This window comes from Panicum virgatum, chromosome 2N (genome assembly GCF_016808335.1).
Source record: "Panicum virgatum strain AP13 chromosome 2N, P.virgatum_v5, whole genome shotgun sequence".
NCBI classification, from domain to species: domain Eukaryota; kingdom Viridiplantae; phylum Streptophyta; class Magnoliopsida; order Poales; family Poaceae; genus Panicum; species Panicum virgatum.
In genome coordinates this window covers 29872339-29944427 of record NC_053146.1, presented here as the reverse complement: position 1 = coordinate 29944427, position 72089 = coordinate 29872339, and the positions used below count along the sequence as shown (strand labels likewise).

Here is a 72089-nt window from a genome sequence, read left to right as displayed (position 1 = left end):
TGATGGAAATAGCATCTCAAGTCGACAAACAGCCTCCCTAATTGAACTGCTAAGTCTGTTCAAGTCTGCTTCCACCAGCTCCTTGAAACACAGTGCATCGAAGAAATTACTAAGCTGAATCAATGCAATGACAACAGCTTCTGGCAAAATCCTACGCACCACTAAGGGTAACAGTTTCTATAGAATTAGATGGTAATCATGAGTTTTCAAGCCAGACACCTTACATGACTTTACGTCAACACATCTTCTTATATTGGAGGAAACCCCATCAGGCATCTTCACTCCATATAGAAATGCACACAAATTTTCCTTGTCCTCCTTATCTAACTTGTACAAGGATGGTGGCAAGGTATACTCATCATTATTAATCACAGGATGCTGATCTGGTCGTATCCGTAGATGCTCCATGTCAAGCTGGGCCTTCTCCCCGTCCTTACATTTACCTTCCAATTCAAGCAAAGTGACTGATATGCTCTCGCATATATTTTTCTCAATGTGCATGACGTCCAAATTATGCCTGATGAGCAAAGAAGACCAGTAAGGGAGCTCAAAAAAATACTCTTCTTCCTCCAGTTGTGCCATCTTTTGTCTTCATCATGCTTCCTTTTTTTGATGCTGTCATCTTTCCAAATTTCACTTGTTCAAAACTTTCAAACTGCTCAAGTACCCGTGCACCAGTCAGTGGCACTGGTGCCTCCCTGGTTTCGACCTCGTTGTTGAAGCTGACCTTGTTGTTGCGCCATGGATGGTCCGGGGGCATGAAACGTCGATGTCCCATGTAGCAATGCTTCCTTCCATGTTTCAACCACAAATACTCAGTATCTTTGTGGCAGTATGGGCATGCAAACTTTCCTTGCATGCTCCAATCAGAAAGCATAGCATAAGCTGGGAAGTCATTAATTGTCCAAAGAAGAAGAACATGCAATTTAAAATTCTTCCTAGTCCCTGCATCCCATGTTGTAACACCCTTTTCCCAAAGCTCCTTGAGCTCCAATATAAGGGGCCTCAAATATACATCAATATCCATTCCAGGAGATTTTGGACAAGGTATCAACATTGACAATAACCAGTTAGATTGTTTCTGACACAACCATGGAGGCAAATTCTAAGGTATTAGGATAACAGGCCATATGGAGTATGTAATATTTTGCATCCCAAAGGGATTGAAGCCATCAGAAGCAAGACCCAGCCTAATATTATGACCTTCCTCTGCAAACCAGCTATATTCTTTATCCATGTGCTTCCATGCCAATGAGTCAGCAGGGTGACGCATTTTTCCATCGTTGACCAATTCTTTCTTGTGCCACTGCAATTCTTCTGATGTGCGCTTCGACATATACATTCTCTACAGCCGAGGAATAAGAGGAAAGTAGCGTAGGATTTTAACTGGTAACTGCTTCTTAACAGTAGTAGCACCACCTGCACTGTCATTATCATAGGTTTTCTCTACAACTCTCCACCTTGACTCCTTACAAATGGGACATATCTCCAGACTTGCGTATTCCTTAAAAAACAACACACAATCATTCTTACATGCGTGTATCTTGACATAGTCCAAGCCTAGGTCTCGAACCACCCTTTGCACTTTATCCAAGGAGTCAGGAATACAATGGCCTTCAGGGAGAGCCTTTTTAAACAGATTAAGTATGGCCTCCAACGCTGCGTTACTAATTCCATACAAGCACTTTATCTTAAAAAGTTCCACGATAAAAGAGACCTTAGTTGCATTTTTGCATCATGTATACAATTCCTTCTTTGCCTGCTCTAATAGTTTCAAAAATATCTTTGCATTCTTATTTGGCTCCTCAGCATCTATGATTTTTTCATGTATAGAGCCATTGATAGTGTTTCTAATCAGACTATTAGTGACAGCAGGGTTATAACATGCGTCTTCTTCATTGTCTTCTCCAAAATAAGGTTATGTATCAGCTGTAGGTTGTGCATCGTGATTATTGAGATCAGGACTGACATCATGATTCACACGACCCTCAGCTGACGAACTAGTTTGGACTTCGATTTCATTATTGATGAAACAATCAACAAACCCTCTATTCACTAAATGAAGTTGAATCTCAAACACGTTATGATATCTAATCATGCATTGACATGTAGTACATGGGCACGCAACAGATGCAGGACCTCGCGATGATGTGCCAAAGGTTTCAATAAAAGATCGGAAATTCCTCTTTCACACCTCTGAATGTCGAGGCAAGCGCGTCCAACTCCTATCTTCGTGTGATGCCATTAATATGCATGCATGTTTGAAATGAGCTAGAGATCATGACCTAGCAATATGCATATATTTGCAGGGGAGATATATACGAGATCAAGACAACCGTACCGGTGGCACCGCAGATGTTGATTGATGTCCTGCAGATCTAGACGTCATGGAGATCTATAAGTCGTGGAGATCTAGCTGGAGATCTAGATGCTGTGGAGGACCTGCGCTGCCCCCTGATGGATATCGAAGACTTGGAATTAGATCGGGTCCCAATCAAGGAGGAGTCCCGATCTGATCGTTGCTCTCCTATATAGTAGGAACAAAAAGCATGGCGATAGACAATTTTAAGTGCAACCAAGGAAGACCTCATTGCAAGAAGTCTGATACAGTTGCAACAACTAGTGCAACCACTAAATTTCGTGGCAATACGTACAAGCTATTGCATCTTGAGGCAAAAAAAGGAAGCAATAGCTCCCTATGTATTGCGACAACGCACCAAGAAATTTGCAACCCAACTCAAAAGTTGCTATATTGCTGTTCAGAAGCAACCAACGCTAGTATGGTCGCCATAGTACCTTTCTATTGCAACACACAACATGCTAATGCAACTCAGAAATGGTGTAGCAGTATTCCCAACCAATTGCAACATAAAACCTAAAAATGGCTGCATTAGTGTCACCCTGTGGCAACACAAAACATAAATATCGCAACACAATTTATGTGTAGTAATAGGCACGCATATTACAACCGAATCACTGTTTCGGTGCCATAGAACCCCCCCTATTGCACCCAAATTAGTGGTGATGCCTAAATGTTTCATGGCAATAGGGGGAAAACCACATAGTGTAGTCGACAGGTGGGGTCATCAATGATAGTGTTTAAGAGGGCCCCACTATCACTTTGGCCTTTATGACTCTTAGTTAAGCATATAGTTGTGTTCGACAATATCGATCACATCTAGTAAAAGCTTGAGGCAATGACTATCACTTTGGCCTTTATGGCTCATAGTTAAGCATATAGTTGTCTAGGAAAAGCTTGAGGCAATGACCATTTACCTTGTAGGTGTTTCCGTCATCGTCTAGTATCGTTATCGCTCCATGAGATGAGACATTGACGATGCGGTATGGTCCTAGCCACTTGCTACGTAGCTTTCTGTCGGATTGCTATTCCGGCTAGTCCACTAGGGGATACCCGGTGGTAGAGTTTCAAGACGGGGATTGCAGGACCAAGAGCTCGATGGTAATACGAAGACGCAGGGACTTAGATAGGTTCAGGCCGCAATGTGCATAATACCCTATGTCCTGTGTTTGGTGTTGTATTAGGGTTTGTGGAATGATGCGAAGAAGAAGTCTCCCTATGTGTCTACCTACGCCTCCTTTATATAGGCTAGGAGTCGTGGCATGCAAGAAAGATATGCTCATGTTGTTTTACAAGAAAGAAGGTCAGTTAAGATCCCTAGATATCCGGGCATCTAGCTGGAGCCTCCATCCTAATCTACAGGAGATCCTTCCTTCATGCACCCGAGTCCCTGCATGCTGGGTAACTGTATCCGAGTCACCGAGCAGGGTAGTCACCCGGGTACGGGGACCCTACTCGACAGGGAGGTACATAGATCTACCTCCGTCAAGCCCCCGAGCGCGGGAGGGCCGAGTTGAATCTTGATGTACTGAATGTGGTCTTTCAGTGCTCTTATGAAAACATCCAATGTCATAGAAGATCACGAACGGGATGCACTCCTGGGCGCACCCATTGGGTGTAGCCCCCAAGCCTCGGAAGGTTTCGGAGAAGCATTTCAAGGGTCAAAGAACTGATCCCCGACTTTTAGTAGCCCGAGTGCCTGAGCACTCGACAAACTGTCGACGTGCCCGACTACATTATGCGATCAGCCGAGTCACAAGCTTTATCAGTAACCATATACATCTCACCAGTTCTCAAGAGGATACTAGACCCCGATCACCCTGAGGTTCCCGAGATATTCCAAATTATCACAACGTCCGGGCCCTGAAGTCCTAACGGAATCGCTGAATCACCAAGTTTCCATGGCGTCCAGGACTTGGAGCCCTAGCTTGGTGACTGAGACACTCCGGGTGGTTGTGGCGCCCAGCCCCTGCGCGTGGTCGCTAGCGGAGTCACGGAGATGCGCCGAGTTGTCACGGCGTGTAACACCCGGTTTACAAGAGAACATAAACCGAGCAATCATATACGTGCCATGATCAAGTCACACGTATATACAACATAATGAACAATATATCACAGCACATATCACGTAAAAAGATATAATAAAGCGTGTACGAATATTATTTATTACATGAAGGACAAAATGTCTGATACAACGGAAGCGTAAAAACATATACGAAAACTCACATCGAAGCTGGGCACCACAGGGACGTCGACTGGGAGATGAACGCCTAGAAGTCCTCGTACTCTCGGTAGCTCTGGGTGAACTCCTCTGCGTTGCCGGGAACTGAGCAACAGTAGGGTATCCCCAAGAAGAACAAGAGGAAAAGTGTAGAGGAGGCAAGTGTGAGTACACAACTTGTACTCAACAAGTATAACACAAACTATGAGGCTCTAAGGCTGGCTGACTTAACTGCATTAGCTTTTAATCTTGGCAAAATTTTATTAAAGCTATTTATTACAAGTTGATGAATTACCATACCCCAGTTACATAGTAATTAATCAAAATTAATTATGAACTACTGAGAACCAAACCAAACCAAACCACCCGGGGAACCCCCCTAATCAAAGGAGAATAACCCCACTAATCAAAAGGACGATCTGGGCCGCTCATAACTGTGAGCACGGCTAGTATACCAGTTTTACACTCTGCAGAGGTTGCACATCTTTACCCACAAGTCGTGAGCTATGCTAGTTGTTCATCACACTTCCTTAGGAGAGATGGCTAGCAAGCACACTACGAGGCCATTACAAAGAATCTCGTTGGTAAGGCGTAACCGCGAAGAGTTGGATCAGCGACGATGGGGCCCACCTCACGGGGGTACAAGACACGTAGCACAGACCAAGCCGGAGGAGCAGGGACCATTGAAGCTTACCACCCTTGCCCCGCAGGTAAGTTACTCCAAACCAAAAAGACCTAATTATTATGCCAAGACCGTCCCATTCCAGTCTTGTGGTAGTGCTGTTGTCCCAGGTTGTCGCTCTATGAACCGGTCCTTATGGAGAGTGGCCAACCCGGCAGTAAGCACCAAGCTGGCCCCCTAACCCATGTTTCTAACAAAACCATTTTTAACGAGATGTGGGCCCCTCAAACGGGCCACTCTTAGAATTAAGTTGCATATACCATTAATTAAAAAATGACCAAGTGTGTTATAGCGCGGCACCTAGCACAACTAACCAAAATGCAACCCATAGGATATATATAAAGGATATAAAGTGGCTAGGAAATCCTTATAGGCATACAGTATTAAAATGCAGTATGAAAATGTAATTAAAGGTGATAGGTGTTGTTCATGTTATACTTTCCTTCCTCAAACTGTTCCTGCTGCTCAAACTGTTCCGAAGATGGCTCCTGGTACTGGTACTGGGGCTCCTCAGATGGATCGACGTCTACTCACGAACACATGGCCAAAAACAATTCACAACATAAACATACATGCAAACAATAGCAAAAACTAAGAAATAGTACAACAATACATGAAAACAGCAAACAAAACTATGCTAGAACTATTCTACGCGTTACAACGATCGCGTGGACATAAAGAACGCCTAAAACAGAGCTAAAACGCAAAATCTAGGCCTAAAACAATTTCTAGGGGCTTATCTGCGAGAAAAACTAGGTTCCAGGGGGTTTTCTATAAAAAACTAAGGGCCCAAACGTTATTAAACAACAACTCTGGGGTCTAACATGCAAAAACAGCAGCCAAGGACGGCGGGTTCAGTTTCTAAAGAGTTCAGGGGGCTGGGCGCTAATTTCTGGACTAAACTGCAATTTCTTTTGAATAGAGGTGGACTGCGGGTTGATAACAAGAAAACCGAAGGCTCTTTAACAAAAGCACCAGGCGAACCAGTACGTTTGGATCCAGGCCGTTGGATCAAGATCTAGTGGCTCAGAGAAAAACTGGATCTAGATCTAATCGTGGCCGTCGGTCTCGGATCGGGTGGCTGAGAGGCTTTGCGCGCGGGAGCGGCGGCGGAACACCGCCGGAGCTCTGCTCCGCGGCGGAGGGGGGGGGTCGCCGGGGTTGGCTTTCCCGGCATTCCTGGGCTCGTTTTGGGCTGCGGGCTGGTGAAAAGGAACAAGGGCGGCGTACATAACCCACTAGGGGGTTAAGCCGGGTTCGGGGAGGGCTGGGGACACAGCCGCGAAGGTGGAGGCGGCTCGGCGTGACGAACTATCGACGGCGAGCAGTGTTCTAGAGGCCCCAAGGGCTACTGCCTACCAATTCTAGCGCCAAAAGGACCAGGGAGGGGTTGCGGTGCTCACCGGGGCATGGAACGGGCGGGGCGTGACGCAGAAGGGAGTCGCCGACGAGGTCGAGCGGAGACGGCCATGCGGAGCTCGCGGAGGGGTCGACGCGGGGTGCTTCCGTGCTCCTGGATCCCTCGAGCGGACTCGGAGCGACCCTGAGGAAGTGCTGCGGGGTCAAGAAGGGCTGAAGTTCGCCGGCAGTGGGCAATTGTGTTTGACTTGGACTCACTGGCGGTGATGTCTTCGGGGTGAAATCCGGCGTGTGCAGGGCCCTAGGTCGAGGAAGGAGGCCCCGAGGAGCCTTCTGGCGTTAAGGCGGAGTGGCTGCGAGGTCTGGCCGGGGTTTTGGTGGAGTGGGGCGGTGTGCCCGCGGTGGCGCAGAGGAGCGGCGGCACAGCGGGGCGACTCCATGCGGCGGCTAGGGTTGGGCGGCGCGCTGGTGGATGGAAGGGGGCAGGGGGGTCTCGGTTCGGTTTAAAGGGGGCGCCCGGAGATTTCGGGGTTGGGTTTGGGAAGGAAATCTGCGAGGATCTCGGGCGGACGTCGCGGCCGTTGCGCGGGCGAGCGCTGCGGGGACGATGCGTCTGACCCGTGGGGTCGGCCTGTCAGTGGGACGCAGTGGCGGGGACGCGGGCGAGCGCGGGCGTGGGAGGAGGCGTCTGACGAGCGGGGCCCGGTGGCAGGCGGGTGGGAGCGGGCTGTGATACCTCAGGTGTCAGTACACTTAAATACATATCAATGTACCTTATTTAACCTTAAAAGAAAAATGGGAGAAATTAATTCAAAAAGAAGGGGTCAAAAAATAGTCAAAGTAAACAAAAGAAATTGAAGGAGAAAGGAAAAAGAGTGAAAAGCTACTCCAATTTCAATTCAAAAATGTGCACAAAATTTTAATTGGCTCATGAGAGGTACTTCAATTGACATGTGCTCAATTGAACTTCAGCCAAAAACAAATCCAAAACTAAGTAAAAACAAAGCCCTTTTGTGCAAGATTGCAAATTTACGAATAGTTCAAAATGTGAGTTTCAAATGAAAATTTGCATAACACGAAAGTTGTAGATCTTGAAAAATTATGCAAAATTGGTATTCAACACATTTTCATTTGACCCCTCAAATAGGAGATATTTTTAGTTTACCGAGAGGTCCCTGGATTTTCAGAAATCACAGATAGGCCCTCACCTTCATCTCTCTCTCCTCCCGGTGCTCTGTTTCGCGACGCCCGCCGTACGCCGCTGGTGGACTTCGTCCACCATGCGCCCGCGGCCAAATGGACCCGGGGAAACCCCTCAGCGCCACCTGGCCCGCCCCTTGGCACCTCCTCACGCGCACACGCGTCCCAGGCGCGCTCCCGAGCCGCCACGCCACCCCCGCCATGCACAGCGCCGCTGGCCGCTCCGCCCGCTCGCCATCGTGTGCCCCGGACCCAAACCCGCCTCCCCCAGATGCTACTCCCCTCGCCCAGGAGCTCCTTGGCCTATAAGTACCCCCAGAACTCCACCATCGCGCGGCTTCTCCTCCTTCCTCCTCCCGCCGCTCCGCCATGGCCGGCGAGATCTAGCTAGCGCGGACCAGCCACCTCGGCCCTACATTGCTCCATCCGACCACCCCACAAGCTTCTCCACCCTCCAGTTGAGCTCCACGCGTGCGGAATCGAACACCCTCCCTCTCCCAACGCCATTCCCCTTTTGCGCCGCCGTCGGCGAGCTCGGGCTCTCCGCGGACCGGCCAGCCCAAAGGCAGACCGAGCACAACAGCTACCCCAGGCGCATCCTCAAGCTCTCGCGGTGCTCGTGCATGCCCTGTTCCCCTACCCCGAGCTCTCCTTCACCTACAACGCCGGCGACCCGAACATCTGCTCCACCATTGACGCCAACGAGCTCGATTCCGTGCACCGAAGCCTCGAACGCCGACCAGGGTAGGTGTTCCTCGATCTCTACTCTCCCACGCGCCTCCCCATGGCAGCACCGGTAAGCCCTGCCTAGCAGAACACCACCGGCAAGATGCCACGGCGGAGAAGGCCGGCGAAGGTCCCAGTTGTAATTTCTTTTTTTCGTTCAAGGGTGTGTTTGCAAGAATTCCAGTGTATACCAGTGAACTTCTAAAATACAGAATAAATCATAGAAAAATCGTAAAAATGTAAACTCAACTGATCTGGAATCCTTGTAACAAGATCTACAAATTTTGTAACAGTAACATCTGCAGAAACTCAACCAAATTTAATCTGGGAAAAAGAATAAGAAAATCACCCTATGCATGTTCAGGAAGTTCTACACAACAAGTGACCTTGATTTTTGAATATGTTATCACTACTAGAATTTTAAGCTCAAAGTAAAAATATGGCACCCAACCAAAACATTTATCATGTTGGAACAATCAAGATTCTCTAATCTGTTGTTGGCTTACTCGATTTAATAATGAAAAACATATGCATGAACTTGCTCTGGAATTTTTACTGCGTACATTTGTAACTAAAACCTTGTGAATACAAAAATTTCAGGTTTATTAGAGTTCATTTGCTATATACCATATTTTAAGCTTGTTTAATCAACTTAATTCTTCATATATCGTTTGTATGCTCAGAAAAATCTATATTTATTCCCAAAGTCTGTTTTTGGCTCTGTGATCCTGCCTAAAAATTTTGAGCTACAGTTACTGAGTTTTTCTTTAGTGAATAATCATGCTTAGCATCTTATAGTTAGTTTTACCATTTTTGTTCTGAGTAAAATACACCATATCTGATCATGATCTTTTGACATGTTCTTGTTTAGAGTATGTTCTGTCTATAATAAAAAGTTCACATGCAGTACTGGTCAAATGAACTTTGACAAATTTATTCTAACTCATGTTAAGTTAACTGCATAACTAATTAATCGTAATGGTATAAAGCTTGATAATTTTTCTGGAGTATGTTTAGATCATGAATAGGCTCTGGTAAAAATTTGAGAACCACATCCCTAGTACAACTCTCTTAGAATTAATCTTAGTTAATGGCTTGTTGTTTTTGTTCTTTTTGTCACCTCTGCTGTATAAGTGAATAAAATCTGGATAAATTACAGTACTAAGTAGATGCTTGGTAGATGCTTCCATAAAATTTGTAGCACCAGAACCTAGGTTAAATGTTCTGTACAAAAAGGTGAAGTAACCAGAGTAATCTACTCTCATGAATAGTTGTGGTAATTGCTCTATGGTTGAAAGGACCTTAATCGCGTGATGTCGCCTAGAGGGGGGGTGAATAGGCGTTTAAAGTTAATCCTGTAGATTAAAGCACTTAACACAATTGTCAGCAACCAACCGGTCAGACCGGTATGGCAGACCGGTCAAACCGGTACTACGCAGAACCTGCACAAAAGTGTTAATCCTCCCCTTTTACGAGCTCTAGCACAAATGCAACTTGGTGTGGTGCTTCTTTAGGTGCTTACAAATGTATTTCTTAACCCTGCACTCACAGAAACAACAAAACCAAGTAGATCGAAGCGGAAGCACAAATAAAGCTAGAGTACAAAGTGTGAGGCAAACTAAATAAAGATAATGCAAGGAGACACAGAGATTTGTTTCACCGAAGTTCGGATTCACCACGTTCACCACGTGTGAATCCTAGTCTCCGTTGAGGAAGCTTATCGCGACCACAAAGTCAAGCTATCTCCTCCTTTTCACTATTTGACCATGTGCCCTTGTGGCACACCTTTGCTGCTGCAACAAACTTGCCGCTGCTCACCACAAGCTTGGGAGCTAGCCGGCGACGCCTAGCCGTCTAGAAGGCTTCTCCTCCAAGAGTAACAAATGCTTCAATCAAGTTGGCGACGCAATCACAAGTGCTCAAGCTAGGGCTTATGCTCTCACTGCTCAAATGCTCTCTTAGCAAAAGTTTCACTCAACCCAACTCAAAGGATTCAACTCTAATCACTCAAATCTCACAAGGAGAGGTTTGGGAGGACTTCTCAAGTGCTCTCACGGCTCAGAGATGGCTCTGGAATGTAATGGCATCAGCACCCACGAATGGGTGAAGTCAAGTGGTATAAATACCCCTTCTCACAAAACTAGTCATTGCCCTATCAGTGTTAGACCGGTCAGACCGGTCCCCCAGACCGGTCAGACCAGTCGATTTGAAATCTAGCCGCTGGAGGCTCACCCTGCTCAGACCGGTCATGTAACACCCGGTTTATAAAAGAACATAAACCGAGCAATCATATACGTGCCAGGATCAAGTCACACGTATATACAACAGAATGAGCAGTATATCATAGCACATATCACGTAAAAAGATATAATAAAGCGAATACGAATGTTATTTATCATATTAATGACAAAATGTCTTATACAGCGGAAGCGAAGTACAAATACGATAAAAACTCTCTGAAGCTGAGCAGGGCGCCACAGGGACGTCGACTGGGAGACGAACGCCTAGAAGTCCTCGTAGTCCTGGTAGCGCTGAGCAAACTCCCTCGCGTCGGCAGGAACTTAGCAGCAGTAGACTATCCAAGAGGAAAAAGAGTAGGGTAGGCAAGAGTGAGTACATAACTTGTACTCAACAAGTATAACACAAACTATGAGGCTCTAAGGTTGGCTGACTCAACTGCATTAGCTTTTAAGTCTTGGCAAAATTTTATTAAAGCTATTTACTACAAGTTGATGAATTACCATAAACCCAGTTACATAGTAATTAATCAAAATTAAACATGTTACTACTGAGAACCAAACCAAAACCACCAAGGTAACCCCGAGAGGCACCCCCTCGTCGGAAGGAGCTAACCCCACTAATCAAAAGGAGGATCTGGGCCGCTCATGACCGTGAGCACGGCTAGTATACCAGTTTTACACTCTGCAGAGGTTGCACATCTTTACTCACAAGTCGTGAGCTACGCTAGTTGTTCATCACACTTCCTTAGGTGAGATGACTAGCGACTCACTACGAGGCCGTTACAAAGGGCACGTTGGTAAGGTGTAACCGCTAAGGATTCAGGCAATGCAACGATGGTACCCACCTCGAGGGGTACGCACACCAAGCCTCGTAGCCTGGGCACCATTGAGGCTCGACTCCCCTCTTGCCCCGTCGGTAAGCTACTCCCGAACCAAAATGGCCTAATTAGTAAGCCAAGACCGTCCCATTCCAGTCTTGTGGTAGCGCTGTTGTCCCAGGTTGTCGCTCTATGAACCGGTCCTTATGGAGAGTGGCCAACCAGGCAGTAAGCACCGTGCTAGCCCCCTAAACCAAGTTTCTAACAAAACCAATTTTAATGAGAAGTGAGCCACTCAAGCCACACAGAGGGCCACTCTCGGAATTAAGTTGCATATACCATTAATCAAATTAATTAAAAAGGACCAAGTGTGTTATAGCGCGGCGCCTAGCACTACTAACCAAAATGCAACCCAAGGATATATTTAAAGGATAAATGTAGCTAGGAAAATCCTTATAGGCTTACCGTATTAAAATGCAGTATGAAAATGTATTTAAAAGTGATAGGTTGTTCATGTTATACTTGCCTTCCTCGTACTTCTCCTGCTGCTGCTCAAACTGCTCTGAAGATGGCTCCTGGTACTGGTACTGGGGCCCTCCGGTAGCTCAACGTCTACTCACGAACACATGGCCAAAAACAATGCACAACAATAAACTACAAGCAAACACTAACAAAAGCTAAGAAACAGTACATCAATACATGAAAACAGCGCACTAAACTAGTCTAAAACTATTCTACGCGTTACCACGATCGCGTGGATATAAAGAACACCTAAATCGGAGCTAAAACGCATAATCTAGGCCAAAAACAAGTTCTAGGGGCTTATATGCGAGAAAAACTAAGTTCCAGGGGGTTTTCTGCAAAAACCGAGGGCCTAAACATAATTAAACTAAAACTCTGGGGTCTAATTTGCAAAAAGGCAAGGGTTGGACGGCGGGTTTGATTTCTGGAAAGATCAGGGGGGTCGGTGCAAGTTTCTGGGCCAAACTGCAATTTCTTTTGACTTGTGAAGGACTGCGGGTTGAATAGCAAAGAGTCCAGGGACTCTTTAACAAAAGTGACAGGCCGAACCGGTACGCGTGATTCTCAGCCGTCGGATCTGGATCTGGTGGATTAGATCAAAGGGGTTCACCATTCTAATCAGGGCCGCACGTTCTGGATCGAACGGCTCGGGGAGATTGGGTGCAGGGATGCGGCGGCGCCGTCGCCGGGAAAATTTTTCCGTGGTGGCGCTGCGCGGGGGCTCGCCGGCTTTCAGCAATTCGGCGACTCGGGGCTCTATTCGACTTGGTTTTGGATCTGGAGCGATGCGCGCAGCCTTGCGAACACTACTGCGAGCTCAGCACAGGGGTGCAGCGCAGCGGAGCGGCCAGCAACGGCGGAGCAGGGCGTAGCTACTCCGGTGAGCCATTAAGCGCGATTCAAGGGACTGAAACGGAGGGGAAAGGGCGCTGGAGCGTTCCATACCGCGGGGTGTAGACCAGGGAGCATGCAGGTGTAGGAGAGAGGCTGCGGAGTAGTGGTTCGTGGCGGAGCGGCGAGTCCCGAGCTCGGCCACGGCGGCGACGCGCGGGGATCGACAGCGCAGGGCCCCCCTGGCGCTTGGATCCGGCGGTGCTCTCTGTGTGGCCGCTCGGCGGAGCGAGAGCGCTGGTCAGAGAGGGGAGGCTGCGAGGCGGCGGGGAGGCGATGCCACGGCGGCGCAGATGCTCCACGCGGCGGAGCAGTGCGGAGCGAGGGGGAGGCGGCGTTCTAGGATTTGGTGGCGGCGGCTGCGAAGGAAGGTGGGATGCGGGGGAGGGCCAGGGGCGCGTTTAAAGGGAATGGCCGGGCCTCAGCGTGCGGTCCTGAGGGGAGGCCGCGGCGTGGGGATCACGGCCGAAAATCTCGGCTGGTTGTTGCTGCGCAGTGCGTCGGGGAAGGGAGGTTTTGCCCTGTGGGGTCGCGATGTCAAGGAGGGAGCGCGCCAACAGGCGAGCCGGGCTGCAGGCGCGGGGAGCGACCTGGGTCCACGGGCAGCGGGGCTCGGTCGCGCGAGTAGAGGCGCGGGCGGAGGAAGGGGAAACAACTGACTTGTGGGCCATGACTGTCAGCGAGACGTGGCGGTCGGGCGACTGGGCCGGCGCTCACGCGGGGAAACAGTGCGACTGACGCACGGGGGCCGGTTGTCAGCGGGAGGGAACCGCGCGGTGCGGGAGGACGCGCCCTGAGAGCGAAAAGGGAAGGAGTGGGAAACGGGCCGCTCGGACTGGGCCGCCAGGGATGGAAAGGAGCGGGCCGGAAAAAGGAAAGGTGGGCCGCGGGGGATGAAAAGAAAAGGGGCCGCGGACTGGGCTTTGCGTGGGAGAGGGGACGCGCTGGGTCGGGCCGCACAGAGAGGTTGGGCCGGCTGGGGTTTGGCAGTTTGGGCTGGGTTGGGGTTGGGTTCCTTTCTTCTTTCTTCTTTTCTTTTCAAACCACACTCAACTAATTTGAATTCAAACTCAAATTTGAATCCAACCCTACAACACTCATACAAGTAAAAATATGCAACGGCATGAATGCACAAACAGTTAGCCCTAAAAAAAATAAATTTTAATTATTTGTGCAACAAAATTAGGTTAAATGCAATCTAGGCCAATTAAATCCTTAGAAAATTAAATAAACCAATTAAATTTATTATTAAATAGAAAATTTAATTCAGGGTGTTACAAATCCTACCCCCTTACAGGAATCTCATCCCGAGATTCTGGGCTGGCTAGCAAAGAGATCAGGATAGGTCTTCATCAACTCCTCTTCCTTCTTCTGGCAAGTCCTTCGAAAAGACATCCGGGAATTCAGACACCACACGAGTACCATCCGTGGGTCTAGCCTCCATCTGATGAATAAAACCAGAAGGCTCTGTAGCACTGACTGTCACCTCTTGGCCATTAGATGCTAACAAGTGAACTGACCGCTGAGCACAATTCTGACTCCCCACTTGATAAGAGTATCCATTCCCAGAATCACATCAATACCCTTGGTGTCTATCACCATCAGATTTGTACTGAACTTTACTCTCCCTATGGAAACACTGACTCTGGGGCAGGAGATATGAGACCTCAATTGTCCTTCAGGTGAAGATACTAACATGCACTTCTTTAATGTGTTAGTACGAATACCATGATGCTCGACAAAAGATTGTGCGATAAAGGAATGCGTAGCACCAGTATCGAACAGCACCGTAGCTGGATATGAGTTGACCATGGACGTACCAATAACCATGTTCGGAGACTCGGCCGCTGACTCGACCGTCACATGGTTCACCTTCCCCTGTCGTGGTGCTCTGGGTTGGGCTGGGCGCCCCTGCTGTCCTGCCTGCCGTGGAGCCGGTGAAAGGTGCTTCTGTGGACAACTTTTGGCATAATGACCTTTTTGCCCGCATTGGTAGCACATGCGATGGTGGTGAATGACGCTACTTGGTTGACCTCCATGTGAACTTAGCATCACATCTTGCATCATTTCTGCTGCTGGCTCTTTGGGCTCCTTGCGACCGCGTGGCTGAATCACATTCATAGTGATAGTCAACCCATCAACATAATCATGGAGAGCTTGATTCTCGGCCTGTGTATTTCTAGAGCACTTAGGATCCTTTCTCTTCTGGATGGTCTGTAGCTCTTCGACCGATGGACTGTCGAGGAAAAGGGAATCCTCTGCTAGCTGCTCTTGCTGAGACCTCTTCCTCTTTGTACTGGAGAACAACCTCTGGTTCCTCCTAGTTGTGGCTTCATCTTCAGTCGCACGAACTTGACGACAAGGAACGCCATAGACTTGACAACACGGGCAAGCTTTCTCACCATTCTTTGGGTGGTATGTTGTTTGCGAGGGCTGATCTGGTATCATTGTCGGCTGCTTCACGGAAACTGTTGCATGAACACTATCACCCATTGCACGGTCTCCAAGGCCTTTTTGTTCTGCCGACATCTGAGCTGGGGCAAAGAGGAAACACAGATTGGTAAGGTCAAGGGAGAGAGAAAAACTCTAGATAGGTGTTACATAAATCCAGGAAAAAGGAACTATAGCATAACTCTTTCTGCCTCGTCTGAGAGATTCTCAAATTCTCCGGTACCATTTGTAGGCCGGGGTGTCACATCCCTACCCCCTTACAGAACATAAACACCCTGAACTTTCCCAGAATAGAACCCGCCGTCCTGACTTGTTCTTTTACGAGTTAGACCCTGGAGTTAACGGTTAATTACATTTAGGCCCTCGGTTTTTGCAGAAAACCCCCTAGAACCTTAGTTTTCTTACAGTTTAGTCCCTGAACCTTGTTTTTACCCTAGAATATGCGTTTTAGCTCCATTTTAGGTGTTCTTTATATCCATGCGATCGTTGTAATGCGTAGAATAGTTTTTGACTAGTTTAGGGTGCTGTTTTTATGTATTGATGTACTGTTTCTTAGTGTTTTCTCTTGTTTGCATGTATGTATATGATTGTGGACTTGTTTTGGCGTTGCGATCGTGAGTAGATGTTGAGCTACCGGAGAAGCATCAGTGCCAGTACCAGGAGCCATCTTCTGAGCAGTTTGAGCAGCAGGAGAACTTTTGAGGAAGGCAAGTATAACATGAACAACCTATCACTTTTAAATACACTTTCATACTGCATTTTAATACCGTATGCCTATAAGGATTTCCTAGCCACTTTATATCCTTTATATATACCTTTGGGTTGCATTTTGGTTAGTTGTGCTAGGTGCCGCACTATAACACATAATGGTCCTTTTAAATTAATTTGATTAATGGTATATGCAACTTAATTCTGAGAGTGGTCCTCTATGTGGCTTGAGTGGCTCACTTCTCATTTAAAATGGGTTTTTGTTAGAAACATGGTTTAGGGGGCCAGCACGGTGCTTACTGCCTGGTTGGCCACTCTCCATAAGGACCGGTTCATAGAGCGACAACCTGGGACAACAGCGCTACCACAAGACTAGAATGGGACGGTCTTGGCGTAATAATTAGGTCTTTTTGGTTTGGGGTAACTTACCGACGGGGCAAGGGTGGTAAGCTTCTATGTCCCTCGTTCTAAGTGGCCTCGTCGATGATGCCCACTAGACCTGCTCCATAGTCGCCGATCCAACCCTCGCGGTTACTCCTTACCAACGAGATTCTTTGTAAAGGCCTCGTAGTGAGTTTGCTAGTCATCTCACCTAAGGAAGTGTGATGAACAACTAGCGTAGCTCACGACTTGTGGGTAAAACTGGTATACTAGCCGTGCTCACGGTCATGAGCGGCCCAGATCCTCCTTTTGATTAGTGGGGTTAGCTCCTTCCGACGAGGGGGTGCCTCTCGGGGTTACCTTGGTGGTTTTGGTTTGGTTCTTAGTAGTAACATGATTAATCTTGATTAATTACTATGTAACTGGGTTTAAGGTAATTCATCAACTCGTAGTAAATAGCTGTAATAAAATTTTGCCAAGACTTAAAAGCTAATGCAGTCAGTCAGCCAACCTTAGAGCCTCATAGTTTGTGTTATACTTGTTGAGTACAAGTTGTGTACTCACTCTTGCCTCTTCTCTACTTTTTCTTCTTGGATACGCTACTGCTGCTCAGTTCCTGCCGATGCGAGGGAGTTCGCTCAGCGCTTCCAGGACTACGAGGACTTCTAGGCGTTCGTCTCCCAGTCGACGTCCCTGTGGCGCCCTGCTCAGCTTCGGAGAGTTTTATCGTATTTGTACTTCACTTCCGCTGTATCAGATATTTTTGTCATTAATGTAATAAATAACATTCGTATTCGCTTTATTATATCCTTTTACGTGATATGTGCTATGATATACTGTTCATTCTGTTGTATATACGTGTGACTTGATCCTGGCACGTATATGATTGCTCGGTTTATGTTCTTTTATAAACCGGGTGTTACAGAGTGGTATCAGAGCCATATCGACTGTAGGACGAAGCCTAGATAGAACTGGTCGAGTTTTAGGACTTCTTCTCTCCAATCCTTGCCTGCTGAAACTATTTTACTATTATACCCCTTGAATCCTATGACTTTTACTTGTCTTGCCTTGATTTCTCTCTCTAAAGAATAGTTTTCGTAGATTTTGGCCTGAATCAGTCATCTGACCACCATAAGTATTAGCTAGGTGACCCTTTTATAATAATACGGTAGAACGTTCTGCGACGCGTTGTGTTAGTCGAGTCGTGTGTTAAACTCGGCTAAGTTGTGAAAATTGTCTGCTTGTGATTATGCAAATGTCTGATTTGGATTTTTGGTTGATTGCATAGTTTAGTAGTTATGAAAATCAGTTTTAAGTTAAAGTTAAATTAATCAATAAAATGAGGGTAAAACAATCCACTCTATCCTCTCTACCTTATCGTGCCTTGGGTTTCTGTCTTGTCGAGAAGAAGGATAGCGCGAAGAGAAGGTGATATCCAGAGATTCACCGACGAGGACGTCGGTTTCTGTAAGGGGGTAGGGATGTGACACCCCGGCCTACAGATAGTACAGAAGAATTTGAGAATCTCTCAGATGAGACAGAAGAGTTATGGTATAGTTCCTTTTTCCCGGATTTATGTAACACCTATCTGGAGTTTTTCTCTCTTCCTTGACCTTACCTGTGTTTCCTCTTTACCCAGCTCAGATGGCGGCAAAACAAAAAGACCTTGGAGACAGTGCAATGGGTGATGGTGAGAAAGCTTGTCCGTGTTGCCAATTCTATGGCGTTCCTTGTCGTCAAGCTCATGTGACTGAAGATGAAGCCACAACTAGAAGGAGTCAGAGGTTGTTCTCCAGTACCAAGAGAAAGAGGTCTTATCAAGAGCAGCTAGCAGATGATTCCCTTTTCCTTGACTTCCCATCGGTCGATGAGCTACAAATCATCCAGAAGAGAAAGGATCCTAAGTGCTCTAGAGATACACAGGTCGAGAATCAAGCTCTCCATGATTATGTTGATGGGTTGACTATCACTATGAACGTGATTCAGCCATGCAGTCACAAGGAGTCCAAAGAGCAGGCAGCAGAAATAATGCAAGATGCGATGTTAAGTTCACAGGGAAGTCAACCAAGTAGCGCCATTCACCACCACCGCAAGTGCTACAAGTGCGGACAAAAAGGTCATTATGCCAAAGGTTGTCCACAGAAGCGCCTTTCACCGGCTCCACGGCAGGCGGGACAGCAGGGGCGCCCAGCTCAGCCCAGGACGCCAGCACAGGGCAGAGTGAACCACGTGACGGCCGAGTCAGCGGCCGAGGCTCCTAACGTGGTTATTGGTACGTTCATGGTGAACTCCCATCCAGCTACAGTGCTTTTCGATACTGGTGCTACTCATTCATTCATCACCAAGTCATATGTTGAGCAGTATAGTTTCTTTACCACCCCATTAAAGAAGTATCTGCTAGTCTCTTCACCAGGAGGGGAGTTGAGATCCCATATTGTTAGCCCTCGAGTCAGTATAGCCATAAGGGGGGCAACGTTCAGTACTGCTCTGAGGGTGCTAGACACCAAGGGTATCGATGTGATTCTGGGAATGGATACTCTTGCCAAGTGGGGAGTCAGAGTTGATTGTGCTCAGCGGTCAGTTCACTTGTTAGCATCTAATGGCCAAGAGGTGACAGTCAGTGCTACAGAGCCTTCTGGTTTTCCTCATCAGATGGAAGCTAGACCCACGGATGGTATTCACATGGTGTCTGAATTCCCGAATGTCTTTCCGGAAGACTTGCCAGAAGAAGGAAGAGGAGTTGATGAAGACATATCCTAATCTCTTTGCTAGCCAGCACAGAATCTCGGGACGAGATTCCTGTAAGGGGGTAGGATTTGTAACACCCTAAATTAAATTTCAGTATTTAATAATAAATATAATTGGTTTATTTAATTTTCTAAGGATTTAATTGGCTTAGCTTGCATTTAATCTAATTTTTGTTCCATAAGTAGTTAAAATTTATCATAGGTATAATTTTGGTGTTGCATTCATGCTGGAGCATAGTTTTAATTATTTGAGCGTGGTTTGAATTCAAATGTGTATTTGAATTCAAACTTTGTTTGTTTGTTTTAGAAATAGAAATAGAATAGGAAAAGAGGAAAGAAAAAGAAAAACCAGCTCACATCCCAAACCCAAACCCAGTTGGCAGCCCAACCTGCTGGCCCACTTTTCCTTTTCTCCCACGGCCCAGCTTCTCTCCTGCGCGGCGGCCCACTCTCTTTCCTCTCTCTCACGCGGCCCAGCCGGGCCTGCTCCCGCGCTGCCTCTTCTGCACGCCGGCCCAGACCGCCCCACTCAGCCGAGCGCTCACGCACGTCCCGCAAACGCGCTCCCTCCCACTGACCAGCCTGGCCCGCCTGTCATCCCCTTCCTCCTCTCCCCTCGCGCCCGTGCAACGGCCGCGGCGTCCGCCCGAGATCTCCGGTGAAACCACCGGGGATTCCCTTCCCCAACCGCGCCCGCGATCCCCGGCTCCTCCCTTTAAACTCGCCCCCGCGGCCCCTGCGCCTATCACCCAGCTCCAGCGCCGCCTGAAACCCTACCTCGCCTCGCCTACACAACTCCGCCGCGCGGAGCCTCTGCGCCACCGTTGTCCGGCCGTTCCGCAGCATCTCTGCCACTACGAACCAACGCCGCCGCTCCACCTCGGGTCTAGGACCTTCGTCGAGCTCTCCTTCCATGACGTCAGCCCCGCGCGCACGAGGAATCCCGGGCACAAGCTCCGTCGGGCCGCGCCTGTGGCGCCGAAATCCCGCCGCTGCGTCACGCCACCGTCCAATCCAGTGCTCGGTGAGCTACACCCCGGCCCCCTCTCCCTTTTGCATGAGTTGTTGTAGCCCATGACCCACATCGGTGCCCAGGCACCGCACGCCGGCGCTCCCGCCGCCGCACACGCCCTGCTCCGCCGCGGCGGACCTCGCTGCAGCGCTGCCTAGCCCCGCCGTGCCCTGCCATGGCCTGCGCTGGCCCTGCGCACGCATGCCGAACCCATAGACCCAAATCCCAGCCTCAGAACCGCCCAGCACGAGCTCACCGGCGTTCCCTGCCGCCGCCGTGCCGCCATCTCCGACGAGAGTCGCGCTCGGAGCCCCAAACCACCTCCACAACACCACCAGTGGTTTACGCATGAGGCGTACTACCTCCCAGGACAAACCGTAGGCCAAAATGAGCCCCAGAATGCCGGATTAGCGAGCTCCGACGAGTCCCTGATGAACGCCGCCGCGGGATTCGTCGCCGGCGGCAGCCCACCGCCGCCTCATGTGCCCCTTTTCACCTCAGCCGTCAGATCCGTAGCCGACGGGCCAGATTAGATCTGGGACCGAGCCACCTTGAGCCATCCGATTGAGATCCGACGATCCCGATCTAAAGATACCGGTTCGCCTTGCACGTTTTGCTAAAGAGCCCCTCGGCTTTCTTGAAATCAACCCGCCATCCATCTGTATGCAAAACTAATTACAGTTGGGCCCAGATTTTAGCAGATAACCCCCTGAACTTTCCCAGAATAGAACCCGCCGTCCTGACTTGTTCTTTTACGAGTTAGACCCTGGAGTTAACGGTTAAATACGTTTAGGCCCTCGGTTTTTGCAGAAAACCCCCTGGAACCTTAGTTTTCTTACAGTTTAGTCCCTGAACCTTGTTTTTAGCCTAGAATATGCGTTTTAGCTCCGTTTTAGGTGTTCTTTATATCCATGCGATCGTTGTAATGCATAGAATAGTTTTAGACTAGTTTAGGGTGTTGTTTTTATGTATTTATGTACTGTTACTTAGTGTTTTCTCTTGTTTGCATGTATGTATATGATTGTGGACTTGTTTTGGCGTTGCGATCATGAGTAGACGTTGAGCTACCGGAGAAGCATCAGTACTAGTACTAGGAGCCATCTTCTGAGCAGTTTGAGCAGCAGGAGAACTTTTGAGGAAGGCAAGTATAACATGAACAACCTATCACTTTTAAATACACTTTCATACTGCATTTTAATACTGTATGCCTATAAGGATTTCCTAGCCACTTTATATCCTTTATATATATACCTTTGGGTTGCATTTTGGTTAGTTGTGCTAGGTGCTGCGCTATAACACATAATGGTCCTTTTAAATTAATTTGATTAATGGTATATGCAACTTAATTCTGAGAGTGGCCCTCTGTGTGGCTTGAGTGGCTCACTTCTCATTTAAAATGGGTTTTTGTTAGAAACATGGTTTAGGGGGCCAGCACGGTGCTTACTGCCTAGTTGGCCACTCTCCATAAGGACCGGTTCATAGAGCGACAACCTGGGACAACAGTGCTACCACAAGACTGGAATGTGACGGTCTTGGCGTAATAATTAGGTCTTTTTGGTTTGGGGTAACTTACCGACGGGGCAAGGGTGGTAAGCTTCTATGTCCCTCGTACTGAGTGGCCTCGTCGATGACGCCCACTAGACCTGCTCCATAGTCGCCGATCCAACTCTCGCGGTTACTCCTTACCAACGAGATTCTTTGTAAAGGCCTCGTAGTGAGTTTGCTAGTCATCTCACCTAAGGAAGTGTGATGAACAACTAGCGTAGCTCACGACTTGTGGGTAAAGACGTGCAACCTCTGCAGAGTGTAAAACTGGTATACTAGCCGTGCTCACGGTCATGAGCGGCCCTGGTCCTCCTTTTGATTAGTGGGGTTAGCTCCTTCCGACGAGGGGGTGCCTCTCGGGGTTACCTTGGTGGTTTTGGTTTGGTTCTCAGTAGTAACATGATTAATCTTGATTAATTACTATGTAACTGGGTTTAAGGTAATTCATCAACTCGTAGTAAATAGCTGTAATAAAATTTTGCCAAGACATAAAAGCTAATGCAGTCAGTCAGCCAACCTTAGAGCCTCATAGTTTGTGTTATACTTGTTGAGTACAAGTTGTGTACTCACTCTTGCCTCTTCTCTACTTTTTCTTCTTGGATACGCTACTGCTGCTCAGTTCCTGCCGACGCGAGGGAGTTCGCTCAGCGCTTCCAGGACTACGAGGACTTCTAAGCGTTCGTCTCCCAGTCGACGTCCCTGTGGCGCCCTGCTCAGCTTCGGAGAGTTTTATCGTATTTGTACTTCGCTTCCGCTGTATCAGACATTTTTGTCATTAATGTAATAAATAACATTCGTATTCGCTTTATTATATCTTTTTACGTGATATGTGCTATGATATACTGTTCATTCTGTTGTATATACGTGTGACTTGATCCTGACACGTATATGATTGCTCGGTTTATGTTCTTTTATAAACCGGGTGTTACAGTGGGGTGAAAAAAAATATATGCGCCTACACAAAAATCCTACACGAGATGCATATGACAGGATAACTCAGTTCATCAAAGTGAAAAGAAAGTGGCTCTGTCTGGTGCCGACCGGTCAGACCGGTCTCACAGACCGGTTAGACCGGTCTTCCCTAGACAGTCAGCCAAAAACATTACATCAAACAATTTGCATCACACTATCACAACATCACTTAGATAGAATGATTAAGACTATTACACTCATTAACACACAATACAAATGTCCTCAAGTTCACAGACTAGATAAAGTACGAGATTATTACAAATTTCAGAGCTCCAAAGCACAGACCGGTCCATTAGACCGGTTAGACCGGTCTGTCTGAAACAGAAAGCAAAAACTCTGAATTTTCTCTCTTCTTCAAGCTTTAGTCCTTGTTGTTCTCCCCCTTTGTATTCTGCTTCAGGCTTCTCTTACTAAGCTTTAATTTTGGTCTTCTCCCCCTTTGTCATCCATTACCATAAAAGGGGCTGGAAGAAGAAACCAGGCTGCCCATCACTGTCCATTTCCTCCATTTCCACCTAAAGAGGAATGATCATCCCAGTGGTGGCCAAACACAGCATCGGATAATCGAGTAGCAAACTGATCTGCTTCTGAAGGTCGAGACGACTCATGTGAAGGTCCTTCTTCTTCATAGAAATGCCCTGGATATGTGCCAAACACTCCTTCTCCAGGAGGTGGTGGAGGTGCATGAGAAGGACCACTGACATCCGGGTAGAAGATATGACCATACTGCTCAAAGTATCCGGAGTCCACATATCCTTGAACTCGGTCCTCAACTGATGGTATTACAGCCTCAGGAGGTGAAGGAGAAACGGGTGAGCGAGGCGGCTGTAGATTCATTGCATTATGCATCATCTTAACTGAATCTCTTTCTTTCTTGCTAGCCCTCCACTGCCTCTGCTGCTCAACTTCTATATCTCTCTGGCTCTTACACATCCCCACAAACAAATTAATTAGCTTCTTAATGGGAGAGGTGGAGCCTTGCCTGCGTTTGTGCTGCTTAGGCCGAGACCGGTCAGACCGGTCTTGGGCACCGGTCAGACCGGTCCCAGTCAGTCCACCAGGAGATGGCAGCTGCTACTGCTGAGCGTGCTATTCTCCCTCTTCTTCTTCTACAACTATATCATCCTCAGGCTCTGAGTATCTATGAGGTGATGGCTCCCTTCTATGCTTGGACATCTTAGGACGAAAAGACTCATGTTTTACATCGGTTTGATATTTAGTCTTTGTCGCCTTTTCAATTAATTCCATCAAGTATGGCGCATAAGCACAGATCTTCAATGGGTTTTCTGAGATGTATTTAATTTCCTCCCATATATAATCAGCCACACTGAATTCTTCTCCATTTGGCCCAAAGCATGCCAGCAAATTCCTTGCATGAAGAGATATGTCTGATGGATTTCCACCTCTCTGAGATATGGTGTTTCTGAGCAACCGGTTTAGATTGGAGTAATAGGTGTAGAGTCTGGTTGCTTTCCCTGCATTTCCTGTCTCACTCCTAGGATACATAAATTTCATTTCCTCATTTGGGAGAGCCACCTGGTTATGAATTTTGGGCCTGTTTGCATCATTCCTGTCAAGTCCAAGCACACGAACAAACTGAGAAAAAGTAACTCTATAGTAGTTTCCCTCAGTCATCCAGAACATGGCTCTGTCACTTTTCAAATATCCAAAATGCACGGTGGCATAAAACTGGGCAATAATCTCCTTGTTCCAATCCTTCTGAAAACCCATGAGATCCTTGACATGTTTGCTCTCACATGCATCTATAATATGTTGGAACAAAGGATCATTAGTCTTTTCCACACTCCTCCAGTCAACACACTGTACCTCAATGGCAATCTTTCTGTCCCTCAGAATAACTGACTCATAGAAGTCCTGCTGGAACAAGGTGTGAAATCTAGGATCAACTGAGTTCTTTGGCTTGGGATAAGGATCAATGCTTCTCCATCTTTTCACCTCCCTTGTCATTCCCTTTCCATAATAATCAACACATTTCCTAGAGCCAAGTCTGATAGGCCTTTGTATAATAGGATAGATAAGATTTTCCTCCCTATCTTTTTCCTTTTCTACTTCATCATCACCAGCAGTTTCTTCTTCTTCCTCACTGCTGCTTTCTTCTGCTGGAGCCTTCCCACTTCTTTGCTCAACCCAATAAGGAGAGTCCTCCACATTATCCTCATCACTAGAGGTGTGCTCACTTTCCTCCACTATGTCATCAATAGATGCTGTTGCTGATCTCTTTCTCTCCCTAGGCCTCAATTCTCTGCCACTGATCACATTGGTGCTCCTAGAACCACTCTCATCTTGATTTGCACTGGCACTATCAAATCTGCGCTTTGTTCTCCTCTCATACCCCCTTGTCATTTTGTTGCAGATCCTGGGTCCAAACAAATATGGATTATAAAGATATGAGACCACAAGAAAAGATTGGCATTGGATTGATGAAAGTTTAGGGACTAATTTGCAGCAATTGGGTCTGTTCTGGTCATACCAGTCAGACCGGTCCATTAGACCGGTCAGACCGGTATAGCTCAGAATAGAGCCAATGGCTCCAATGCTAGTTCCTAAGCAAGGATTTGATCATGAACAATTTTTTTTGTGAATATCCAGATCCATCCTAGCAAAGATATGTTGAACACATTGTCCTGAATCATGACCTAAGGTTTCACTAGCAGACTGGTCAGACCAGTCGGATCGACCGGTCAGACCGGTAGGACCAGTCTAACCCTAGGTTGTGATATCTTCCAAAATATCCAACAAAACTGAAAGATCTTCTAGGGGCAGGCTCTAGGATGTTGCAGAAGTTGTTCTACTAGAGGTATTTCAAATCTACGGCTTAGATAGATAGATCGATGAAAAACAAGCCATTGGGTACCTTTAGAGCCGAATCTTTGAGAGGAAAACGAAGGACCGCCTTGGGAGAGCTGTCAGGCCGGTGATGTGCACCAAATCCCCAAGAGGAAACTCTTCTTCCTTGATTAGAACTCCAAATCGCCAATGGAGGTCTTCTTGGGCGCATGAGGAGGAGAGGCACGGTGTAGGGAGGAAAGAGGTGTCGGTGGAGGGGTAAAAGTGAAAATGTTTCACTGTTTAACCCATGAAGGGGTAAAAAGGATAACTGTCCGGTTGGACTGGTCAGACCGGTCGTGCATACCGGTCAGACCGGTATTCCCTTGGCAGCTAAGAGTTGAAGTCCAAAAGATGTTTCTCTTAGAATAATTTTGAGACTGGGAAAAAAGATAGATATGTAAGATAAATCTATTGATCCAAACCAAATTTGACTGTTTTACATTGTGGAGAGGATAAATGGCCGTTACTGGGTTGGACCGGTCAGACCGGTATTACATACCGGTCAGACCGGTCGCACCTGAAGTGCCAGAAAAAGTTGCCTTCCAGACTATCCGGGTGTATATCCGGAGAATCCGGATGTAGCCCAGAGTATCCAGCAAAATATCCAGAGAATCCGGGATATTGATCACAAAAAGTTTTAGAATGATAATTCCTTGATCAAATGGTTAAGCACTTCCAAAAATTCATATTTTCTGACCTTATGCGCAAACCATGAATTGGATAGGTGGATGACTAAGAAAGGAGTATTTTGATGAATACATAATTCCTAATCAAGAGCTCCTTGTCACTTCCAAGGAAGAGATGATTTTCCAAATATAACCGGTCCTTGGATAAGAGAAGTGTTTAGGATAAAGATCTACGGACTTGAGAAGGTCTCTCTACTTGTGACTAGCCACTAAGCAATCAATGAGAACTATAGTCACAAGTAGATTGATATGGTCACAAAGACCAAGATCCAAATATTTTCAAATTTGACACACAACCTATTATGCTAGATGAGTTTTCAAAAGAACATCTATCCTATAACACTCATAGCATGCTACAAGACAAGCTATCACCACACTAGAGAGCTTAGCACAAACCTTACTTAGTTTTACACAAGATTGACACTTAGTCACAATTAGGAAGGTTTTAGCTAAGTATCTAGGTGACAAGATTTCTTGAGCTTGATGCATACAAATGCACACACTAGCATTAATGCGTGTCCTAGATGCTCAAAGGTAAAGCATAATGAGTAGAAGACATACCTTTGCCATTTAGCCACTTAAACTTGTGCTTAAGCTTTTAGAAACAATCACTAGTTCTCATGGATGAGAAATAGTGTGCAATGTAGAACAAGTACTTCATGATTATGCTTTGTCAATCAATATTTGATCCAATTGATGAATAACCTCATATTAACTTATATTGGATCCATAATGAGCAAAATCAACACTATAAGAGACTACACATTCACTCTAGGAAAAAGTTAGTCCCAAAGACACAATTGTAAAGTGATCTCCCCCTAAATAAGTGCATAAGAGTTTTGAATTTCTTTTATATGCACTTTATCCATATTAAGAGATTAGGAGAGACTACTTTAACAAGTTGGTCATAAAGCACATAAAAGGATATTTAATTGAAATTGTGCTAGATTCTCTTACTGCCTGAAATACATGACCCCAAGAGATGCCTATAAAGCATATGCACTGAGAAGGACTCTTTCTTACATAGCTTCTTTCTCGTTTCTTTAGTTTGTTGCAGTTTCTGGTCCAGACCGGTCAGACCGGTGGGATGGACCGGTCAGACCGGTCACACTAGTTGAACTGCAGTAACCTTCAATTTGTTCATGTCTTGCTTCAATGAATGTCTACTAGATGTATTTGTTTACCTGCACTAAAACAAGACATTGCTCTGCACAAGAGCCATTAAACGCATCTCACGTCAAATAGGAAGTAACTCAAAGAAAAATGCTTTAGTCACTTATTTAGAATGTCCCAAGCTCAGCACAAGTGACACACTAGTACTCACAAAGAGTTAAGTGACTAATGCATTTTGAAATTAAAAACAAGTTACCGAGATAGCATTGGATAAATATATGCAAGATTATTCCTTAAACTTGGTCAATGTCATGACTACACAATAATCCTCAAAGAACCAAGCTCTCCAATGCATCTCCATGTACCTGAAACTCTTTCAAGCAATCTTTGGTGTCCAACTCTTGTTGGACCCTACCACATTAGTTACAATCGACTTGGGAACCCAAATAGCTCTTATGCTAGCATCCGGTGATTGAATTATTTTAGTAGCATAAGTACTTATTTTGTCCCTTCCAAGTCTAGTAAAGTTATATTGAACAAGCTTAGAGTTGAGTACTTTACCATTTGGACAATCCTTACTCATATGCCCTTTTGCCCGACATGTATAGCAAATTCGATGTTTGAGCTTGACAAAGGTGCTCTTTACTTGTATTTTGGACTTCTGGGCATCAGTAGTCCTTTTGTGTGCAAGAGTGCTTCTTGTGGGCTTCTTGAGAGGTCCAGCAGCTGCATTGGCCTGGACCGGTCTGACCGGTATGGTACGACCGGTCTGACCGGTCTGGTCAGACCGGCACTTCTGTGGACAACAGTGAACCATATGTCCCAATTTCTTGCATCCATGGCACATTCTATTTTCTAGAAGCCCTTTTTGATTTCTTGATAATTGAGCTTCCTCATGAGACTTGATTTGACAATTTCTTGCATAGTGCCCTTTCTCTAGACACTTGAAACACTTGATGTGTTCTAGAGTTTTCTTTCTTGGAATCTTGTGCTTGAAGCTCTTTTGACCTAGTCGATGAGCTGAGCTAGTGAAGTTTGAGCCCATCTCAAGCTTCACCACGGGATCGCGGTTATCTTGAGATGGTCTCACTTGCCCCTTGCCCTTCAACTTGGTCACTTCTTCTTTGAGTCTTTTTACTTCACACATAAGATCTTCATTTTCTTTTGCTATGAAGTCATCACAAGATTCTACAAACACTTGCTCAATACTAGATTGGCTTGTTTGAGAACAACATGGTTTAGTGCAAGTCAAATCAATTTGAACTTGTGAGCATGTGCAAGTGTGTGTGAGAGGTTCATAGAATTTTACCGTGTTAACCACAACCTCATGAGCCATTTCAATCATCACATGTGATTCCACAAGCTTCTCATAGGATTTTTCAAGTTCCATATGAGTTCCTTGTAGAGTCACATGATCACTAGAGAGCTTCTCCAACTGAGCCTTGAGCATTTGATTTTCCTTCTGCAATGAATCTATGTGACGTGAAGAGTTTGCAGAGGAAGCTTCTGATTTACTTACCAAGAAGTCATAGTTGCGCTTGAGGCATTCAAGCTCCTTTCTTATAGCTTTTATTTGCTCAACTTCTTAGATGTGTTCTTTGTTTCCGTTGGCCATCAAGCATTGGTGATCAACATCACTTGAGGATGCTGATCCAACTGAAACTTGTCTTGATCGCCTACGGGAGCATTTCTTGCTTTCTTTGCGCTGCCCCCTGATAGGACCGGTCTGACCGGTATTGCATACCGGTCTGACCAGTTCCAACAGGGAACCAGCAGACTTCTTTGATCTTGCTCCTTGATCATCGTGAGAAGTCACAAGAGGATGAGTATTTATTGTTGCAGTAGAATACACCTCTAGTGACTCCTCTTCTTCATCTTCATTTTTACTCTCATCTTCATATATCTTCTCTAAGAACTTCCAAAGACGATGAGCTTCACTTCGTGTCTTTCTCAATAGCTTCTCCTCTTGTATGGAATCTGAAAGTTCTTTGTCCATATACTCAAACAAGAGGTTAGTGACACGGTGGTTGCAAGACAAGCATTCCTTTTCCTCGGTCGACAATTTGGACAAATCATTAACGTCCTTGGGAAGGACACTTGCCTTGACAACACGCTCAAAGGAAGGACCCATGGTCCTCAGAATATTAAGTACATGAGCAGACCAAGAAGGATAGTTTGAGCCATCACAACGAAGTAGCTTAAACGGTACCTCATGTGGTGTCGACATCGTGATTCTCCAAGCGGTTAAGCTTCAATCCGGAGACCGTAGATCTGATACCAATTGAAAGGACCTTAATCGCGTGATGTCGCCTAGAGGGGGGGGGGTGAATAGGCGTTTAAAGTTAATCCTGCAGATTAAAGCACTTAACACAATTGTCAGCAACCAATCGGTCAGACCGGTATGGCAGACCGGTCAAACCGGTACTACGCAGAACCTGCACAAAATTGTTAATCCTCCCCTTTTACGAGCTCTAGCACAAATGCAACTTGGTGTGGTGCTTCTTTAGGTGCTTACAAATGTATTTCTTAACCCTGCACTCACAGAAACAACAAAACCAAGTAGATCGAAGCGGAAGCACAAATAAAACTAGAGTACAAAGTGTGAGGCAAACTAAATAAAGATAATGCAAGGAGACACAGAGATTTGTTTCACCAAAGTTCGGATTCACCACGTTCACCACGTGTGAATCCTAGTCTCCGTTGAGGAAGCTTATCGCGACCACAAAGTCAAGCTATCTCCTCCTTTTCACTATTTGACCATGTGCCCTTGTGGCACACCTTTGCTGCTGCAACAAACTTGCCGCTGCTCACCACAAGCTTGGGAGCTAGCCGGCGATGCCTAGCCGTCTAGAAGGCTTCTCCTCCAAGAGTAACAAATGCTTCAATCAAGTTGGCGACGCAATCACAAGTGCTCAAGCTAGGGCTTATGCTCTCACTGCTCAAATGCTCTCTTAGCAAAAGTTTCACTCAACCCAACTCAAAAGATTCAACTCTAATCACTCAAATCTCACAAAGAGAGGTTGGGGAGGACTTCTCAAGTGTTCTCACAGCTCAGAGATGGCTCTGGAATGTAATGGCATCAGCACCCACGAATGGGTGAAGTCAAGTGGTATAAATACCCCTTCTCACAAAACTAGCCATTGCCCTATCAGTGTTAGACCGGTCAGACCGGTCGATTTGAAATCTAGCCGTTGGAGGCTCACCCTGCTCAGACCGGTCCCTTGGACCGGTCAGACCGGTCCTTCACTGTTTTCTGCAGTTAGCTCTCACTCCTTAGGCTAAACTCTTTAGGGACTGGTTTGAGCACTTTTGGTATTGTCTAACCTACTGATGTTGCATCCCTCTTAATAGTACGGCATACCTATACTCAAGTACATAAAAGAAATATACAATTTCCACAATTACTTGAGCTTCTTCATAATATAATCATGCCGACTTTTCTTTGATCAAGACCATGAGGGCATCAACATCTCCAAGTTCAGTGAGCATGCCTGCTTGAGTTAGTGACTTTGAATCATCCTTCTTATAAGAATGAAATCCATCTTTGATTCACAAGTCACATCCATTTACCAAATAATGACACTCTTCAACATAGAGCTCTCCATGACTCTAGGATCTCCGATATTTTTGACCTGTATCGGTTTCCTTGCTCCCCCCAAGCCAACGCTTGCGTAGCCTCTTGAAACACGCCTTTCGGTCCTCTCTACCTTCATCCTAGCCGTTTATATTGAACTTCATATTGATTTGTGTCATGCATGAAATCTTCTTTACCAAAATAAATTCACCATTTAACTTTCATATGCAAGCTTTCCAATTTGAGACAACATATGCACATCAACTCATGTCTCCTTCACTTTTCTTTTGCTTGCTTCCCTTGACAATAATTATTCATCTCATATGACAAGTCTTTCTAATTTGAGACTATGCAACAACATATTATGTCTCATTCTCATAACCTTTACTTGTCATATGAATTCCATCAAAAATCGAACAAGCCTTTAATTGATATTGGAGCCTTCATGTCAATCATGAGTACCTTGCTCTCAATTTTCTTTTACAACTTTGCTTGCCACTTTGAGTCCCATATTAACTAACAAAACTTCAACAATATATTAGAGCCGTTCATATCAAACATGAATACCTTGCTCTTCCATTTTTCTTTCTCATTCTAGCTTGTCACATATAATGATTGCCAATGGGACATATACATTTTCTTGCAATACATGAGCTATATCATTCCACAAATGAAATACCTGCTCACAATCTCATGCCAACAAGTTAGTTCTTTAATCGTGTTGTCAATCAATACACCAAAACCCACTAGGGGCCTAGATGCTCTTTCAATGGTTAGAATCTGAAATTTATACCATAATTGCTTAAGTTTGGACCTGTGTTACTTTAGTTTTTCATCCCTAGCCATGAGTAGATTGATGTTTTGAATTAATGAAAGCATGCTATGTGTTAAATTTAAAAATGAAAACAAAAACCCCCACACATTCATGAAGAAACAAAGTCATGGTTACTACTCTATAAATGACTGCCCATGAAATGAAATGTTGAAATCATCACTAAATTAACTTTTGTTGAACTACAACTTTATCGTGAAGGAAAGAAAACCTTTTATCCATGAGTAACTTATAATCTCGCATTGCATATAGAAGTGGTCAATCTCGCGGACGGGGACTACGAATTGGTGCCCGCGGACTCTCGTGTGGATCAGGAGGTCTCTTTGAACTTTGCTAACTTGTCTCAAGACCTGGGTCAAGCCCCAGAGGCTTTTCTGCCTGACAGTGCCCAAGAAGGCAAGCCCCGGAGCATAATCCCACTATTCTCCAAATTAATATTCATTTATCTACTTATAATGTGTTGTAATAGTTTCTTTCTGCAATTAAGTTTTGTAGGCGTTGATCGAAAACCTTAGATGCATGATCCCTAGGTACCTATGTTTGATCCGGATCTTTTATCGACTAGTTGCCATGCTAATTAGGAACGGTAGAAGTCGAGGGGTTTCCTGCCTCTCGCGAGCAAATAGGAGTTTTACTGACTTTATTTTCCTGCTGAAATATAAGGACAATGGGCGGGGTTGTGTAGTTGTGATACCCCGCTGGTATAGTCAAAAATGGCTAAGGTCGCGGTGTGTGGCTCATTTCATTAAGCGTTTGAAAGTACTAGCCACATACCGAGAAATATGGTAATCGGTAAGCTTAAGTACCTGATTGGACCGGCGAGTGGAACGATCTCGCACCCTCCTGGTAGAAGTAGGATTTATATTTTTGTCGCGGCGTACGGGTGCAGAGACGTCGGGCTCTGTAGTCGGGGAGGGTGTACCGGATCCACGGACTGGAAAGAAAGGGGAACTGTAGCACGGGCGGGAGCGAAGTCGATCCCCATGCGTGTGGTCTAGGTTCCCCTGGCCAGGTTGAAATTCGATTCAGAATCGTCCGCCTCTCACGGCATGAGATTGCTTAATGTTTTCGGTCACACAGAGTAACAAGTGTAACATGATGATGATAATACTGCTGGTTGATTAAATGGTTGGTCTACCATGTTTGTGTAGAGTTAGTTGCAAATTTAGAATGGTTAATCCAACTATAATATGGCTAAGTAAAAACCTGAAAGTAAGGATCAACATTTAGCGGCATTTTGGCAAAACAAACCCCACCAACCAAAAAGCCTTGCATGTCTAGTTATCGGACTATGTTATATCCGAAGACGGGTCAGTCTTGTTGAGTATTAGTATACTCAGCCTTGATTGTGGCACTGTTTTTCAGGTACTAACTTCGAGGATCTGTTTGCGAGTCTTACTTGGCCGTGTACCTTACCTCCGGGTTGGTCTGTGGAGTGGGATGGTCCTTCAGCTGGTGCTGATCACCCTCTCGCTGAGTGACGCTTTCGTACAGGCTTTATCGATGCGTCACGTTATCTCGCTAGTTATCTATTACTGCTTCCGCTGAACAATGAGATTGGAATAATTTGAAATGATGGAACTCTGTAGTACTATACTATTCTGAACCTGGTTTGTAATAAATTTCCTTTCTGCTGCAATCACTCTGAGATGTATGAAATGTTCTGTGTTGTAATCTCTGGGCTCACCCTCGTGTGAGTGTTGTCTGCTGATCCTGGAATAGCGTGGCTTTAATCGAGGCTTAACTCGAGGAACTACCGGTGAGTGCCAATTTGGGTCAGAGTTGCTTAGCAACAAAGATCACGGTTCGGCAAGGCGTCGTTCCGCGGTCGCCTACGTGCGATTAGGCGCTGGGCGAAGGGGTCCCGCGGGGCCTAGGGGGGTAGGCGCTCCCCTAGGCGGCGGCGACACCTCGGCGGGGAAAGGCGGGCGCCCAGGCGCGCGGAAGTCGATGAGGCGGCGCAAATGCGACGCGGAGGCGGAGAGGAGCGAGCGCCCGCACGCGCGACTGCCTGGCGGGAGAGGAAAATTGCGCGGGAGCGCCATGGCGGGAAGGGAAATAGCCGGCGGCGGGGGATAAAAGGGGGGCAAGCCACACTGGCGCTAGGTTTGGAGAGGGAAAGAGGATCTCCTCACCGCCGCCGCCACTGAAGCTCGTCCGCCCGCCGTGAACCAGATCCTTCCTCGCCGCCCGCCATGACCCTGTGCTTCTCCCTCACCGTCCGCTCGCCTTGAACTCGAGCTGCTCACCGCCGGCAGCCGCGACCCAAGGGCCAAGGTATGGTCTCGGCCGCTCCTCTGCTCCCCCATCTCTGCTTCTTGCCTCCTCCCTATGCCATCCTCTGATCGTACTCTGCTCATCCCTCTTGTGCTCAACTGCTGCTTGCTTCCTCCCTCGTCTGCTCGAGTTCTCACGGCCTTAGGCCCACGCCTCCTCCCTCCCCCTCCTCTCCTCTGGTTGAGGCCCCTCCTCTGGTCGATGTGCTATGATGTGCTATTTTATATTTAGACTGCTTTGGTTGAGATGTATTTTAATTGATAATGCAGACTGCTTAGAGTAGATAGTAGAGTGCTGTTGGAGTTTAGATTGCAGATTGCTTTGTGTATAATATTCCTCTTGCCTCTGGATTGCAGATTACTTTGTGTATAATATGCCTCTACATCTGTGTAGTTTAATAGGCTGCTAGTTGCTTGTCTGTTAATGACTAGGTGATTGCCTGATTAAGTGATTAAGCTAATATAGTAATATGCTTGCACATGTAGGATGTCAATCCAGGAGGACAATGTGACCACAGGGGATCAAGTGAATCTTCTGAAACGAAATTCAGATGATGTGGGATGGGAATATGGGGTTCTAGTTGATGCCAAGAACAAGGACAAGGTGAGGTGCAAATTTTGTAATCATCAGAGCCAACGAGGGATTCATCGGTTGAAGGAACATGTGGCCAATGTTGGTAAAAATGCAAAGAAATGTAGAAAGAGCACACAAGAAGCTAAAGACAAGTGCCTAAAATCACTAGAGGATGCAAAAAGGAAGAGGGAGGAAAGGACTGTCTGTGAGCTAGAGCTTAGAGAAGCAGTGGAGGTTTCTCGGGTTGGAGGAGGGGATGATGAAGTAGTTTGTGTCGGAAGCTCACAGTCACAGCCTAAGAAATTAGGACCTATTGATAAGTGGACACGCTCTATTGATCCTAAATCATCAACAGCTGAATCTTTCAAGCAACAACAGTTGAATAAGGAACTTTGGAAAGAAAGGACACGTGAGGTGCATAAATATATTGCAAGATGGGTCTATACACATGGTAATTAGCTAATCACCCTTGCTGCCATCTACTGCTTTTACTTTTCAGATTTCACTGCATTCTACAGCTGAGCACTGATGACCTTTATTTGTATCCTTTTGCAGCCATACCATTTTATGCTTGTGACAATGATGAGTTCAAACAAATGTGTGAGGCAATTGGTCAGTTTGGTGCTGGATTTGAACCTCCTTCTCAGCGTGATCTACGAGAGAGTTTGCTAGATGAAGAATATGCAAGAACCAAGAGTTTGCTACAAGAACGTGAAGCTGAAAAGACGAAGAGTGGGTGCTCTATCATGACCGATGCTTGGTCAGATAGGAAGAGGAGAAGCATAATGAACTTGTGCTCAAATTGTGTGGATGGATCAAGTTTCATCAGCTCGAAGGAGATGTCAGATGTGTCACACACAAGTGAAGTCATTTTTGAACTAGTGGACAAAGCAATTGAAGAAAATGGTCCAGGTGATGTAGTTCAAGTAGTGACAGATAATGCTTCTAATAATATGGGAGAAAAGAAACTTTTGCTTGAGAAGAGACCACGCATCTTTTGGACCTCTTGTGCAACTCAAACTATCAACCTGATGCTCCAAGGAGTTGGCAATATCTCAAGGTTCAAGAAGGTAATTGACCGAGCAAAGGCATTCACCATATTCATCTATGGGCACACAAGAACATTGGACTGCATGAGACACTTCACGGAAGGAAGAGAGATCATAAGGCCAGGAGTCACTAGGTTTGCTTCAGCCTTTCTCACTTTGGGAAGCATTCTAGAGAAGAAGGATCAGCTAAAAAATATGGTGATTAGTAGTAGGTGGGAGTCAATTAGAGAGTGCCAATCAAAGAAAGGAAAGAATGCATACGCAACTATCATGCATCCAAACTTCTGGAAAGATGTAAAGATGTGTTTGAATGTTTTTGAGCCATTGGTCAAAGTTTTGCGTTTGGTTGATGGGGATGTGAAGCCATCCATGGGTTTCCTGTTTGGAGAACTAATCAAGGCAAAGAGAGAGATCAAGCAGGCATATGGCAATGATGAGTCCTGCTACAAGGATGTCATTGCTATTGTTGACAAGAAAATGAATGGGCGACTTGATTCTCCATTGCATTTGGCTGCATACTTACTGAATCCATACTACAGCTATGCAAATCAATCAATATTTGATGATGGCACAGTAACTGTAGGCTTTATCAACTGTGTGGAGACCTTTTATAACGATGATGATGAGATGCAAGATCAGGCTGTAAATGTTGAATTAAAAAAATTTCAGAGTAGAGAAGGGAACTTTAGTAAGAAGCTTGCAAAGACTTGTCAGAACTTTGACTATAATCCAGGTACATAATGGTTCATTTCAGCAAAGGTTCAAATGATGTTTTTTTCTGTTTTTCATTGCATTCTCAATTAATAACTTATTCTCCTCTCATTTCAGCATCTTGGTGGAGACTGTATGGAACTGATACACCAACTTTACAAAAGATGGCTATAAGGATCCTTTCATTGACATCAAGCTCATCTGCTTGTGAAAGAAATTGGATCACATTCGAAGCGGTTAGTCTCTAATCTCACTTGCAAAAAAATTCAGCAATTAGTTAGACAATCACATAATTATTTAATATTATGCTCTCATGATTGAAATTGCAGATACACACTAAGAGGAGAAATAGGCTTACTACAGCCCGCCTCAACAAATTAGTTTTCATACAATTCAACTCCAAGATGATGAGTAAGAGACAGAAGATTAAGTCCAAGAAAATTAGTGATGTTCTCCTATCTACTGATTCTTCTGAAGCTCAAGGTTTTCTGTATGTGGATGGAGATGATTGTGCCGCAAATGTCTATAGGGATGAGGATGAGGAGGATGTGATGCCCAGTACTGGGATACAGTGGTCTGTTATCTCAGATGCAATGGGAGCAGAAGAACAACTTGAGCTACGTAAAAGTGCAAGAATAAGACATATTTACGAAGGAGAGGAATTTGAGTCTGAAGTAGAGGAGTTTGAGGAAGATGTTGATGAAGAAATGGATGACTACTGAAGAGGCTATGGCAGCATGTCTTTGTCATGTCAATGTCATCATGACATGCTTTATCTTTTATCATGTGTGTCTTACTGTCGTTAATTTATAAACTTGTGATGTGTTCCTTTAGTGTTGTGAGAACTGAGGTCTGGAATTTGGACTAGAACTTTATTTGTGAGTTTGTCATGTGAACTTGTCATCTGCTCTAATGTGAATATGTGATGCACTGATGCCTCCTGTCTACCTGTCTGTCTATTATTGTTTGCCAATTTTCCTGCTGGTATGGACTTGTAAATGACTGGGATCATTCAGATCAGATGAGTTTCTAATTCCCTACGGTCAATCTGTCATTAGTGAGTTTTGTTTCTCATAATCTCCTCTTTGGTATTGTAGGAAGAGGAAAGTAAGAAACTGACATGTCAACAATTCAAGAAAGTTGTGCTGTACTAGGAAAATCAAGACATGAAGGTATGTATGTTGCAGTAGCCAGTAGGACAAACCTGCTGCAAGCTGTTGCATCTTCCTCTGAAAACATAATGCATTCCTTAATTTCCATAGTTACTGAACGATTTTTGAGAATTGGTAAAAACGCCTAGAAACGCCTAGAAACGCCTAGGCCCGCCTAGGCTCGCCTAGGCTCTAGGCTGAGGGTCACCGCCTAGCTACCACCTAGCGCCTTGAAAAACCTTGACAAAGATCAGTGCACCCGGGCCTAGTAGTTTTGGGTGGTTCCGCCACAGCTGGCATCAGAGCTCGCAGACAGCCTACCAGAGATGGCAGCCTCTGTTTTGAAAACAACAAATTAAAACTTGACTTCAAAACTACTAAAGTTTTTGAAAGAGTTTAGGATCTCCAAGGACGAGTCTAGAACGTAAAGCCCTAGGGGATCATATGGGTATAATCAGGTGGCTTATATTGTATGGCTAACTTCCAGCACTTTACTTTTCAGTATTTAAATTCTGTAATTTAAATTCTGCAACTACATCGTCGCCGCGAAGGTATGCTTACTCAGTCAGCTGAGGGAGTCTGACCTTCTCATCGGTGATGCGAGCCGAACGCTGGAGCTCAAGCAGTGGCCTACTTGAGCTGCTAGCCATATACCAACTTCGGTTGATTATATGGGGAGTATTGGTTCGAAATTGGAATTCAATTCCCCGTCAAAGACGGTACTCAGTTAATACGTTGTTTCGATGATGTATGCTTAACGTTGTCCATACGGCGGTAATTGTATGGATGCCGGTTCTATAGTGATCGGTAATGTATGGGAACGCTTTCGTGAGTGCTGGCACGGAAGGTTCACTCTATATATTGGCAATTTTCTGCAGGTACGCTAACTCGAAATCGAATTATAGGCTATCTAGCTATATCGAGTAGCTATATAGTGAGAGACGTAATATGTATGCCACCAAAGTCATTTGCGTAAGACCAAGGTTACTTGGCAATTCTTTTTCTTTGTGAGGACGGATAGGTTCTGCATTCATCCTCAAAATGGTTAACAAAGAAATCCTTGGAAGAAATCCCAATCAAATCGGCTAAAATTCTATCTTAAGGAGCATCTAGATAGTCTGCAAAATCAGGGAAATTGGTTTCCACGAATTTTAACCCTCTGTTAAATGATTCAAATCGACTTGGGGTAGTAAGACTAAATTATTTTCCCTAAGTTGTCAAACTCTTGTAAAAATTTAAAAAATTTTGAAGCCTTCTAGCTTGGTATTTGTGATTTTAGATCAACCCTATGTAAAACTGTTAACTCTGAACAGTCTGGACAACTGAAAATTTTCGACCTTCATAAGTTGTTCAAACGAAAAATCGTTCAACATGAAAGTTGTAGACAACTAAGTAATTATCTTACCATAAAAATTTAAATAATTTTTCACAACTGGTTTGAGAGTTATGGTCAACATACACCCTCTCTGGACACCCAGTTTTCCTGGTTGAAGTCACTCTGAAAACCTGAGCATATCACCCACATGGAGTCCGAATTGATCTTAGTGTTGACTAGATGAATCGTTCCTTAATATCATAGGGATCTGGTGTAAATTTTTGAGAATTTTCGGAGCAAAATATCTATCATTTTGGCAATTTCTTTCACTGACCAGAGTCAGCTATTCCTTGTTACCATCGGTTGATCCATCGGTCTTTTGTTGGGACAGATGGAGGAGCTGTTGGTGGTTGACGCGCAGGGGTACGTGCACTCCGCTTGCTTGCACTGGGATGGTTCTCCTCGCCGCCTTTGGGAGCTTTTGAGTGCAGCCGGTTACCTCCAGCCACCGATTTACGATGGCCACGAGTTTGTGGAGGACGGAGTTCATCGCTGCAGTGTGACGATGGTGATCCCGCAGCACCCGCTCAACGGGTGGGAGCCGATCGTGACTCAGGTGGTCGGTCACTACCTGCTGGACACCTGGGAGCTTACCTCCATGAGGGTGATGACCACTTTTTGCTCTTCGCACCCTTTGGAGGTGGTTCTGACCGCGTTCGGGTTATTCCCCGCACCTGACCCGACACACCCTCTTTGGCTCGACCGGATGGCACACGTGGACGTGGTCGCTACCCTCGACCCAGTCGGGGCACTTCGGACAATAGCGATGTGCTTGGACGGCCTCTACAGACTCCACACTTACCAGAGTTACGCCGTCGCTCAGTTGGTGGACCATGCTCAGGCCTTGCACCTGGCGGTCCAGCTGAGAGATGGGCAGCTTCAGGAGGCTAGTACCGAGCTCGAGAGCAGGGCTACTCTTATCGCCCAGCTCCATGGCCAGGTTCACGAGCTTCAGGACACGGTGATGGATCGTGATGCTACGATCAACTTCCTGGAGGACCAGTTTCACGACTTGCAGCTTGAGTTGGACGAGGCCCAGGGACAGCTCCACGGGATACAGCACGCGCAGGATGCCCTTCACGCACCACCCGACGAGATGCAGGTGGACGGTGAGGACGAGCCCCAGGAGATCGATGGCATTTCGGAGATGGACTCCGAGGACCAGGCGCCGCAGCCCGCACCGGTTGAGGTTCACACTCCTGCGGCGAGTGAGGCATCGGTCAACATGTAGACCGAGGCGCTGTTTTCTTAGCTTTTGTAGACTCCGCTTAGTGTAGCCTACTTTTGGATCATGGCTACTAGGCTAACTTAGAGTTGAGTAACCCCCTTAGTACTGATGTTAGAAGTAACCAAGTAGAAGTGAGAGGATGATGAATGTAATGAACCTCTAATGCTACCAAGGTGATATATCGGTGATCTGTGAAAAGCTGAATGCAGCAGCTAGTTCGAATTTTTATCATCCTTTCCTTTCTGATTTAGCTCCAGAGTTGAATACCAAAGTTGTTCGAAATTTCATCATGGAAATTATCACGAAATTTCAGCTCAAACGGATTAGTATCGCAGGAGATAATCGCAAATTACAGAAGCTCTGTTTTCTGTAAAACCGAAATACCAGAGGAGGAGTAAATGAATTTTTCGACTAATCTACTCTTGGAATCTGATTTTGTGATGACTACCAAAGATGTAGCTCATGAAATTATCTATCTCCTGTAAAAGTTTCAAGTTTATATCATGTACAGAACTCCAGTTACGAGCGCTTTCGTATCACAGGTTTTTCTGCACACCATGATTTAAGTAATTCCTATTACTTCCATGTCATTTTGAGTTGTATGTTTCATTTGAAATGATGATAATGTTGAGCCTAATGCAAAAGTACTCGCATTTCAGATGGTTGGATCAACTCGAGGCACCCCTAGTGGTTTTGGAGCCGGGGGGAATGGCGATCCACCTCCACCTCCTCCACCAGTGGGTATCGCTGAGGTTCTTGCCGCCCAGACAGAAATTTTGCGGCAGTTGGTTAAAGCTCAGCAACAACCGTGGGGTGGGCATCATGCTCATCACGCACAAGAAGCGAGCTACCAAGATTTCCTCAGTACTCAGCCTCTGCTATTCAATAAAGCGGATGAGCCTCTAGACGCGGACGCTTGGATTCGCACAATCGAGTCCAAGTTTTCTCTATTTACTACTCCTTGTTCCGAAGCGAACAAGACTCGCTACGCCACGCAGCAGCTTCGCGGATTAGCTCGTATGTGGTGGGATCATTACCACGGGATGCTACCGGCTGATCATGTGGTGAATTGGAATGAGTTCAAAATGGCTTTTCGGGATCATCATATTCCAGCTAGACTTCTTGACCGTAAGCTCAACGAGTTCTTGGCTTTAACTCAGGGCACTCGTACTGTGGTGCAGTATGCCCAAGTATTCAATCAACTGTGTCAATATGCTGGACATCACGCGGACACCGACGCTAAGAAGCGTGAACGCTTCCGTTGAGGCCTTAGCACCAAGTTACAAGAAAGGCTAAATCTTGTCCGTGCGGACTCTTTCAATGGATTGGTGAATATGGCCATCTCTCAGGAGGATCTTATCTCTGCACACCGCGTTGAAAAGAAGCGCAAGGCACCTGCTGGACCCTCGAGTGCCTCTGCACCGAGGTATCGCATTGTGCAGAATAACCCACCCGCACCCTCTCAGAAGGCCCCTCAGCCAGGGCATTGGATTATTCGGCCTCCTCAACAGCAGTAGTAGACTCAATTCGGGCTACCTCAGCAAGCTCGATTTGCACCTCAGTAGCAGCAGACCGGCCCTAGGCCGAATACTCAGCCAGCCGCTCGCCCTGACCACAATAACCGTTGTTTCAAATGCGGGAGTCCAGATCACTTTGCCAAGATGTGCCCCCAGGTGGGACAATCTCAAGGGCAGGCTTATCGCAGAAATGATCAGAACAAGGGCAAGAAACAAACCATTCAAGTCAGGCAGGGCCGACTTAATTTCACCAACTTGGCTGACCTTCCAGAAGGAGCACCAATTATGTCGGGTACATTCTCTATAAACCATCACCCCGCAGTTATCTTATTCGATTCTGGTGCATCTCATAGCTTCATTAGTTCCAAATTCGGAGCAAGGGTTGGGTTAGATTTTTGTCACACGAAAGGGTCATTCATGATATCTACTCCGGGTGGTAAAGTCACATCAAACCAAATCGTTAATAATGTGCCACTTAGTTTGGGTAGTAAAACCGTTCCTACCACTTTAATTTTGTTGCCACTAGAAGGTATGGACATTATTCTGGGAATGGATTGGATGAAAAGACATGGGGTATTGTTAGATATCTCTTCCCGAGCTGTTGAAATAAATTCTCCAACTCATGGTCATTCGGTTCTATATTTACCTCATCATCAATGCCACAACTCTTGTGCCTATGCCATGAAAGATATTCGTCTCGAAGATATTCCGGTAGTCTGTGAATATACAGATGTGTTCCCAGATGATTTACCTGGTATGCCGCCAGACCGGGATATCGAATTTGTCATTGAACTTCAGCCTGGTACAACACCTATTTCAAAAAGGCCGTACCGAATGCCGCCTAAAGAATTAGCTGAACTAAAAATCCAGCTGTAAGAACTTCTGGACAAGGGTTTTATTCGCCCAAGTGCTTCACCTTGGGGTTGTCCAGCATTGTTCGTAAAGAAAAAGGATGACAGTCTGAGGTTGTGTGTTGACTACCGGCCTCTCAATGCGGTGACCATCAAAAATAAATATTCACTTCCCTGCATTGATGTACTGTTTGATCAGTTGGCTGGAGCAAAGATCTTCTCCAAGATTGATCTTCGTTCGGGTTATCATCAAATTAAAATCTGGCCTTGTGATATTCCCAAGACCGCTTTCTCAACCCGATATGGTCTCTATGAATATTTGGTTATGTCTTTCGGTCTCACCAATGCTCCAGCTTATTTCATGTATCTTATGAACTCGGTATTCATGCTGGAACTTGACAAGTTTGTCGTGGTTTTTATCGTCGACATTCTGATCTATTCCAAGAATGAGGCGGAACATGAACAACATCTGCGCATTGTTCTTCAACGTCTCAGAGATCATAAGCTGTACGCAAAATTCTCCAAGTGTGAATTCTGGCTGGACACAGTCAAATTTCTGGGTCACACTATATCCAGTGAAGGCATCTCAGTTGATCCCAGCAAAGTACAAGAAGTGATGGACTGGAAACCTCCTACTTCAGTTCATCAGATTCGCAGTTTTCTCGGCTTGGCGGGATATTACCATAGATTTATTCCGGATTTCTCCCGAATTGCAAAACCCATGACAGAACTACTAAGGAAGGATATCAAGTTTAAATGGGATGCGAAGATCGATGAAGCATTCCATACATTGAGAGCACATCTTACCACAGCACCAGTCTTGGCTCAACCTGACAACAATAAATCCTACGATGTTTATTGTGATGCTTCAGGTACTGGTCTTGGTTGTGTTCTAATGCAGGACAATCGGGTGATAGCATATGCTTCCCGAGCTCTTTGGCCACACGAGCTAAATTATCCCACTCATGATCTTGAACTAGCCACCGTTATTCATGCTCTCAAGATGTGGAGACATTATCTTATGGGCACTCATTGCAATATCTATACCGACCATAAGAGTCTCAAATACATTTTCACCCAAAGCGAGCTGAATATGAGGCAACGAAAATGGCTAGAATTAATCAAGGATTATGACCTGGAAGTTCATTATCATCCGGGCAAGGCTAATGTCGTAGCCGATGCGCTCAGTCGCAAGGTTCACTGCAATTGCCTTTCAGTGGAGTCATATAATGACACATTGTGTGCTGAAATGCAAAAGCTGAAATTGGAAATCATTCCTCAGGGCTCTTTGAATCATATTTCGGTGGAACCGACACTTTATGACAAAACCATCATGGCACAATTACATGACAAAAGTGTCGGTATCATCAAGCAGAAAGTAGTAGAAGGTGAAAATAAATACAAGTGTTTCCGAGTGGACCATAAAGGAATTTTGTGGTTCGAGGATCGCCTAGTCGTTCCCAAAAATCATGAGCCGCGAAAACAAATCCTGGACGAAGCACATCTCTCTAAATTCTCCAATCATCCGGGTAGCACCAAGATGTACCAAGATCTCAGACAAAATTTTTGGTGGACCCGCATGAAGAGAGAGATTGCCAAATATGTCGCAGAGTGTGACACATGTCAGAGAGTGAAAGCTAGTCACTTGAAAGTTGCTGGAACTCTCCAACCTCTGCCAATTCCGTCTTGGAAATGGGAAGATATCAGTATGGATTTCATCGTGGGCTTACCAAATACTTCTCAGCATCATGATTCCATTTGGGTCATTGTCGACAGGCTCACGAAGACCGCTCATTTTATTCTAGTGCATACTAAATATCGAGCCAAGAAATATGCTGAAATCTATATCGATCGGATTGTATGTCTACACGGTATACCCAAAATGATTATCTCGGATCGTGGCCCTCAGTTTGTGGCAAGGTTTTGGGAGCAGCTCCAAGAAGCTCTCGGAACCAAGTTAATTCGAAGCTCGGCTTACCATCCACAGACTGACGGACAGACCGAAAGGGTAAATCAAATTCTCGAGGATATGCTTCGAGCATGTGTCATCCATTATGACAAGAACTGGGACAAATGTTTATCCTTGGCTGAGTTTTCTTATAACAACAGCTATCAGGCCAGTCTGAAGATGGCACCATTCGAGGCCTTGTATGGTCGACGGTGTCGAACTCCTTTGAGTTGGTCCCAGACTGGAGAACATCAATTATTTGGACCCAAATTAGTGGTCGAGGCTGAGGAAAAAGTAAAAATAGTACAAGCAAATCTCCGAGCAGCTCAGTCTCGGCAAAAGAGTTATTTTGATAAAAGAAGGGATCCTCTGAATTTCATGGTTGGTGACCATGTTTATTTACGGATATCACCAACTCGAGGCGTCCAACGTTTCGGAGTCAAGGGTAAGCTCGCACCTCGCTATGTCGGGCCATATGAAATCATTGAAGAATGTGGACCGGTGGCTTATCGTTTGCGACTTCCTTCATGACTCGCCGCCATCCATAATGTTTTCCACATATCCCAACTCAAGAAATGTGTTCGAGTTCCTACGGAAATCATCGATCAACAAGAAATTTTAGTGGAGCCCGATCTCTCTTATACCGAATATCCACTCAGAATTCTGGATCAAAAAGAGAGAGGTACTTGTCGAAAGGTGGTAAAAATGAATAAAATTCAGTGGTCTCATCACACCGAAGAAGAAGCCACCTGGGAAACGGAAGAATATCTTAATCGACATTATCCGGGTTTTCTTAGCTCCACCTCAGGTATATCCCTTCCCTACCTAATTTTCAATCATCCAATCTCGGGGCGAGATTCTTTTTAAGGGGGGTAGGTTGTGACACCTCAGGTGTCAGTACACTTAAATACATATCACTGTACCTTATTTAACCTTAAAAGAAAAATGGGAGAAATTAATTCAAAAAGAAGAGGTCAAATAAAAGTCAAAGTAAACAAAAGAAATTGGAGGAGAAAGGAAAAAGAGTGAAAAGCTACTCAAATTTCAATTAAAAAATGTGCACAAAATTTTAATTGGCTCATGAGAGGTACTTCAATTGACATGTGCTCAATTGAACTTCAGCCAAAAACAAATCCAAAACTAAGTAAAAACAAAGCCCTTTTGTGCAAGATTGCAAATTTACGAATAGTTCAAAATGTGAGTTTCAAATAAAAATTTGCATAACACGAAAGTTGTAGATCTTGAAAAGTTATGCAAAATTGGTATTCAACACTTTTTCATTTGAGCCCTCCAATAGGAGATATTTTTAGTTTACCGAGAGGTCCCTGGATTTTCAGAAATCATAGATAGGCCCCTCACCTTCATCTCTCTCTCCTCCCGGTGCTCTGTTTCGCGCCGCCCGCCATACGCCGCCGGTGGACTTCGTCCACCGCGCGCCCGCGGCCAAATGGACCCGGGGAAACCCCTCAGCGCCACCTGGCCCGACCCTTGGCACCTCCTCACGAGCACACGCGTCCCAGGCGCGCTCCCGATCTGCCACGCCATCCCCGCCAGGCGCAGCGCCGCTGGCCGCTCCGCCCGCCTCCCCCAGACGCTACTCCCCTTGCCCAGGAGCTCCTTGGACTATAAGTACCCCCAGAACTCCACCATCGCGCGGCTTCTCCTCCTTCCTCCTCCCGCCGCTCCACCATGGCCGGCGAGATCTAGCTAGCACGGACCAGCCACCTCGGCCCTACATTGCTCCATCCGACCACCCCACAAGCTTCTCCACCCTCCAGTTGAGCTCCACGCGCGCGGAATCGAACCCCCTCCCTCTCCCGACAACGTTCCCCTTTTGCGCCGCCGCCGGCGAGCTCGAGCTCACCGCGGACCGGCCAACCCAAAGGCAGACCGAGCACGACAGCTACCCTAGGCGCATCCTCAAGCTCTCGCGGTGCTCGTGCGCGCCCTGTTCCCCTACCCCGAGCTCTCCTTCACCTACAACACCGGCGACCCGAACATCCGCTCCGCCATTGACGCCGACGAGCTCGATTCCGTGCACCGAAGCCTCGAACGCCGACCAGGGTAGGTGTCCCTCGATCTCTACTGTCCCACGCGCCTCCCCGTGGCAGCCCCGGTAAGCCCTGCCTAGCAGAACACCACCGGCAAGATGCCACGGCGGAGAAGGCCGGCGCAGGACCCGGTTGTAATTTCTTTTTTTCGTTCAAGGGTGTGTTTGCAAGAATTCTAGTGTATACCAGTGAACTTCTAAAATGCAGAATAAATCATAGAAAAATCGTAAAAATATAAACTCGACTGATCTGGAATCCTTGTAACAAGATCTACAAATTTTGTAACAGTCACATCTGCAGAAACGCAACCAAATTTAATCTGGGAAAAAGAATAAGAAAATCACCCTATGCATGTTCAGGAAGTTCTACTCAACAACTAACCTTGATTTTCGAATATGTTATCACTACTGGAATTTTAAGCTCACAGTAAAAAGATGGCACCCAACCAAAACATTTATCATGTTGGAACAATCAAGATTCTCTAATCTATTGTTGGCGTACTCGATTTAATACTGGAAAACATATGCATGAACTTGCTTTGGAATTTTTACTGCGTACATTTGTAACTGAAACCATGTTAATACAAAAATTTCAGATTTATTAGAGTTCATTTGCTATATACCATATTTTAAGCTTGTTTAATCAAATTAATTCTTCATATATTGTTTGTATGCTCAGAAAAATCTATACTTATTCCTGAAGTCTGTTTTTGGCTCAGTGATCCTGCCTAAAAATTTTGAGCTACAGTTACTGAGTTTTGCTTTAGTGAATAATCATGCTTAGCATCTTATGGTTAGTTTTACCATTTTTGTTCTGAGTAAAATACACCATATCTGATCATGATCTTTTGATGTGTTCTTGTTTAGAGTATGTTCTGTCTATAATAAAAAGTTCACATGCAGTACTGGTCAAATGAACTTTGAGAAATTTATGCTAACTCATGTTAAGTTAACTGCATAACTAATTAATCTTAATGATATAAAGCTTGATAATTTTTGTGGAGTATGTTTAGATCATAAATAGGCGCTGGTAAAAATTTGAGAACCACATCCATAGTACAACTCTCTGTAGAATTAATCTTAGTTAATGGCTTGCTGTTTTTCTTCTTTTTGTCACCTCTGTTGTATAAGTGAATAAAATCTGGATAAATTACAGTACTAAGTAGATGCTTGGTAGATGCTTCCATAAAATTTGTAGTACCAGAACCTAGGTTAAACGTTCTGTACAAAAAGGTGAAGTAACTAGAGTAATCTACTCACATGAATAGTTGTGGTAATTGCTCTATGGTTAGAATCTGAAATTTATACCATAATTGCTTAAGTTTGGACCTGTGTTACTTTAGTTTTTCATCCCTAGCCATGAGTAGATTGATGTTTTGAATTAATGAAAGCATGCTATGTGTTAAATTTAAAAATGAAAACAAAAACCCCCACCCATTCATGAAGAAACATAGTCATGGTTACTACTCTATAAATGACTGCCCATGAAATGAAATGTTGAAATCATCACTAAATTAACTTTTGTTGAACTACAACTTTATCGTGAAGGAAAGAAAACCTTTTATCCATAAGTAACTCATAATCTCGCATTGCATATAGAAGCGGTCAATCTCGCGGACGGGGACTACAAATTGGTGCCCGCGGACTCTCGTGTGGATCAGGAGGTCTCTTTGAACTGTGCTAACTTGTCTCAAGACCTGGGTCAAGCCCCAGAGGCTTTTCTGTCTGACAGTGCCCAAGAAGGCAAGCCCCGGAGCATAATCCCACTATTCTCCGAATTAATATTCATTTATCTACTTATAATGTGTTGTAATAGTTTCTTTCTGCAATTAAGTTTTCTAGGCGTTGATCGAAAACCTTAGATGCATGATCCCTAGGTACCTATGTTTGATCCCGGATCTTTTATCGACTAGTTGCCATGCTAATTAGGAACGGTAGAAGTCGAGGGGTTTCCTGCCTCTCGCGAGCAAATAGGAGTTTTACTGACTTTATTTTCCTGCTGAAATATAAGGACAACGGGCGGGGTTGTGTAGTTGTGATACCTCGCTGGTATAGTCAAAAATGGCTAAGGTCGCGGTGTGTGGCTCATTTCGTTAAGAGTTTGAAAGTACTAGCCACATACCGAGAAATATGGTAATCGGTAAGCTTAAGTACCTGATTGGACCGGCGAGTGGAACGATCTCGCACCCTCCTGGTAGAAGTAGGATTTATATTTTTGTCGCGACGTACGGCTGCAGAGACGTCGGGCTCTATAGTTGGGGAGGGTGTGCCGGATCCACGGACTGGAAAGAAAGGGGAACTGTAGTGTGGGCGGGAGCGAAGTCGATTCCCATGTGTGTGGTCTAGGTTCCCCTGGCCAGGTTGAAATTCGATTCAGAATAGTCCGCCTCTCACGGCATGAGATTGCTTAGTGTTTTCGGTCACAGAGTAACAAGTGTAACATGATGATGATAATACTGCTGGTTGATTAAATGGTTGCTCTACCATGTTTGTGTAGAGTTAGTTGCAAATTTAGAATGGTTAATCCAACTATAATATGGCTAAGTAAAAACCTGAAAGTAAGGATCAACATTTAGCGGCATTTTTGCAAAACAAACCCCACCAACCAAAAAGCCTTGCATGTCTAGTTATCGGACTATGTTATATCCGAAGACGGGTCAGTCTTGTTGAGTATTAGTATACTCAGCCTTGCTTGTGGCACTGTTTTTCAGGTACTAACTTCGAGGATCTGTTTGCGAGTCTTACTTGGCCGTGTACCTTACCTCCGGGTTGGTCTGTGGAGTGGGATGGTCCTTCAGCTGGTGCTGATCACCCTCTCGCTGAGTGACGCTTTCGTACGGGCTTTATCGATGCGTCACGTTATCTCGATAGTTATCTATTACTGCTTCTGCTGAACAATGAGACTGGAATAATTTGAGTAGATGGAACTCTATAGTACTATACTATTCTGAACCTGGTTTGTAATAAATTTCCTTTCCGATGCAATCACTCTGAGATGTATGAAATGTTCTATGTTGTAATCTCTGGGCTCACCCTCGTGTGAGTGTTGTCTGCTGATCCTGGAATAGCGTGGCTTTAATCGAGGCTTAACTCGAGGAACTACCGGTGAGTGCCAATTTGGGTCAGAGTTGCTTAGCAACAAAGATCAGTGCACCCGGGCCCAGTAGTTTTGTGTGGTTCCGCCACACGGGCGAGCGCGGAGAGGGGAGGCAGGCCGAGCGCAGATCGTGCGGTTGCGGGCCGAGCGGAGCTGAGCGAGCGGGCCGAGCGCTGCTGGGCCGCAGCGGGGAGAAGGGAAGAGCTGGGCCTAGTTGGAGCGGGGCGAGCGGGCCGCGCGGGGAAAAGAAGGGTGCAGGCCGGGCTGGGTTAGGAGATGGGTTGGGCTAGGTTTCCTCTTTCCTATTTCTATTTCTTCTCCTTTTTTTCTTTTTCAAACTACACCCAAACTAATTTGAATTCAAATCAAATTTGAATTCAAAAGCCTATGCACTCAAACAAACAAATAAAACTTATGCACCAGCATGAATGCACAAACAAGTTTAAACCTAAAATAAATTTTAATTGCTTATGCAACAAAATTAGATTAAATGCAAGCTAAGCAAATTAAATCCTTAGAAGAATTAAATAAACCAATTAAATTTATTATTAAATAGGAAAATTAGATTAGGGTGTTACAAATCCTACCCCCTTACAGGAATCTCGTCCCGAGATTCTGGGCTGGCTAGCAAAGAGAAACAAGGATGGGATTAAGTTCTACGCACAACTGAGTTGGATTCTCATACCCACATGTCTTGAGTTGGAAGTATGTTGAACCTCATGCTCGATTTGCTCTCCTGACGAGGTCAAGGACCTTTACCACTCTTTTGGTAGGCTGCATCACAAGTTTGTTTCGAGCTGACCAGTCTTGACAAAGAATGATGTCGATTCCTGTTGACTCCATTACAATAAGGTTCTCAGGGAAGGTTGCCTCGCATATCCTTATGCTGACTCGAGGACATATGTAACTGGAGATCTGTTCTTTTACTGATGATTTGACGACCATTCTCTTCTTCATGGGAAGCTTCAATATCTCGTGCTTAGCAGCAAACTGCGTGCTGATGAATGAATGTGTAGCACGAGTGTCTATCAACACTGAGGCTGGGAAAGAGTTGACCAGAAGCATACCAAGAATGACTGGACTACTATCCTGAATGGTTTCTGCTGACACATGGTGAACTCTACCCTGGAGGTACTCTTTTGGTCCCTTCTTGGATTGCTCACTCTTTGTACTGGAGAACAACCTCTGGTTCCTCCTAGTTGTGGCTTCATCTTCAGTCGCACGAACATGACGACAAGGAAAGCCATAGAATTGGCAACACGGGCAAGTTTTCTCACCATCACCCATTGCACTGTCTCTAAGGTCTTTTTGTTCTGCCGACATCTGAGCTGGGGCAAAGAGGAAACACAGATTGGTAAGGTCAAGGAAGAGAGAAAAACTCCATTATTTATGGTTCTATCCTATTTAGACAACACTGCACAGGCATTACTGCTGATAACTCCAGATAGGTGTTACATAAATCCGAAAAAGCATAACTCTTCTGCCTCGTCTGAGAGATTCTCAAATTCTCCAGTACTATCTGTAGGCCGGGGTGTCACATCCCTACCCCCTTACAGAAACCGATGTCCTCGTCAGTGAATCTTTGGATATCACCTCATCTTCACGCTATCCTTCTTCTCAACAAGCACCTAAGGAAGTGTGATGAACAACTAGCGTAGCTCACGACTTGTGGGTAAATATGTGCAACCTCTGCAGAGTGTAAAACTGGTATACTAGCCGTGCTCACGGTCATGAGCGGCCCAGATCCTCCTTTTTGATTAGTGGGGTTGTCTCCTTCCGACGAGGGGGGTCCCTCTCGGGGTTACCTTGGTGGTTTTGGTTTGGTATGGTTCTTAGTAGTAACATGATAAATTTTGATTAATTACTATGTAACTGGGTTTATGGTAATTCATCAACTTGTAGTAAATAGCTTTAATAAAATTTTGCCAAGACTTAAAAGCTAATGCAGTCAGTCAGCCAACCTAGAGCCTCATAGTTTGTGTTATACTTGTTGAGTACAAGTTGTGTACTCACTCTTGCCTACTCTACTCTTTTTCCTCTTGGGGATACTCTACTGCTGCTCAGTTCTTGCTGACGCGAGGGAGTTCGCTCAGCGCTACCAGGACTACGAGGACTTCTAGGCATTCATCTCCCAGTCGACGTCCCTGTGGCGCCCTGCTCAGCTTCCGATGAGAGTTATCGTTTATGTATTATGCTTCCGCATACTCTGTATCAGACATTTTGTCATTATTGTAATAAATAACATTCGTACTCGCTTTATTATGTCTTTTTACGTGATATGTGCTGTGATATACTGTTCATTCTGTTGTATATACATGTGACTTGATCCTGGCACGTATATGATTGCTCGGTTTATGTCCTTTTATAAACCGGGTGTTACATGAAGCGCCGCTTCGAATCCAACGAATCATGGAGATGCTCCCAGAACCGTGAAGTGAACAGAGATCCTCTGTTAGATATGATCTTCTTGGGCACACCATGCAAACAGACAATCCGGGAGATGTACAACTCTGAAGTCTGGCACCGGAGTAAGTAGTGTTCATCGGAATGAAGTGAGCAACCTTCGTCAAACGATCCACTTCTACCCATATGGAGTTGTACCCTTTTTGAGTACGAGGCAACCCAACAATGAAGTCCATAGTGATCTCCTCCCATTTCCACTCTGGAATCTTCAATGGCTGTAACAGACCTGCTGGCCTCTGATACTCAGCCTTGACATGCTGACAGGTGTCACAAATAGCCACGTACTCTGCAACGGAATGCTTCATCCCATACCCCCAGAATCGTTCCTTAAGATCATAGTACATCTTGGTATTGCCCGGATGAATAGAGTAAGCTGTATCATGAGCCTCACTCAGGACCAACTTCCTGAGATCCTTCACATCTGGCACATAGATCCGGTTCTTGTACCACAAGGTACCCTGATCATCCTCTATGAAATGAGGAGCCTTTCCTTTCTTGAGCAACTCACGAATCTCTTACAGCTTCTCATCTTCCTTCTAATGCTGCCGGATCTCTGCCTCTAGAGTGGGCTCTGCCTCGAATGCTGCACTCGAAGTATGATGCAAGAAACCCAGACTCAACTACTCAAACTCCTCGCATAACTCTGGAGGCATCTGGAAAGCCATGGCCATGTTGACATAGCTTCTTCTGCTCAGAGCGTCTGCCACAACATTGGCTTTACCCGGATGATAGTGAATCTCCAGGTCATAATCCTTGACCAGCTCTAACCATCTCCTCTGCCGCATGTTCAGCTCATTCTGTGTGAAAATATACTTGAGGCTCTTGTGATCAGTGTAGATATCACATTGCTGCCCGAACAAGTAATGCCTCCAAATCTTCAGAGCATGCACAACTGCGGCTAACTCAAGATCATGAGTGGGATAGTTCAGCTCATGCCGACGTAACTGCCGTGAAGCATAAGCAATCACTCTGTCATCCTGCATCAGAACACAACCAAGACCATCCTTCGAAGCATCACAATACACCGTGAACCTCCGATAATACCCTGCTAAGCTCAAGAATGACCGGACTTCCTTCACCGTCTTCCATGTCTCCCACTCGAGCACATCCTTCACCTTGCTCGGATCAACTGCAATGCCTCCCTTGGAGATGATATGACCGAGGAATGGAACCTCGTCAATCCAGAACTCGCACTTGCTGAACTTAGCATACAGTTGATGCTCCCTCAATCTCTGCAACATGAGCTTCAGATGAACTTCATGCTCTGCCTCTGACTTGGAAAAGATCAGGATATCATCAACAAAGATCACCACAAAGACATCCAGATAATCCATGAAAACCTTGTTCATCAGGTGCATGAAGAAAGCCGGGGCATTAGTCAAGCCGAAAGACATGACTGTGTACTCATACAGCCCGTACTTGTAGGTGAATGCCGTCTTCGAAATATCCTCAGGACGGATCCTCAGCTGAAAATAACCCGAACGCAGATCAATCTTCGAGAATACACAAGCACCTCGAAGCAGATCAAAAAGATCCTCAATACGGGGCAGTGGATGCTTGTTCTTGATGGTAACTGCGTTCAGATCCCGATAATCGACGCACATTCTCTTCGAACCATCCTTCTTATCTACTAACAACAACGGAAAAGCCCAAGGAGAAAAGCTGCGACGGATATAGCCCTTGGCTAGCAACTCATCAATGGTCTTCTTGACTTCCTCATGCTCTATAGGTGCCATACGGTAGCGCTGCTTTGCAATAGGAGCTGTACCAGGCAAGAGATCAATAGAAAACTCAATGTCGCGTTCAGACGGCATACCTGGCAAATCATCCGGAAAGACATCCGGGAACTCGGACACCACGCGAATACCGTCCGTGGGTCTAGCCTCCATCTGATGAAGAAATCCAGAAGGTTCCACTGAACTAATAGTAACCTCCTGACCATTGGAAGCTGATAACAAGACTGTCCTCTGAGCACAATCTATCCAGACTCCCCACTTAGCAAGAGTCTCCATCCCCAGAATGACATCGATGCCCTTGGTGTCTAGCACCATCAGATCTGTGCTGAATCCTACCCCCCTTATGGATACACTATCTCTGGGGCAGAAGATATGAGACCTCAATTGTCCTCTGGGTGAAGATACTAACATGCACCTCTTTAATGTGCTAGTACGAATACCATGATGCTCAACAAAAGACTGTGTAATGAAGGAATGCGTAGCACCAGTATCGAGAAACACTGTAGCTGGATATGAATTGACCATGAACGTACCAATAACCACATTGGGAGCCTCGGCCGCTGACTCGGCCATAACGTGGTTCACCCTCCCCTGAAGTGGCGCCCTGGGCTGAGCTGGGCGCCCCTGCTGTCCCGCCTGCGCCTTCCGGGGGCAAGAGTTGGCGTAGTGCCCCGGTTGGCCGCATTGATATCATGCGAGAGGGAGTGCTGGAGCCTGCTGTCCGGCAGGAGGAGCTGCCTGCCGTGGAGCCTGAGGTGCTGGTGGAGCTGGTGGAGCGACACGAGCTGGAGGTGCCGGAAACCTCTGGCCCTGGCCCGCCTGCTGCTGCTGTCGAGGCAGGTACTGCTGCGGCCGCTGTTGGTACTGCTGGGGCGGCCGGTACTGCTGCTGCTGCTGCTGTGGCGGCTGGAAGCGGGGACGGGTGTTGCTGCCGGAAGCAACTGGAGTGATCTTCCTCTTCTTATCCTCCATCTCCCGGTGCTTGCGCTCCATGTTGAGCGCGCTGTCAACCAGATGGTTGAAGTCGTCGAAGCGGAGGTTGAGCAGCGCATACTAGATGTAGTCCTCAAGACCCTCCATGAAGTGCTCCTGCTTGTCGCGGTCATCCGCGACCTCGGTAGGGGCGTAGCGAGCGAGCTGAAGGAAACGATCACGGTACTCCGTGACCGTCGTAGTCCCCTGAAGTGAAAAAGAAAGATGTATGATGAATGATTAGCTCCTATTTCAGAAAGATAGAACAAGGGAGATCTTAGCTCAAAAGGAAATGCTAAAGGATTATATCTGAGTTTACCTGCTTAAGCGCAAGGAACTCCTTCTTCTTTGTCTTCATCACGCCCGCGGAGACGTGGTGGCTGCGTAACCACTCTTGGAACTAGGTCCAAGTGAAAGCCTCGCGGTCCTGAATCCGGTGGGACTCCCACCAGTCCAAAGCTGCCCCTCGCAACTATCCTGCTGCGTACAGGACACGCTCCCGATCATCGCACTGGACGATATCCAACTGGCGCTCCACTGCATGGAGCCAGTCGTCTGCCTGGAGTGGGTTAGACGTGTGGGAGAACGTCGGCGGGTGACCCCTCAGAAACTCCACGCGTCTGTTGCGGGGCTGCTGTGGTGGAGGTGGAGGCGGAGGCTGAGCGTGGACCTGCTGCATTGCCTGAACAGTGTTGTTCAGGGTGGCTATCATCTGCATCTAGAGCAAGAAGAACTGCTCCGGAGTCAAGGGTGGAGCATCGGCATTCCGGTACCCTGATTGTTCTGCCCCTGCTGGCCAGAACCGGAACCGGTGCTCCTGGTGTTCACCATCTGATTTGAACAAAAGATGTATGAGCAAGGATATTGCAGAAATAATTTCAGACGGATATGATATCTTTCTGCAAGGAAGACTTAGGCATGATAAAGTAGACAGGATAGAGTGCATGGTTTTAACTCTAACGGTCTAACACATTTTATTAATTAATTAAACTTTAACTTAAGAGCTGATTTTTTTCATTAAACAAATTTAACTACTAAGCTATGCAATCAACCAAAGATCCAAATCAAACATGTGCATAATAACAAGCATACAAATTTACACTTTAGCCGAGTTTAACACATAACTCGACTAACACAACGTGTCGCAGAACGTTCTATCGTGCTGAGGTCAGGGAATCCTAGACTGAAAAGGGTCGGTGAGATACTTCAGGGCTAAAGCTATGGAAACTAATTCTATAGAGAAAAATCAAAGGAAGACGAGTAAAAATCCTAGAATTCAAGGAGTATAATAGCAAAATAGTTTCAGCGTCCGGGCCCTGGAGCCCTGGCTGGGCACTAAGACACGCCGGGTAGTTGCGGCGCCCAGCCCCCGAGCAGGGTCGCTGGCGGAGTAACGGAGACGCACTGAGTTGTCACAGCGTCTGGGCCCTGAAGACATGGCTGGGTCACTGAGAAACGCCGGGTAGTTACGGCGCCCAGCCCCCGAGTGGGGTCGCTAGCGGAGTCACGGAGACACATCGAGTTGTCACAGCGTCTGGGCTCTGAAGCCCTGGCTGGGTCACTGAGACACACCGGGTAGTAGCAGCACCCAACCCCCGAGTGGGGTCGCTGGCAGAGCCACGGAGATGCGCCGAGTTGTCACGGCGTTTGGGCCCTGAAGCCCTTGCTGGGTCACTGAGACACGCTGGGTCATTTCCTCAGGAATATTCGGAGCGTATTCCCATTTTTGTAAAAATCAAAGTGTTATCTTTTGATTGGATTTGACGCGGCTGACAGGGAGCGGGGCTGTTAGAGGCAATGGTAAAAAGAAAGTTACTGTTCCCCGGGCACCTTCCGCAGTACAATCTCCGGCCGATTCGGAACGGGCCGTTGATTTCGGATCTGCCCATAGAGGAGTCTTGGGTATTTAAACGATGAAGGCTGCTCAGAGCGCCCACCCTGTTCCCGAGCACTCCAGAGCCTTCTTCTCGCATCTTCTGCCATCTCCTCCTCCCGTCAGAGCCTCGCCGTAGCCGCCATGGCCGCCTCGCCTGCTGCTTCCTCCTCCTCAACCTTGGGAGGTGCCACGGTGGTTCTGCTGATGTCGTCGTCGTGGCAGTGATGCACGCTATAGGAGGCGGACATCCAGGACATGGTGGAGCGCAGCATCCTCCCGGAGAAGCAGATCTCCCGGAGAAGCGAGGAGTTCCCGACGGAGGACCGGACCGAGACCGTCGTGTTCCGGTCCTTCTACGAGAAGGGCTTCGCACTGCTCGCGGGGGTCTTCTTCCGCGGCCTTCTTCACTTCTACGGGCTGGAGGTAACACATCTCAAGCCTAACTCCATTGCACAAATCTCGATCTTCATTCACCTATGTGTGGGGTATTTGGTGATCGCACCCACTTCAACCTATGGCAGGCTCTGTACCGCCTCAAGGGGTACCTGTCCAACGTTCAATGAAACATGGTGGGCGGGTGTTGACGGCCATTATCTCACGTTTTGACCGTCAACTTCTCGGAAATAAATTGAGTTTTCCACTATATTCCATGCATATTTTATTTGATTCCAATAAGTTCCACAAGTTTTGGATGAGTTGTGTTTGCAGGAATCCACTGTCCAAAGATGGTCGAAATTAGAGAAAATCCCGGCCTCCCGGCACATTCCGTGCCGACCGGCCTGACACCTCCACATACATGTGTCCGATACTTTTACTGGAGCAATGTGACATGTTCAAAAGGTTCCAGAACAAGGCGAACATTGCATATCCTGTCGGTGGACCCGGAAGGTACAAGGATCAACCCAAAGACCCACATACCAGTGCCAAGATCGTCAAATGAGGAAACCACCCATCCCAGAGGCAATGTGGAGTGTTGATTTGCAATGTCGGCAAAACGGAGGGCCGAGAGGCCCCGGGACTAGGTCGCCCGGCCTCCCCCGGGCCGCCCGGCCTAAGATTCCAGTATCTGAGGAAAATACCCGAAACACCGACGTCCAGAAGGGATCAGAGGCCATCCACAGAAGGTCGGTGGCCAGGTGGCACAATCCTAGGCCGGCCGGCCTAGGTTGGGCTGCTCGGCCCCACCTTGCAGCCTCTCGGTTCCCGGCTTCACGTGGAAGTTAAGTACTGCCTCTAAAGTTGCGTGCACCTGGCGCTAACGGAATTACCGGCCTTCTACCGACCTTGGAAGCCTATAAATACCACTCATCCCCTCACTTGTAAACACACACTCAAAGGAGCAATTCTCTCTTCTCAAGTCTAGAGTAGGTTAGTAGTTGGGAGTTAGAGTCGAGTCGAGCTTGTCTCAGGGATCCGGAGTCGTCATCGGAGCTCGGTAAAGCTCTTGTATCTTTTCCTTTGACTATTTTTAATATAAGTTATCTTCTTTATCTACTTGAGTCAGCTTTACTTCCCGCAAGTATTTATCTTCCCAAGTACTAGTACTTGTCTGCGGGAGTACGTCTTACCTCTAGTTCAGTTTAAGTTATCTTCCTTTCTTGTCGGAGTTAGTCTTACGGGTTTTCTCGCCCATACTAGTGTAACTCAAGTTAGTTCACTAGGTTGAGGGGATTTCTCTTGAAGGCCTCATGAGAAATCTTTGTACCAAGAGCAGACGTGGTGTCTGACTCAGTGCTAGCTAGAAAGTGTGTTCCACCCCACGGTACCGTAGTGGTAGGCGGCAAGTGGTGACAGCCTTGTCCGTCCCTCGTAGTCCACCACGTTCGGGTGTTTTCATAGCAGTAGGATTGCCGAAAGTATGTTGGGCCCCTTCTCACCCCTGTCTGCACTCTTCGCTTAGGCTGCCGAAGTAAGCTCCTAGTTCCGACATAAAGTTAGAAACTTAGACTAGTTCTAGTGAGGCTAGCTCAGTAGTTTAGAAGTGTTTCAAGAGTCCTTTCTCGCTCGTTGTCCTCCCAACTGCTACCACTCTAAGGTATAGAATCTCCTGTGTGTCACACGGTCATAGCTTGGCCATTTATCTTATCAGTTATCTGGCTTACCCCTGCTGAATTTGTTGGTCGATAACTTCAGTAAGGATTGTCACTACGATTTACGATACACTTTACCATAGTGCTTCCCTGAGGATTTTCACGATACCCTAGAATACTCCAAGGTGAAGTGCTACACTGGTGAATTCTGTGTGCTTGCAGAATACCTATTCAGATTGAGCATAAGAGACATCAACAGCGGGGCCGCCTTCTCTCTCTACCAGGGAAATATCTACCCCGACTTCGAGCTCCATGCACCAACAAGGGCTGGGCGCGGGATTGGTTCGTGGTGTCGAACTCGGCGCCCAGCCTCCCAGCTTGCACTGGTCGCGCGTCGGAGTACAAGGCGTGCTGGGAAGAGCTGCCGACCGCAGAGGAGATGGTCCAGGTGGATCGTCTCATCACGAAGATTGCTGAGCTGACAGCTCGGAAGCTGACAGGGGCCGTGGTCACCCTCTCCTTGTACAAGCAACTGACACAGTCAATTCAGGAGAGGGTCCACCCCGGCTACGAGTACTGGGGTCGTGAGGACCCAACCCGGGGGCAGAATTGCAAGGTCTCCCGGGTGGAAGCGTTGAACTAGGTTGCCCGCATCATGGCGGGGCAGATCCGGGACAAGGGCTGCCCAAAAGCTCTACCTGAAGCGGCAAACCAGCGCCGCAAGTATTCTTGACTAATCCAAGTTGATTTCTTCAATTTCGAGTTGTTTCCTCTGTTTTACTCTGTTTTTCCGACTGCACCCATTGGGTTGTGACACAACTCAGAACTTCTGCAGGCCAAGGTCTTGGAGTACTAGTCCCCCGCTCCTCTGCCTGAGCGAACCCCGGCAAGGGACCCGCCAAACTGCGCAAGCCAGTGGATGATGAGATGGTGTTCTCCTCCGACTTCTCTGTGGGGAGTGAGTCAGATGTGGAGATCGCCGGCACCTTGGGTCCGCCAACCGCGGCTTTCCCCGAAGAGGAAGACACGCCGTGCCATGAAGAAGATCCCGCTGTCGAAAGCGGGGTTGATGGCGGTGCAACAGTCACTGAGGAGCTCCACCCCCATGGGTGCGAGCAAGGTTCGGGGGCATCAACGCCCCCCGTCACTGCTGGAATGGGGTCAGCTGCAGTCGGCCCCTAAGCCGAGAAGGAGGCGGCCCAAGGTCTGGGCTAGATGCGTGGGGAGGTGACACCCCCATGCTCCGTGCCTGGGTCCAAGCCGGTCGCGCCACTAAAGCTGAAGTTCACGCTGCACCGAAGCGGCGGGTAAGTATCGTGGTTCTTGGTTAAATTTCTGCTTGAATTTCCTTTATTGGAGCCATGCCGATTGTCGTTACTTTGTGATCCTATAGGAAGGTGTCGCTCAGCGGCACCAAGAGTGTAACACCCGGTTTATAAAAGGACATAAACCGAGCAATCATATACGTGCCAGGATCAAGTCACACGTATATACAACAGAATGAATAGTATATCACAACACATATCACGTAAAAAGACATAATAAAGCGAGTACGAAAGTTATTTATTATATTAATGACAAAATGTCTGATACAGAGTATGCGGAAGCGTAGAATACATATACGAAGTCTCTCGGAAGCTGGGCGCCACAGGGACGTCGACTGGGAGATGAACGCCTAGAAGTCCTCGTACTCCTGGTAGTTCTGGGTGAACTCCCTCGTGTCGGCAGGAACTGAGCAGTAGTAGATTATCCCCAAGAGGAAAAAGAGTAGAGTAGGCAAGAGTGAGTACACAACTTGTACTCAACAAGTATAACACAAACTATGAGGCTCTAAGGTTGGCTGACTGACTGCATTATTTTTTAAGTCTTGGCAAAATTTTATTAAAGCTAATTACTACAAGTTGATGAATTACCATAGCCCAGATACATAGTAATTAATCAAAATTGATCATGAACTACTGAGAACCAAACCGAACCAAGCCACCCGGGGAAACCTGCCTCGTCAAAGGAAGATAACCCCACTAATCAAAAGGAGGATCTGGGCCGCTCATAACCGTGAGCACGGCTAGTATACCAGTTTTACACTCTGCAGAGGTTGCACATCTTTACCCACAAGTCGTGAGCTACGCCAGAGGTTCATCACACTTCCTTAGGTGAGATGACTAGCGACTCACTACGAGGCCGTTACAAAGAATCTCGTTGGTAAGGCGTAACCACGAGAGATAGGTCAGCGACGATGGGGCCCACCTCCGGGGGTACAAGCACAGGAGCGCAATCCAAGCACAGACCAAGCCGGAGGAGCAGGGACCATTGAAGCTTACTACTCTTGCACCGCAGGTAAGTTACTCCAAACCAAAAAGACCTAATTAATAAGCCAAGTCTATCCCATTCTAGCCTTGTGGTAGCGCTGTTGTCCCAGGTTGTCGCTCTATGAACCGGTCCTTATGGAGAGTGGCCAACCAGGCAGTAAGCACCGTGCTGGCCCCCTAAACCATGTTTCTACAAAAACCATCTTTTAACGAGACGTGAGCCACTCAAGCCACACAGAGTGCCACTCTCAGAATTAAGTTCAAGTAAACCATTAATCAATTTAATTAAAAAGGACCAAAGTGTGTTATAGCGCAGCAACCTAGCACAACTAACCAAAATGCAACCCAAAGGTATATTTAAAGGATATAAACTGGCTAGGAAAGTCCTTAAAGGCATACAGTATTAAAATGCAGTATGAAAATGTATTTAAAAGTGATGGGTTGTTCATGTTATACTTGCCTTCCTCGTACTGCTCTGGCTGCTGCTCAAACTGCTCCGAAGACGGCTGCTCTGGGTACTGGTACTGGGGCTCCTCAGATGGATCAACGTCTACTCACGAACACATGGCCAAAACAACGCACAACAATAAGCATACAAGTAAACACTAACAAAAACTAAGAAACAGTACATCCATACATAAAAACAGCACACTAAACTAGACTAAAACTATTCTACGCGTTACAACGATCGCGTGGATAAAAAGAACGCTAAAAACGGAGCTAAAACGCATAAACTAGGCCAAAAACAAGTTCTAGGGGCTTATTTGTAAGAAAACTGAAGTTTCAGGGGCTTTTCTGCTAAAATCGAGGGCTAAAACGTAATTAAAGGATAAACCTAGGGTCTAACGCGTAAAAGAAAGAGTGCTGGACGGCGGGTTTGATATTTAACAAGCTCAGGGGGGTCTGCGCAAAAATTTGGGCCAAACTGTAATTATTTTTCAAGGTAGGTGGACTGCGGGTTGATTCTAGGAAAACTAGGGGGTTCTTTAACAAAAATGCCAGGCGAACTGGTATCCTTGGATCCAGGCCGTTGGATTTAGATCTGGCGGTCTAGATCTAATGGATCCAAGATCTAATCGCGCGCGTTGAAACCGGATCGGACGGCGCAGGGGGGTTGGGCGCGCGAGCGGCGGCGGTAGGTCGCTGGCGGCTCTGTTCCGCAGCGGCGCGGCGGGAAACTCGCCGGACTTGGCCAAATCTGGCCGTCCGGGGGTCAAATCGACCCGTTCTTGGGTCTGGGGTGACCTACGGGGCACGTGTAGTCCACCTGGGCTCTAAACGGAGCTCGGGGAGGCTCGGCTGGGGCTCAGCCACGGCGCGGGGCGGACTGCGCGGCGGCGCATCGCCGGCGCTGGGTGGTTTTTGGTTTCCCGGCGCTACATCTACCAAAATCTAGCGCCAAAAGAAAGAGCGGATCGTCGTGAGGCTCACCGAGGGCGCGGGGTGGACGGATCCGTAGCGTGGAGGGGTCGGCGGCGAGTTTGGCGGCGGCGCAGAGGCGGCGCTTGAGGAGGGGTTGAAGGAGGGCGCTCCCGAGCTTCTGGACGGCGTGGACCCACTTGGGGCAAGGCTGCGGAGCAAGCCAAGGGGTCAGGACGGCCGGGGGGGGCGACGACGGCGAGCAATTGCTCAAAAAAAATCAGGGAACTGACCGGCGGCGGTCCGGTGCGATTCCGGCACGGTCAGTGGCTCCAATCGGGGCAAGCGAGCTCGGAGTGAACCCTGGGCTCAGGGCGGATCTCTGGTGGGGCTCGGCAGGAGCGGTGGCGCGATAGGGCGTTGTGGCCGTGGCAGCGCCGGCGTGCGGTGCGGCGGAGCAAGGCGCGGCGGAGCAGAGCGGCGTGGGGGTTGGCGGCTAGGGTTGGAGGGAGCAGGGGGGGGTCCGCGGGCGGTATTTAAAGGGCGGCGGCCAACTTGGGCGTGCGTGCCCGGTTTGGAAGGCCGGCGAGATCCCAGGCGAGGATCCTGGCTTTAGTTGCGCGGGGGAGGGAGACGGATCTGGCAGGTGGGCCAGGCCGGTCAGCGGGGTGCGGGTGATGCGCGGAGAGGGCAGCTGGCAGGTGGGTCTGACGGGCGGGGCCGGGCTGCTGCGCGAGGGGGGGGGGCGCTGGGCTGGTTGAGGCGCTGCGTCCTAGGCCGGACCGGCGGCTTGGGCCAGCGGGGAAGAGGGCGAGCGGGCCTGGGCTGAGGTTTGGGCTGCGGGGAGGGAGGTGGGTTTGGGCTGGGAAGTTGGGTTTGGCTTTTGCTTTGGGTTTTTTTTTTCCTTTTCTACTTCTATTTCTATTCTATTTCTCACTCAAGCTCAACTATTTGAATTCAAAAGAAATTTTGAATTCAAACCCCTATGAAATCAAACAATGAAAACAATGCATCAGCATGAATGCATCAACAAAGTTAAACCTAAGAAAATTTTAATTACTTGTGAAACAAAAACTAGATTAAATGCAAGACTAACACAATAAACCTTAGGAATTTGAATAAAGCCAATTAAATTTATTATTAAATGCTGAAATTTAAATTAGGGTGTTACAGACCCTACCCCCTTAAAGAAATCTCGTCCCCGAGATTTAGCTGGGCTGGCTAGCAAAGAGATCTGGATATGTCTTCATCAGCTCATCTTCTCGCTCCCAAGTAGCCTCAGCTTCACTGTGATGACTCCACTGAACTCTGCACATCCTGATGCGCTTGTTCCGAGTAACCCGTTCTGATGTCTCCAGAATCTTCACCGGATGCTCAGTATAAGTCAGATCTTCCTGCACATCCACTCCATCCAGTGGTGCCTGCTCCTCGGGTACTCGCAAACACCTCTTCAACTGAGATATATGGAAGACATCATGAACTCCTGAGAGGCTGAGAGGTAACTCCAGGCGATAAGCAACTTCGCCTTTCCGCTCTAGCACCTTGAATGGGCCCACATACCGAGGTGCTAACTTCCCTTTGACATTAAATCTGCGGATTCCTCGCATCGGAGACACCTTCAGATACACATAATCACCGACACTGAAAGTCAGGTCTCTCCGCTTGCCATCAGCATAGCTCTTCTGTCTGCTCTGTGCAATCCTCAGATTTTCTCGCACTGCCTGAACCATCTGCTCTGCATCATCTATGATCTCAGGGCCAAAAAGCTGCTTCTCACCAATCTGATCCCAATAGAGAGGAGTCCTGCACTTTCTGCCATACAATGCCTCGAAGGGAGACTTCTTCAGACTGGCCTGATAGCTGTTGTTATATGAGAACTCAGCATATGACAGGCACTTATCCCAACTAGTACCGTACTGAATAGCACAAGCTCTCAGCATATCCTCCAACACTTGGTTGGTTCTCTCTGTCTGCCCATCTGTCTGAGGGTGATAAGCCGTACTGAAGCGCAGCTTCGTATCCAACGAATCATGGAGCTGCTACCAGAATCGAGAAGTGAACTGAGACCCCCTGTCAGATATGATCTTCTTGGGCACACCATGCAAGCAGACAATCCGAGAGATGTACAACTCTGCAAGTCTAGCACCGGAGTAAGTAGTGTTCACTGGAATGAAGTGAGCAACCTTCGTCAATCGATCCACTACTACCCATATAGAGTTGTACCCTTTATGAGTACGAGGCAATCCAACAATGAAGTCCATAGTGATTTCCTCCCATTTCCACTCTGGAATCTTCAAAGGTTGTAACAGACCTGCTGGCCTCTGATGCTCAGCCTTGACACGCTGACAGGTGTCACAAATAGCCACATACTCTGCCACTGAACGCTTCATCCCCATACCACCAGAAACGTTCCTTCAGATCATAATACATCTTCGTGCTGCCCGGATGAATAGAGTAAGTTGTATCATGGGCCATCACTCAGAATCAACTTCCGGAGATCCTTCACATCTGGCACACATATCCGGTTCTTGTACCACAAGTTACCCTGATCATCCTCTCTGAAATGAGGAGCCTTGCCCTTCTTCAGCAACTCACGAATCTCCTGCAGCTTCTCATCATCTTTCTGATGCTGCCTGATCTCGGACTCTAGAGTCGGTACTGCCTCAAATGCTGCACTGGAGGTATGATGCAAGAAGCCCAGACTCAACTGCTCAAACTCCTCGCATAACTCCGGAGGCATCTGGAAAGCCACGGCCATGTTGACATAACTTCTTCTGCTCAGAGCATCTGCTACAACATTGGCCTTGCCCGGATGGTAGTGTATCTCCAGGTCATAATCCTTGACTAACTCTAGCCATCTTCTCTGCCGCATGTTCAGCTCATTCTACGTGAAAATGTACTTGAGGCTCTTGTGATCAGTGTAGATATCACACCGCTGCCCATACAAGTAATGCCTCCAAATCTTCAGAGCATGCACAACTGCGGCTAACTCAAGATCATGAGTAGGATAATTCAGCTCATGCCGACGTAACTGCCGTGAAGCATAAGCTATCACTCTGCCCTCCTGCATCAGAACACACCCAAGACCATCCTTCGAAGCATCACAATATACCGTGAACCTCTTCGTCTGGTCTGGCAGAGTCAGGACTGGCGCCGTAGTCAACCTTTTCTTCAGCTCATCAAAGGCCCTCTGACGCTCATCAGTCCACACGAAAGCCACATTTTTCTCCAGCAAAGAAGTCAAAGGCTTCGCGATCTTGGAGAAATTCTCAATGAACCTCCGATAATATCCAGCTAAGCCCAAGAATGATCCTGACTTCCTTCACCGTCTGCGGTGTCTCCCACTCGAGCACATCCTTCACTTTGCTCGGATCAACAACAATGCCTCCCTGAGAGATAACATGACCGAGGAATGGAACCTCGTCAATCCAGAACTCGCACTTGCTGAACTTGGCATACAGCTGATGCTCTCTCAATCTCTGCAATACGAGTCTCAGATGCTCCTCATGCTCTTCTTCTGTCTTAGAGAAGATCAGAATATCATCAATGAAAATCACCACAAAAACATCCAGATAATCCATGAAGACCATGTTCATCAGATGCATGAAGTAAGCCGGGGCATTAGTCAAGCTGAAGGACATGACTGTGTACTCATATAGCCCGTACTTGCAGGTGAATGCCGTCTTCGGAATATACCCAGGACGGATCCTTAGCTGAAAATAGCCCGAGCGAAGATCAATCTTCGAGAATATACGAGCACCTCGAAGCAAATCAAAGAGATCCTCAATACGGGGCAGTGGATGCTTGTTCTTGATAGTGACTGCATTCAGCTCCCGATAATTGACACACATCCTCTTCGAGCCATCCTTCTTATCTACCAGCAATAATGGAAAAGCCCAAGGAGAGAAGCTGCGACGGATATAGCCCTTGGCTAGCAACTCATCAATAGTCTTCTTGACTTCCTCATGCTCTATAGGTGCCATATGGTAGGGCCGCTTTGCAATAGAAGCTGTGCCAGGCAAGAGATCAATACAAAACTCAATGGCGCGTTCAGGCGGCATACCTGGCAGATCATCCGGAAAGACATCCGGGAATTCAGACACCACGCGAATACCGTCCGTGGGTCTAGCCTCCATCTGATGAAGAAATCCCGAAGGCTCTACTGCACTGATAACAACCTCTTGGCCACTGGAAGCTGATAGCAAGACTGTCCTCTGAGCACAATCTATCCGAACTCTCCATTTGGCCAGAGTCTCCATTCCCAGAATGACATCAATGCCCTTGGTGTCTAGAACCATCAGATTAGTACAGAACTCTACTCCCCTCAAAGAAACACTGACTCTCGGGCAGTAAGTGTGAGACCTCAACTGTCCTCCCGGTGAAGATACTAACAGGCACCTCTTTAATGTGCTAGTATGAATACCATGATGCTCGACAAAAGACTGAGTAATGAAGGAATGCGTAGCACCAGTATCAAAAAGCACTGTAGCTGGATATGAATTAACCATGAACGTACCAATAACCACGTTGGGAGCCTCGGCCGCTGACTCGGCCGTCACGTGGTTCACTCTGCCCTGAAGTGGCGCCCTGGGCTGAGCTGGGCGCCCCTGCTGTCCCGCCTGCGCCTTCCGGGGGCAAGCGTTGGCGTAGTGCCCCGGCTGGCCGCAGTGAAAGCAGGTGCGAGGAGGTCCCTGAGCCTGCTGTCCGGTAGGAGCTGCCGGACGTGGAGCCTGCGGTGCCGGTGGAGCTGGTAGAGCAGTACGAGCCGGAGGTGCCGGTAACCTCTGGCCCTGACCTGCCTGCTGCTGTCGAGGCGGGTACTGCTGCGGTGGCCTCTGCTGGTACTGCTGAGGAGGCCGGTACTGCTGCTGGTACTGCTGGGGCGGCTGGAGGCGTGGACGAGTGTTGCTGCCGGAAGCAACGGGGACAACCTTCCTCTTCTTGTCCTCCATCTCCAGGTGCTTGCGCTCAGTGTTGAGCGCGCTGTCAACCAGATGGTTGAAGTCGTCGAAGCGGAGGTTGAGCAGCGCGTACTGGAGGTAGTCCTCAAGACCCTCCATGAAGTACTCCTGCTTCTTGCGGTCATCCGCAACATCGGCAGGGGCGTAGCATGCCAGCTGAAGAAAGCGATCACGATACTCCATGACCGACATAGTCCCCTGAATTCACAAAGACAGATAGATATCGGAAGATTAACTCAAGATTCATAAGGATAGAACAAGGGGCATTAGCTCAAAAGAAAACGCTGAATGATTATACTTAAGATTACCTGCTTCAGTGCAAGGAACTCCTTCTGCTTCATCTTCATAACGCCCGCGGGGACGTTGTGGCTGCGGAACCGCTCCCTGAACTGGAGCCAAGTGAGAGTCTCGCGGTCGTGAACTGGGTGGGACTCCCACCAGTCCAAAGCTGCCCCTCGCAGCTGTCCTGCTGCGTACAGAACTCGCTCCCGATCATCGCACTGGGCGATGTCCAGCTGACGCTCCACTGCACGGAGCCAGTCGTCAGCCTGAAGAGGGTCGGACGTGTGAGAGAACGTCGACGGGTGACCCCTCAGGAACTCTGCACGCCTGTTGCGAGGCTGCGGCGGTGGAGGAGGCGGAGGCTGAGTGTGAGCCTGCTGAAGAGCCTGAACAGTGTTGTTCAGGGTAGCCATCATCTGCATCTGGAGCTGGAAGTACTGCTCCGGAGTCAACGGCGGCGGCATCGGGATCCCGGTACCCTGGTTGTTCTGACCCTGCTGCTGGCCAGAACCGGAACCGGTGCTCCTGGTGTTCACCATCTGATTTGAACAAAAGATTTCACGAGTAAGGATATTGTAGGAATAAATTCAGATGGATATGATAACTCTTTGCGGAAAAAGACTCAGCCATGATAAAGTAGACAGGATAGAGTGGACTGTTTTACCCCCAATGATCTAACTCATTTTATTAATTAGTTAACTTTAACATCTGGGTGATTTTCTTTAAAAAAATTTAAACTACTAAGCTATACAATCATTCAAAAATCCAAATCAAACATGTAGCAGAATAACAAGCAGACAATTTTTCACAACTTAGCCGAGTTTAACATACGACTCGACTAACACAACGCGTCGCAGAACGTGCTATCGTATTATTATAAAAGGGTCACCTACCTAATACTCATGGTGGTCAGATGACTGATTCAGGCCAAAATCTACGAAAACTATTTTTCAGAGAGAACTCAAGGCAAGGAGGGTAAAAAGTCATAGAAGTCAAGGGGTATAATAGTAAAATAGTTTCAGCAGACAAGGATTAGAGAGAAGAAGTCCTAAAACTCGACCAGTTCTATCTAGGCTTCGTCCTACAGTCGATACGGCTCCGATACCACTCTGTAACACCCGGTTTATAAAAGAACATAAACCGAGCAATCATATACGTGCCAGGATCAAGTCACACGTATATACAACAGAATGAACAGTATATCAAAGCACATATCACGTAAAAAGATATAATAAAGTGAATACGAATGTTATTTATTACAATAATGACAAAAATGTCTGATACAGTGGAAGCGAAGTACAAGATACGATAAAAGCTCTCCGAAGCTGAAGCAGGGCGCCACAGGGACGTCGACTGGGAGACGAACACCTAGAAGTCCTCGTAGTCCTGGTAGCGCTGGACGAACTCCCTCGTGTCGGCAGGAACTGAGCAGCAGTAGCGTAGCCAAGAGGAAAAAGTAGAGAAGAGGCAAGAGTGAGTACACAACTTGTACTCAACAAGTATAACACAAACTATGAGGCTCTAGGCTGGCTGACTCAACTGCATTAGCATTTAAGTGTTGGCAAGATTTTATTTAAGCTATTTACTACGAGTTGATGAATTACCATTAACCCAGTTACATAGTTATTAATCAAGTTTAATTAAGAAACTACTGAGAACCAAACCGAAACCAAGCCACCAAGGTAACCCCGAGAAGCACCTCCCTCGTCGGAAGGAGATAACTTCACTAATCAAAAGGAGGATCTGGGCCGCTCATAACCGTGAGCACGGCTAGTATACCAGTTTTACACTCTGCAGAGGTTGCACATCTTTACCCACAAGTCGTGAGCTACGCCAGAGGTTCATCACACTTCCTTAGGTGAGATGACTAGCGACTCACTACGAGGCCGTTACAAAGAATCTCGTTGGTAAGGCGTAACCGCGAGAGATAGGTCAGCGACGATGGGGCCCACCTCTGGGGGTACAAGCACAGGAGCGCAATCCAAGCACAAACCAAGCCGGAGGAGCAGGGACCATTGAAGCTTACTACACTTGCCCCGCAGGTAAGTTACTCCAAACCAAAAAGACCTAATTAATAAGCCAAGTCTATCCCATTCTAGCCTTGTGGTAGCGCTGTTGTCCCAGGTTGTCGCTCTATGAACCGGTCCTTATGGACAGTGGCCAACTAGGCAGTAAGCACCGTGCTGGCCCCCTAAACCATGTTTCTACAAAAACCATCTTTTAACGAGACGTGAGCCACTCAAGCCACACAGAGTGCCACTCTCAGAATTAAGTTCAAGTAAACCATTAATCAATTTAATTAAAAAGGACCAAAGTGTGTTATAGCGCAGCAACCTAGCACAACTAACCAAAATGCAACCCAAAGGTATATTTAAAGGATATAAACTGGCTAGGAAAGTCCTTAAAGGCATACAGTATTAAAATGCAGTATGAAAATGTATTTAAAAGTGATGGGTTGTTCATGTTATACTTGCCTTCCTCATACTGCTCTGGCTGCTGCTCAAACTACTCCGAAGACGGCTGCTCCGGGTACTGGTACTGGGGCTCCTCAGATGGATCAACGTCTACTCACGAACACATGGCCAAAACAACGCACAACAATAAGCATACAAGCAAACACTAACAAAAACTAAGAAACAGTACATCCATACATAAAAACAGCACACTAAACTAGACTAAAACTATTCTACGCGTTACAACAATCGCGTGGATAAAAAGAACGCTAAAAACGGAGCTAAAACGCATAAACTAGGCCAAAAACAAGTTCTAGGGGCTTATTTGTAAGAAAACTGAAGTTTCAGGGGCTTTTCTGCTAAAACCGAGGGCTAAAACATAATTAAAGGATAAACCTAGGGTCTAACGCGTAAAAGAAAGAGTGCTGGATGGCGGGTTTGATATTTAACAAGCTCAGGGGGGTCTGCGCAAAAATTTGGGCCAAACTGTAATTATTTTTCAAGGTAGGTGGACTACGGGTTGATTCTAGGAAAACTAGGGGGTTCTTTAACAAAAATGCCAGGCGAACCGGTATCCTTGGATCCAGGCCGTTGGATTTAGATCTGGCGGTCTAGATCTAATGGATCCAAGATCTAATCGCGCGCGTTGAAACCGGATCGGACGGCGCAGGGGGGTTGGGCACGCGAGCGGCGGCGGTAGGTCGCCGGCGGCTCTGTTCCGCGGCGGCGCGGCAGGGAAACTCGCCGAACTTGGCCAAATCTGGCCGTCCGGGGGTCAAATCGACCCGTTCTTGGGTCTGGGGTGACCTACGGGGCACGTGTAGTCCACCTGGGCTCTAAACGGAGCTCGGGGAGGCTCGGCTGGGGCTCGCCACGGCGCGGGGCGGACTGCGCGGCGGCGCATCGCCGGCGCTGGGTGGTTTTTGGTTTCCCGGCACTACGTCTACCAAAATCTAGCGCCAAAAGAAAGAGCGGATCGTCGTGAGGCTCACCGAGGGCGCGGGGTGGACGGATCCGTAGCGTGGAGGGGTCGGCGGCGAGTTTGGCGGCGGCGCAGAGGCGGCACTTGAGGAGGGGTTGAAGGAGGGCGCTCCCGAGCTTCTGGACGGCGTGGACCCACTTGGGGCAAGGCTACGGAGCAAGCCAAGGGGTCAGGACGGCCGGGGGGGGCGACGACGGCGAGCAATTGCTCAAAAAAAATCAGGGAACTCACCGGCGGCGGTCCGGTGCGATTCCGGCACGGTCGTGGCTCCAATCGGGGCAAGCGAGCTCGGAGTGAACCCTGGGCTCAGGGCGGATCTCTGGTGGGGCTCGGCAGGAGCGGTGGCGCGGCAGGGCGTTGTGGCCGTGGCAGCGCCGGCGTGCGGTGCGGCGGAGCAAGGCGCGGCGGAGCAGAGCGGCGTGGGGGTTGGCGGCTAGGGTTGGAGGGAGCAGGGGGGGGGTCCGCGGGCGGTATTTAAAGGGCGGCGGCCAACTTGGGTGTGCGTGCCCGGTTTGGAAGGCCGGCGAGATCCCAGGCGAGGATCCCGGCTTCAGTTGCGCGGGGGAGGGAGACGGATCTGGCAGGTGGGCCAGGCCGGTCAGCGGGGTGCGGGTGATGCGCGGAGAGGGCAGCTGGCAGGTGGGTCCGACGGGCGGGGCCGGGCTGCTGCGCGAGGGGGGGCGCTGCGCTGGTTGAGGCGCTGCGTCCTGGGCCGGACCGGCGGCTTGGGCCAGCGGGGGAGAGGGCGAGCGGGCCTGGGCTGAGGTTTGGGCCGCGGGGAGGGAGGTGGGTTTGGGCTGGGAAGTTGGGTTTGGGTTTTGCTTTGGGTTTTTTTTTCCCTTTTCTACTTCTATTTCTATTCTATTTCTCACTCAAGCTCAACTATTTGAATTCAAAAGAAATTTTGAATTCAAACCCCTATGAAATCAAACAATGAAAACAATGCATCA

The 72089-nt window shown here is 47.1% G+C and overlaps 1 protein-coding gene across 1 annotated transcript; it reads left to right on the top strand.

The window, feature by feature from the left end:
* Positions 1-34652: 34652 nt before the first annotated feature.
* Positions 34653-37221, top strand: LOC120662526. The gene is made up of 4 exons (XM_039941658.1): positions 34653-35190; positions 35295-36521; positions 36617-36735; positions 36829-37221. The coding sequence occupies exons 1-4, from the start codon at positions 34653-34655 to the stop codon at positions 37219-37221; spliced, it is 2277 nt and encodes a 758-aa protein (XP_039797592.1).
* Positions 37222-72089: the final 34868 nt, after the last annotated feature.

Coding starts and splice junctions, on each gene's coding strand:
- LOC120662526 (XM_039941658.1), top strand. CDS start 34,653: ATGTCAATCCAGGAGGACAATGTGACCACAGGGGATCAAGTGAATCTT. Junction 35,191..35,294: donor AAGATGGGTCTATACACATG/GTAATTAGCTAA, acceptor ATCCTTTTGCAG/CCATACCATTTTATGCTTGT. Junction 36,522..36,616: donor GAACTTTGACTATAATCCAG/GTACATAATGGT, acceptor CTCTCATTTCAG/CATCTTGGTGGAGACTGTAT.